This window comes from Cyprinodon tularosa, unplaced genomic scaffold, assembly GCF_016077235.1.
Source record: "Cyprinodon tularosa strain WSP-4 unplaced genomic scaffold, ASM1607723v1 ctg598, whole genome shotgun sequence".
NCBI classification, from domain to species: domain Eukaryota; kingdom Metazoa; phylum Chordata; class Actinopteri; order Cyprinodontiformes; family Cyprinodontidae; genus Cyprinodon; species Cyprinodon tularosa.
Window position 1 is genome coordinate 534,603 of NW_024039338.1, and position 60,948 is coordinate 595,550.

Here is a 60,948-nt window from a genome sequence, read left to right on the forward strand (position 1 = left end):
ATTTCCGCCCACAGAACTGCCGCTCACTGGATGTTTTTTCTTTTTCGGACCATTCTCTGTAAACCCTAGAGATGGTTGTGCGTGAAAATCCCAGTAGATCAGCAGTTTCTGAAATACTCAGACCAGCCCTTCTGGCACCAACAATCATGCCACTTTCAAAGTCACTCAAATCACCTTTCTTCCCCATACTGATGCTCGGTTTGAACTGCAGGAGATTGTCTTGACCATGTCTACATGCCTAAACGCACTGAGTTGCCGCCATGTGATTGGCTGCTTAGAAATTAAGTGTTAACGAGCAGTTGTACAGGTGTACCTGATAAAGTGACCGGTGAGTGTACTATTCTCACCAAACTGTGATAACTGTGATTAAATTCAGTGTAAACAAAAGCCATATGTTGCCACCCCTCAAGAATTCCTGCCCCCCTCTCGCCACCCCATAAATATTTTTCTAGATCCGCCCCTGGTGATGACACAGTGGCAAGGTGCACTGTATGCCAAGTTCCATGAAAAACAGAAAGCACAACTGATGTTCAAGGCTACAAGATTGAAAGTATTGAAAATAAAAGACCAATACTGTTATGTTTAGTGTTTAAGAAATTATTGTTCATTAAACAGTTGATGAAAAGTTGCTGGCCTTAAGTGTGTATATGTTGGGATCTGGAGGTCTGTCCACTTTCTCCACCAGAGGGCGTACGAGATCTCCTGGAGCCAGAGCTGATTGCACCACCTGTCTCTCATCTGCTCATTGGGAGATCTGTATTTAAGGAGGCAGAGGACTTCTCTCCAGGGCCAGAGTGTTTGCCAGTAATGATTAGCAAGCCTGAGCCAATCAGCCTGTCTGAACCTCTGACTCCCTGAAAATCTGAACCTGATCTGTTTTCTCCTCTCTGCTTCCTAGATTTAACCTGCCTGAAATCTGAAACCCTGAAGAGTTTCTCTGTCGGTGATCTGCCTGTCAGTTCTCAGAAGAACTCTGGAGAACAATTCCTGTCTAAGATCTGCCTGCCCGCTCTCAGAAGATACTGGAAGGAAACTCTAATCTGTGATCTGCCAGCACTCAAATTAAGCTCTGCCTCCGCCTAGCCCTCAGCCTGCCGACAGCCTCTGGACCCTCAAGGTTCCCCCCCTCAGCTGCTCTGCTCAACTCCAGAACAGGTACAGCCCTGCACACTCTCATCCTGCAAATTACCTGGAACTCCACTAACTCCTCTGTCCCCCTCTGCAGTGAACCCACTCGTGACCAGTCCATTCTCTCCCTGGATCTGATTATTCTGTGTGCCTTTCAGAACCCACTCGTGACCAGACGAGTTCCCCACTGGATCTGATCATTTATTGTGTACAATCTTCTCAAATAAACCTTTGAACTTTTCTCCTGCCTCTGAGTGTTCTGCATGTGGGTTAGACATCACATCTTAAACCAAACATGACAGTATAGGGCATGGTGTGGGTCCTTTGTCCCCGGGGGGCAGGCGGTTGTGGGATAAGCATCTCCCTGAAATGAGTTTTTGGAACTTGGGATGTCTGGTAATGATAGGATAAACCAACCAACCCCTTGATGAATATAATAAAATAACATAACCCCGATAAAAATATGTTGTTTAATGTTCCATGGTTAAGTTAGTTTAGTAAACACAGGTGCTGCTACCCATAAACTTCATGCTAGCACTAGTGGCTAATGATGATTTTTTGTAGCCTACACTGACTGTATCCTCTCTAACAGGATTTCTAATGTTTCATCATTTTGTCATTGGCATCATCTTTTACACAATGAAGGCACAGTAGTCCAATGTTACCCTACAGTATCTGGAAGACTGAATAGATCTGATGAGCAACTTACAATAACTTCTTATGATGATTTAACGTGATAATATGTGTGATTGACTGTGACCTCTCTCTCTCTCTCTCTCTCTCTCTCTCTCTCTCTCTCTCTCTCTCTCTCTCTCTCTCTCTCTCTTTCTCTCTGATCTAAGAATAGTTGCTATGTTGTGGTGGAGTTGACATTTTACAGTGTTAATAAATTAAGATTTTGGAAGTATTTTAAGTGTCCATTCTCACTAATTTCCATTAACCTGGCCTCAAGGTATTGCACACTTGGTTTACACATTCAGTACACCAAAAAAAATGTGTTGGGCCATTCCAGTCCAAAATGCCAGGGCAGATTTTTTGTCCCAGCCCACCCCTGCTCACAACCCTAACATAAACCGGCAAGAGTCCTGCATTGGAGTTTAGAGCTTGCATTGCTTAGCTTCTTGCCTCCAGTCTGCAGTTCCTTTGTCCTCTTCCACCCCAGTCTGCCCTGTTGCCCCTTCAGACCTCCTCACCGCCATTATGACTGCACCATAGATTTCATCCCAGGGGCTCCCTTAAACCTCTGGCCATCTATTCAACTTTTCCAGGTCTGACACCAATGGTTCCCTTAAAGCAATAATCATCAGACCATCCTTGTCCTCTGTTGTTGCAGGTTTGTTCTTAGTTGAAAAGAAAGATGGTTCATTTAGGCCCTGCATCAGAAAACTCAACCTAATGATGGTGGTATTCATTGCCTCTCCTTACCTGCACCTATTCACAGGGCCTTAGTATTTTGTGAATTCTCCATAATGCGTAATAATTAATCAGGGTCAGATAAAGGGATCAATGGAAGACGGCTTTTAAGACCCCTAATTGGTACTTTTATCATTTAGTAATGCCTTTTGGACTCACCAACACCCCTCCTGTCTTTCAGGCCCCTAGTCAACTAAGTCCTTAGAGACTTCTTTGTGTTTGTTTTAGCCTACGTAGACGACATTATGATTAACAGGGAGAGGATTGAAGCGATACAATACAAAAATACAATATCCAATGCAATATCCAAACCCCTAGATATTCATTGTGGTGTGTTTCTTTCACCTTGCAGAACGTTTTGTTTAGAAATCTCAGATTGTATATTGTAATTTGTGGATGTAATCAGATTTTAGACCGCACACTTCGCACACAAAAAAGAAGAGAAAAGAGTTTACTTTAATCCCACTCTCCCCTGTTTTCAACTGATAGCAGCACCAAAAATAATAAACAAAGCACATGTACTGCTTTTAATCTACAAATGTCAAAGAGACCAACAAAAAAAAATCTAAATGTTCGAAATATTTTACATATTAAAAATGTTTGTCGCTAAAAGCATGCTTAGTGTGAGGGACTGTATTTGAGTCAATGAGTCGATGCAATCAGCTGGTTTTTCTTAGATAGAAAACTTTGAATCAATTTGACTGTATGTTCTGGTTGAACTGTAAAGTGCCTTGAGATGACATGTGTTGTGAATTTGGCGCTATATAAATTAACTGAATTGAATTGAATTGAAAATAAAAAATGGGCAAAGTAGATAAAATTTTTAATCCTTTTTATCCCACAGGTATAAATATATGAAATGCAGTGAAATTATTTAAATTTGATTTAGTTTTATTGTGAACATGCTTATGAATAATATTTAGATTTAGACACAACTCTTTGATAACAGTGTAGGTCACAAACAAGATCAGGTGCAGATCGAGTAGATGTATCTGTGAGCACCTGCTTGTGGTGGAGGAGGGGAGACTAAAGAAGTGAGAGATATCTGCTAATCTCTGTGGTGTAGAAGTCACTAAAGCTCCTGGATACTAATGGGCTTAGAACTAAATCCTGGCATGGACTTACTGGAATGTACACACACTTATGACCGAATTGCTCAGATACTTCATGTATAATTCACACCTTTAGACATAGTATGATGTATTTGGTTTGTTTGACCCAGGACTTTCATAAATGGTCAACTCAGGAGCTAAAGCTGCAAGTAAACAAATGTATCTTTCTACGAATATTATCAGTATGTATATAGGCTACATCACACAATGTAATTTCAGTGGTACAATTACTAAAATAGGATAATGGTTGGACTAAATAACCTCACAGGTCCAAGTTTTATGAACTTTAAAATGTATCATGCAAGAAGGATCAGATAAAACTCAGAGTTCTCCAGAGACATCTGTAGACTTCTTTTGAAGCTCAAACTGAATTGCATTGGTGGAATTTATATTTTATAGACCTCTGGACTATGCCGCTGCAGGAGGGTTGCAAAAATTGTTTTAATAGAAACCAATCATGCTACTTAATCCAATCCAGTCCAACTTTATTTATAATCATGGGCTCTTCACATTCATAGAGGAGGCACAGGAATAATTCAAAGAACTGTCCAAGTTCCAAAGTCTGAGAAAGCGTCAGATGACAATAACATCTTATTAGGTGGTATGTTTCTATTAAAACAACCAATTCAGTCAAGTTATTTCAGGCTACATGGGACCCTTTTCTTAGATATTTTGACTCTTTGAATCTTCTTGACCCTGAGCATACTTGAATGTCTGACATGATCTCTACTTATTTATCTACATTTACACCCATATCTACCCTTTTTTATTTTTATTTTATTTTATTTTTTTATTTTATTTTTTTAATAATTTTTTTATTCATTTATTTTTATTTATTTTATTCTATTTATTTATTTATTTATTTATTTTTTATTTTATTCATTTGTTTATTTATTTATTTTTTGGCCTGTGGGTGGGGTGGGTGGTCAGGGTGGATTGGGGGTTGACAGAACTGTGACATTGAGACTGTATTGACACTTTGAATTTGTCCCAACTATGTTTGTCTTATGTTCAAAATGTTCAATAAACAAAGTTTAAAAAAAAAAAACCAACCAATTCAATCTTCTGCATTGAATTCTATCCACATTCATTGAATGCTAAAGTAGTGACACACTAGTCACTGCAAAAACAATCCAGAAATAAGTAAAAAATGGCTTAAATTAAGTATATTTAGCCTTAATTTGAGCAGGTAAATAAGATGATTTGCCAATGGAATGAGTATTTTCACTCTTAAAATAAGATAGTTAGATAATATTTACTTGAAATAAGACGATAAAATAGTTTTTTCTTATTTTAAAAGGAAATTGTCTTGTTCCATTGGCAAAGTGTCTTACTTACCTCCTCAAATCAAGGAAAAACACACTTATTTTAAGAAAAAATAACTTATTGAGATTTATATTCTGCAGAACATTTGGAAAATCCAAATAAATACTCAGTTAGTATGTATCTATTCAGATGGGGCCAAAATTCAACGTTTTGAATAAAATTGCACAAACCATGTTTGGTGGAGGAACAGCATCAGTCTTTTCTTTAAAACACTATGCCAGACCAATAGCTTGATAGATCGGAACAACTTACAGGAGAATTTTATTTGAGCATATTGTACCGACAGGCTTTATATAACTAAAGGAAGAATGAATGTAGAAAGGCCCTAAAAATTCTTGAAAAGACACCAGGATGGACTGTCTATGGACTGGCCCCATGTTAGTTGTTGATTGTCAACTAACCTTATGGTACCTAATGGTCTTAGTACTTCCATTATGTGTAGCTCATTTACAGCATTGTCAAATTGCAGTAGTTTTGGAAACTTGCAGTATTTTTTTGTGTATGTGTGTATGTTAGCATTCTTTTTTGGTTTGCAGCAAGTCATTTCTGATTTTAAGTCAAGGACTTTCTCACTCATTCCAGATAAAAAGAAAAATCCATGCCAAGCAACTCATTCATAATGTGGTTGATATGCTCCTTACTAAAACTAGCATGAAAAGTATCATTCTAGTTTTTACTCTCCCCATTGGCTCCCAGTTTAGTTCAGAATCCAGTTCAACTATGTGTGTTTTTAGCTTAACCCATGGCTTTGCTCCATCTTACCCCCACCAAACCAGCAACGACTTGTTCACATCACCTCCTTGTGGTCCCATGGTCTCATCAGACTTTTAGAGTGATTGGGCCTAAACTGCAAAAATGTATTATGTTGGACCTGCGCCTTTTGTTACAACCCTGCCCTTTAAGAAGAAACTGCAGATCTACTAGATCAGATTGATGTTTAATACATGAAAATATGTCTGCTTCTAATACCCCTTTCCCACAGGCCGAAAAACCCCTTTAGACCTGGGAACAATCAGTTTTTAGTGGCCGTGGGAACAGCTTGCGGATGTGTCTGTGACCCGCATTAAAAACACACTGGCTCTGATCGGCATGCTGTGGGAACCCCAGACGGGGGAAAAAATAAAGTGGATGACACCATTGAATGCAACATACAGACGTCAACACACCAGTCTCTTCTGTTCTAACAAGCCGAAACAACAGTTTACATTCGATAAACATGGCATAACTCTGGTGGGACAGATTTGGACAGATATAAGAGCGAAACAATGAAGAATACTGACTGCTCTCTGACTCCCGTCCATTGTTTACTCCCCTGATTTCCGTTGCCCCAATGACATCATCAATGTTCGCTCACCCAGCGTGATGCCGTCATCAGACACCCAGAGGTGGAGGACAGCCGTCACACCGCTTGTCAGCAGAGGATCCGACTCAGCTGTTCTGTCAAATGGGAAAAGAGCTAAAAGCCGATTGCTAGCGGGTTAACCCGGTTTAAAAAAACACAGGTTTTCAATAGGAAAGGGGCTAAATATAGCATTTTTATCTATACGTATACTAAATTTGAATCTACTTGCTTTATTATTTTCCCTTCTTTTAATTGTCTGTGGCTGTTGGAAATCGCTTAATAAACAATATTTGATTGATTGACTGACTTGTGTTTTTTTAACTAGTTAATGTATTTACAGTGTTTAGACTAAGCATCTTTTTATTTTCAGTGATTGCATAAAAATGTTAAGCAGTTTTTACTTTACATTTATGTTGTGTTTTTTTTTGTGTTAGTCTCATTTATGTGTACTCTCTATGTACATTATCAACATTAGCCACTGTACTTTTGTAGCGTTTTGAGTGTTTAATCAATATATCCATATATATATTTTACAACTTCATAAATGTAATACTGTATATTGCAATTATCTATTTCTGTTTCATTATAAGTTTATGTTTACATCTGGTATTAGAGTTATATGTAATTATTTCCTTATAACTGAGATAATTGGTTTAATCCCTGAAGTGCAATGAAAGAGTTAATAAGAACTCTTTCACAGTAGCAGGTGTTAGTCCACCTCATGTTTTCCTGACATCTCTCTCTCCCACTGATGGCTGATCACTCTTCTTATGGCCAGGGAAGGCTGTCTGTGGCCAAGCATGGATGGTCGCAGTAGGGAAAGCCAGCCTTTAGACGCTTGCCTTTTTCTTTTTTAAACCAGGATCACATTTTTTTTCTTCCATGGATTTAGGTCTGTAACTTCACCATGGAGCTGGGAAAAGTTCATTTGAATCTAAAGACACTTCTGCTGACAATGATGATGTTTAAGTGGGGTGAGTAGAGACAATCTTTGTTTAATGTAAAAGTCCCATTGGGAGAGTTTATTAATGGACATAAACACACAAAACTAAATAAAATACTTTGCACTTACTTGTCATTAATAAGCCTATTAAAAAGTATATAATATGCAGAAGTAATCCTTGTAAAAAATATAATCTAGCATCTCCTGTGGTTTCTTACTTGTTCAGAAGGGATAGGAATTTAGTATAATTAACAATTCTCCTCCATAAGCAAGTGACTTTCACAAAGTTTTGTGTGATGTAAGAACTCTTCAGTGCCTCAACTGTGCATGAACTTGCTCAAAAACTGGAAATGTCTATTTCACCCTTTATAATTATTACAAACTTAAATGATTTCTTATAAAATGTAACTAGAGTGATACAACATGTTGAGGCTAAATGATTTAATCACCAAAGCTGCTTATGCTATAGACTTTCTTAGACTAATAGCATGAAGAGCGCTCTGAACTGGTGGGAGTCCAGTTAATCTGTGTCTGATTTCACACATGACTGACTCAGAATGAGACCACTCAGTCGTGCATGCTCAAATCAGAACAAACAATGAAGGAGTAGAAAAAGTTGGTTCATATCTTTCTATGCTTCAACGAAGTTACAGAATGAGGTCACATCATGTCCTGTAAATGTAGATTTTTTTTAGAAATGGTTAATAGGCAATGGTTGTTTAATGTGTCTCCTTTCTAAAAGTGGATTTATTGTTTATAGTTTGTGCATGGATGGGTATAGTCAGACTCTGAATTACAGTTTTTTCAACAGAACTGAAAAACTACTTAAAACATATAAAACTGGAACTTGACTCTGGTTTTACTTTGCTTTCGATAAAAATATTTTATGCAAAAATTAGAAAGCAGTAATATCACTCGAAGTAGAAATGTTCAACTGTAATGCAGCATATGATGTAGTTGGGAATTATCATACAAGTCTGCCCAATTATGTTTTCTAAAAAACTTTTACTCTTTAAGATAAGCTTTATTGTGCTCTATTGTGTCATTAAGTTAAATCAATTAAATGGAATAAAAGCTACAATCATATCATAAGAAATGCACTAATGCTTACATAGCTTTGCACGTCTTTAATAGGAAATGTATTCAACCATAGTCACTGACAGCTTATCTAGGACTGGGTAGCAGAGGCAGCTGTCTCAGCAGAGACTACCAGACACTTCCTGCAGCTCTGCTGGGGAAAGCCTGAGGAGCTCCTGGACCAGCTGAGACACATGGTCCCTTCAGGGTGTCCTAACCGTCCCCTGGTGGGAGATGCCTGAAGGCCACCAAAAGTAGGCATCCAGTGGGCATCTGAAAAAGATGTAAGATCCACCTAAGCTGACCCCTTTTGATGTGGAGAAGGAGCAGCTCTATGACCAAGCTCCTCACCCTGTCTCTAAGGCAGAGCCCTGCCCCCCTCATTTCAGCCTCTTGGATCTAAGATCTGGTTCTTTTGACCATGGTCCAAATTCCATGACCACAGGTGAGGGTAGGAATGTAGAAGGACCAGTAAATGGAAAGCCTTTTTTGCCCAGTTCTCTCTTCACCAGAACAGACTGGAGCAGAGTCCACAGCACAGCAACAGTTGCACCAATGCTTCAATTCAATTCAGTTCAGTTTATTTCTATAGCACCAATTCACAACACAAGTCATCTCAAGGCAATTTACAGTTCAACCAGATCATCCAGTCAAATTGATTTAAAATTGGTTTTCTATTTAAGGAAAACCAGCTGATTGCATCGACTCATTGACTCTCCAGCAATCCCTCACACTAAGCATGCTTGTAGTGAAAGTGGAGAGGAAAAACTCCCTTTGAACAGGAAGAAACCTCCAGCAGAACCAGGCTCAGTGTGAGCGGCCATCTGCTGAGGCCCACTGGGGTTCAAGGAGACAGAAGCAGAGATACAGAAAGCAACCGTAAACCAGCTCCACAGGCGGCCCTGACCAGGAAACACACAGCCAGGCAGACGAGCTCCGAGCCAGCTCCCATGTCAGAGGATGAAGAGAGCACATCCAGTTAGTCACAGTCAGAGAAACAGGACTACACTGGAAAACAGGCCGATCTCCAACAGCTATAAACAAAAGTGTTGATGGCAGCAGCACAGCTGATATTTCTCTCCAAGATGGAGTCACAGCCAAACAGGAACAGACCAGATTAAGCTACAATGAGAAAAACTGGAGACAGCATAACGTAAGAGATTGAACTAGCAGATTCTGCAGTCTATTGATCCCTCACTCATAAATACTTAACTCCTCCACCTAAAGCAGGAGCTTTCCTTCAAACGGGCTCGAATAGATTAGGGCTGCAACTAATGATTATTTCCCAAATTAATTTATCTGTCAATAATTTCTTTTGAATAATCAATTAATAATTGGATAGCCAAAAGTTCCTTAAATAAAAATTTGTATGAAATTAAACCAGGTGAAACTAAAATCTTTCCACTTGAGTTGTTCTGGAAAGAGAATATTGATAGATTTATCAAAAGTGCAATATGTTTATGCATCTGCTTGGTGTGGGGTCTGAAGATTTTTCTCTAGTTAAAAATGAAAAACACATTTTTTGAATTTTTGGAACAATTTTTGATGGATATTTTCTTTTTCTATCTTTCTTTTAAAGAACATCTTATCCATTTGGCGTAAAAAAAACAACCTGTTAAACTTTTTAAGATTCCATGAATATGTAAGAAAAAAAAACCTAAAATGGCAATGAAGTGTTTTTTCTAAATATATTAATTTAGTCAAGACAAAGTGAAGCAGATAAGAAGGAAGCTATAAAGAAACCACTTAATCGTATTATAGAACATTATTATGGATCATTATGTCCTCTAATGTCCATTTACCAGCTACAGAGGGAAGCAAATACAGAACATCTGCTCCTCTCCTGTCTTCAGTGCTGCTTAAGATCTTATTTTCTTTAACAAAGTAACATTAAAATGTGGTAGAGAGGGGAAGGGATAGCAGAACATGAGCAGTTTATAATACTGAAACAAACACAGCAGTCAATATGGTTCAGTTTTCAGAGCATCATCTTTTTTCCCCAACAAACAAATTTCAATCTTAAAAAAATTTATTCAAGCTGCAATTTTAGCAGACTTTTTGGGGGGCTTGGTTTGGTTTTCTTCTTCTCGATTTCTTACCTATAAATCTTCTAAACCAGTGTCCATCATCTCCTTTTCTTGGGCGTTGTCATGTATTATGGTGTAAATTCATTGTATAAATGCTCCTTTCTGAAGTATCAAATATAATAATGGAATAAGCATTCTAAATGTATATTCTCTGAAGAAGAATACAAAAAGAAGACAAAAGGGTTAAATACTTGAATACTTTCTTACCTCCTGTTTCATTTAATTTGGGTCTGATCACTGTTTGTGCTGTTGACTCATAAAAATTTGATCAAAAGGCAGTGGATAGGTCCCCATTCTATCGCAAGGCAGAGACAGGGAAGGACATGCACACAGACACAATCACACCTAAGGCAATTTAGAGAGAAGTTAACCTAGCAGTCATGCTTCTGGACTTTGGGAGGAAGCTGTAGAGCCCAGAGAGAACCGCAAACTAGAAAACATGCAAACTAGACTTGAAACCCAGTCGGCCCCGGCAGATGGCCGCTCAAACTGGGTCTGGTTCTGCTGGAGGTTTCTTCCTGTTAAAAGGGAAGTTTTCCTCTCCACTGTCGCTACAAGCATGCTTAGTGTGAGGGATTGCTGAAGAGTCAATGAGTCGATGCTATCAACTGGTTTTCCTTAGAAAACTTTGAATCAATCTGACTGGATGATCTGGTTGAACTCTAAAGTGCCTTGAGATGACATGTGTTGTGAATTGGCGCTATAGAAATAAACTGAATTGAAATTGAGTGTGACTCAAACCCCGAAGCGTGTTGCTGCAAGTCAACAGTGCTACAAACTGTGCCACCATACAGTGTCCTTCTGGTATCAGGTTTCGCTACAGTAAATTTTAACACTAGAACTTCTACGGAGGGGTCAATTTACCTTTTTACCTAAAAGCCCTACAAGAGGGTCATTTGACCCTTTGGACCTCCTGCGGACACTCCTTTTGTTGTGGAAATGTGGCTGTTAGCAGCTCATAGCTGTCACTTGAGTCACAGAGTCGCTTGAGCCTGTGTGGGGAAGCTACACAGGCTAAAAGCTTGGCCAGTTTTTAGTGGATTTTTATGCAGTGAATCATCAGGATCAACGAGAATTTGGGATCAAAACTCTAAACATTTATTGTTAAAAAAATACAAAACATATTTACAATGAATGCAAAAGCAACTGTTTTCCCAGTTTTCGTGTGGAAGGTTGTGACTCAAGTAACTTATTTTTGTGTGCCAAAGATAGAAGAAAAAGAAATTACAAAGAAAAAAAGCATATTTACAAAGAATGCAAATGAGTGAAATGCATTTGAGCAGTCACTAACAATTCTGGCACTGCCATTGCTCCTTTCGGCATTTCCCACATGTGTATTTGTAACACTTTTCACAGCGCACTGTTGTCCTTGCATTTGATTTTAGCCTGACACTTGGCTCTTTGTCCGAGTTGTGGTGTGGAGGGTTGTTGCCGAAGCAATTGCTCCTTTTGGGCCTTTTTCATACCCACGTGGGAGTGAGCCAACTCTCTTGCCAGTTCAAACAGGAAATCCACCCGTCTTTCCTTTCTCCCGGTGCATAATTGATAGAGCACGTGGGCATTCAGTGCTGCAATGTCTATCATGTTGTAGAACACTGCTACTGGCCAGCGCCTTGTTGCTGCGCGGACAGTGTATTCCCGCACCATCTGGTCCATGATATCGACGCCGCACTTTGTTGTGTTGTAGAGTGTGATGGTGTTTGGCTTCTTTTTGGTGGTTTTCTCCATTCTCAATCGTTGAGAACATACACAGTCTTCTTCCGCTTGGGCGCATACACAGTCAGTGTGGCACCAGTGGATGAAAATACCTGGGTGGTAAATTCATTGCTGTGCATCTGTCGAGTTGACGGTGGGATTTGTTGGCGAATCCTGTTGACTGTGCCGAGGATGGTTGTATTCCGGCTAAATAGGCGTTTTGCAAGTGACAGTGATGTAAAGAAATTGTCTGTGGTAACATTTCTGCCCTTGTCCAAGAATGGTTCCATCAGCCTCATGACTACACTCTCAGACACTCTCTCCCCACGAGGCCGAGTGGGGTCCTTGCCAAGATATGGGAGGATGTTGCAGACGTATTTGGTTTTCAAGTCACACGCCACCCAAAACTTGATACCAAACTTGTCTGGTTTAGTTGCAATGTACTGTAGGAAACAGTAGCGAGTCTTGCACGGGAAAAGTTGTTCGTCAATGGTGATGCCCCACAACAGATTCCAATCACTTTTGACAACATTACATTTTATGAACAATTCAACAGTGTCACAGACTGAAAAGAGGGACAAGAGGGACTCTGGAAAAATTCAGACTATGGCTTGAGCTTTCAATCACGGCACAATGGAACTATTGATTACACTATGGAATAGGGCTGGGCGATATAGAAAAAAAGCTTATCAATAAAAAAAAATGCATATTGATCGATATCGATAATTATTGAAAAGATTTGAAACCATATTTTATGTGCAGCTCTGCCTGGACTTTTTATAATATTGCTAGATGATTTAATTTTAATAAAAAACACAAACACAGACTTCGAATTAAATCTTTATTTAACTTTTTTAACCATAACAGAATTGTTTTAAAGAAAAATAACTTAAGAGACCTGGGTTATGTTATTAAATACTGACAAAGAATAAACTAAAGTGACCAGAAAAGTGACCAAAATGAATATAACAAATAAATAAATGCCCCCCCACCGCCGCCGCCCTCGTTTCCTGCTTTAACCTGAGTTATTACTTTGAAGTTGCTGGCCCCTCAGCATTTTAATCTCAATTGTTAGAACTACGTGGGAAACTGCCCAGAACTGAATATATATATATATTTCCCGAAGATTCCTCGGAGGAGAGCCGCGCCGGGGCCCACACAGCTCGTACTTCTGCGGGTGTGAGCGGCTGAGATGATAAAAAAAGTTGGTTGCGTTATCAGACTTCGTTTTCACTGGTTCCCGACACATTTTACAGATGACTGTGGTTTGTTTTTTGTCCGACTTGCCATGACCGAAATACTGCCAGACTGCCGAACTACAAAAACCTTTCTTTGAAACAATTTCCTCCGCCTCTCCTTGCTGCGACATCTTCATGTGCTCTGTGTTGTGGTTTGAGAGGGCGGCGCTTGGTGACGGCGTGCCTGGGTCTGCGATTGTGATTGGTTGGGAGGAAGCAGTGACTAGCATAAACCTACATGCTAGGCTACAATGAGAAGGAAGGAAAACTGCGTTTCTTTTTTATCGAACTTTTATCGACCATCTTTTTTTCTATTGCGCCACACGTCTATCGATCGATATATATCGTTATTGAATTATCGCCCAGCCCTACTATGGAAATACTGACTTGAAATATGTCTCATTTCTTTTACTTCTATATCTCTATATTATATCATAAATGTATCTGTCAACACTCTTTCCTGGTCATGTTAATCTTGTCTGCCTCAACTGACCTAGTATGTTTTTTTGCACATTTTTTTGCAACTCATAGAATGTTCTTTGCACAATTATCTTTATTACTCTTACTTGTACATAACCATTTGCAAGGATGTACTAAATGATTGGGACATGTACAAAAGCATTTGAAATTTGATGAAAGTTATGATAAATGCCATTCTGTTGTGAGGAACTGCAAATTAGTTTTGGGATTTGTCCATGTTTTGAGAATGACATATCAATTTCAAGAAATGGGCAAAACCAAGGGAGAAAAACTGTAACACACTGGGAAGAAGCTGTCTGTCCCTGTTTGTCTTGGCTGTTACCACTGTGAGGTGTGACCCCCTCACCCCTCACCCCACACATGGCCCATAACAGCCTCATTACCATGACAAAATGAGTGATTAGTGTATTCGGGAAAGGCCGCCGGGTCAATTGACCCCTCTCTGGTAGTTCTAGGTAGGCAGAAAAATCCTGGTATTTCTAGTGTTAATTGTTTAAGTTGTCTGTCCTTTTACAGATGGATAAGAATAAAAGAAACAGATAGGAAAGATAGGAAAGGAAAAAAACCTGCAACTGTCTTTATCAAAATATGTTAAAGGAAATGAGAATTTATTGATGCTTCTAATATATATGAAGAATATATAGCTTTTCATATATGAGAATGGAATGCCAATTAAGCTGTTGTGACTGACTGTGTCATATTTAAAAGAGGGTTTTGTATTTGTAATTACCGAACTGATTTATTAGGATACGGTGTGTTTGGATGTCTTTTAGCTCTTAGTAACTACAAGAAAATTCTCTCACACTACACTGTCATGTGGAGCAGCTTAGGTAAGAACATATCTCAGTCAGATTTGAGGCAGATTGTGATGTCACAAACTCGACCCAGACTACAATTAACCTGCCTCCCTATGTTTATCTATAAACACTGTTCACCATTCGAAGATACACACCCAAAGACAGAGCTAAAGAGGAAGGATCTATGAAGGAACGAACATTCCGTCTTAAAGACTTAATCTGTACAGGTATCGTGCCAGAAGATTAGAGGAGCAGGGGGATTGTCCTCAAGATGCCAAAGCGATTACAAAATGGAGAGGTTGAAGAGGTCATGGTGGCTGTCAAAGCTGCTTGAGTAAAGAACCAGGGGAAAATGAGGATTAGGGGAATATAACATAGTGTCATTTAGCAAAAAGTCAGAACTGACAGTCAAATACAGAATTTTTCTTGGTTGAGGCGATAAAATAGCTCTGCTGGGAATAATGCTGTTAACTATGTACAGTAAGCAGAGAGTATATAAAATGCCTGGTAGACATTAGTGTTACATCATCATTGGAGTTGAGTTTTTGTTTCACTTTAACTACTGGTGAATAGGAATTCAGTGCTAATAGTATTTTAGCACTAAATAAAATACATTATTACATAAATTCTTGCGTTCTCTTCTCTTGAAATGACTAATTGTTATTTGAAATGCCATATAGAATATGCATTAATCCCAAGAACTGCAAAATGATCCCCCTCAAAAGTTTTAAAACAAAAATCTTAATTGACAGCAAATAAACACTCATAAACATGTGAAAACAAAATTAATAAAAGATGATGAGTTAAATAAAGAATATTGATGACAAATAATGAGAGGCCATTTTCAAGACCAAATTAGTTTAATTATCTCATGTTTTTTGTACGAAACTCTTAAAAAAACACCTTAATGCATATTTACATTTAGTCAATTATACTTTTTTGACAAATTTGGTGCTTAGTTCTAGTTTTGGGGGAAGGAGATTGCTTTGTTTTGCCAAGTGGGAGTGGCATAGAGCTTGGAATCCTGAGGTCCTGTTTTCAAGCTTCACTCTTGGTCTCTGAGCAAGAACCTTAGCCCCACAGTGCTCCCTGGGCACCCCACGATGGCGGCGGATGGCTCCCCAAGGGGATGGGTTAACTGTAGAGGTAAATCAATAAAGTTCAGCTAGATCAAGGGGTAAGTCACCTGTCCTGCAAATAGGAAGCCTGGGTTTGTATCACAGCTGCCAGTGTGGGTCCTTAACTAATGTCTGCTTTGGGGAGTGGCGGCATTAACCCCACACTACTCCCCAGGTGCCGCACAATGGCAGCCCACTGCTCCCCAAGGGAATGAGAATACAAAGAGTTCATTTCATTGCTCGGTACTTGTGACAATGTAATGACAATAAAAAATGCTGGAACTAGTAGCAAATGTTGCTCTCCATGTTTTTCTCTTTGGGTTATATCCCAAAGTAAGATTTTTAATAAACTGAATTGTAAAATTACAATTTTTTACGTAAAAAAAACATACTTTACTATGTTCAGAGCTATTGCTGTCACATTACAGTTTTTTCAATGTTTGTCCTAATAAAATTGTTTTATTCTTGAAGTTCTGATTAGTCAGACATACAAATTTGAATGTTGCACTCCTGAAACAGAAATGACTCTGTCTTATTAGACCCATGCTGTCTTATTAGACCCATGCTGCACGTTTTTTCTTTTTTAACATTGTTCTCTCTGGAGCAGCCCGGCATGGACATGCAGATCAATCCATCGCACTCTTCTTCTTCAATTCTTTTTCTGCTTCTCCCACCACTTACATTGACGTAGAGCACAGATCAGATGTGCCTAAACATCAACTAGATGCGATGTTCCAAACAACAGAATTAGCCAAACAATTAACGGTCACGTTAAACAAATCAATAATACAGCGAACAAATGTAATATATCGAAATGAAATGTGCTCAGGGTGCAACATGAAGTTGTAATTACACCATAGAAAGTTACTGAACACCTTAGAATTGTATTTAATTTAATCCAATTCAGTTTATTTCTATAGAGCCAATTCACAACACATGTCATCTCAAGGCATAGTGTCATGATGGGTTCTCAAATGGAGACCCAGTTATGCAGAACACCACAAGGCGGACACGAGGATAAAAGTTCAACAGTTTATTAAGCACAACACAATATGAACTGGGATCTGGTTCGGGCCTGGGTCCTGGTTTCACTGGAGTCTGCGTGAGAGACAGAGCTGTTATGAACTGCTGGCAGGGCTTGGTTTTCAAGTGAGCTCAGATAGTACCTTGAGGGTTCTTGAGTAATTCTCCTTGGGGGAGTTTCTGTTGGTTCTGGAGAAGAGTTTATCAGCAGAGTCCGTAGCTGCTTCAGCGTCTCAGGTCTAGCTTGGGCAGACCTTAGTTTGGTTCTTCCAGCTCTAGTCCTGAGCTGCTTGGGATTTCTCAGAAAGTCTTCAGGGTTTGGCTCAGAGGGTCGGCTCGGCAGGTTAGCTCTCCAAGAGCTTTCACAGAAGAGACTCGGGTTTCCTGGGAACACAGAGAGAGAAGTTAGAATCCTATCTGGATTCAAGGTCATGGGGATTCACAAGGAGCAAGGCTTTAGCGCTGACCAACTGGAACAACACTGCGGCGTTGAGGTAAGGTCTGAAGACAGCTTATGTAGTGGATCCTCTGATGGTCTTGATGAGCTGCACCTGTGCAGGAGGCTCCCTCAGAGGATCCACGGCGGACTCTGCTGGAGAAAGATGGGATTTTCTCCAGCTCCCAACAGTACCCCCCCCTCAACGACCGCCCCTTGGCGGTCCGGAGGAAGTGGATGGACAGGAACGCTCGTACTCCTCTATGAGTGTAGGATCGAGGATGTACGAGCCTGGGACCCACTGACGATCTTCAGGCCCGTAGCCCTCCCAGTCGACGAGGTACTGCCATCCGCGACCTCGTCGACGGGAGTCTACGATGCGGCGCACCGTGAAGGCCGGATGGCCATCGACCTCCAGGGCGGGTGGTGGGGAGTCGGACGGTGGGCACAGAGGGCTCGAGGAAACAGGTTTAATCTGAGAAACATGGAACGTGGGATGGATACGGAGGGTCTGGGGAAGTTGCAAACGAACAGAGGAGGGGTTGATGATGCGAGAAATCTTGAAAGGCCCAATGAATCTCGGGGAGAGTTTTCGAGACATCCCCTTGAGGGGGATGTCTCGAGTGGAGAGCCAAACTTCTTGGCCCACAGAATACTCAGGGGCGGGGCGTCTCTTAGCGTCAGCGAAACGCTTGACTGACTCGGTTGACTGGTTGAGTGTTGCGATTGTTTCCCTCCATATCCTCTGGCAGCGACGGATGTGATGGTTAACGGACAGCACCGATATCTCTCTCTCATCTGCAGGGAAAAGAGGTGGTTGGTAACCGAGACTGACCTGGAACGGGGACTGTCCAGTGGATGCAGAACGGAGAGAGTTATGGGCATATTCTATCCACGGGAGGTATTGACTCCAATCCACAGGGTTGTTGGAAGTGAGACAGCGGAGGGTGGATTCCAGTTGCTGGTTCATGCGTTCTGTCTGGCCGTTTGATTGAGGATGGTAACCTGAAGTGAGAGATGGTTTGCAGCCGAGAGCAGAACAGAAGGCCTTCCATACCTGCGAGATGAATTGTGGACCTCTGTCCGATAGGATCTCCTGGGGGATGCCATGAAGCCGGAAAACATGTTTTATTAATAGCTGAGCAGTCTGGAAGGCCGTGGGAAGTTTCCTGAGGGGAACCAGATGGCAGGACTTCGAGAAACGATCAACAATGGTTAAAATAGTGGACATACCTCGGGAGACTGGGAGGCCGGTGACAAAATCTATAGCTATATGAGACCATGGGCGCGAGGGAACAGGAAGTGGTTGAAGCAGGCCAGAAGGAGGTTGGTGTGAGGCTTTGTTGCGGGCACAGGTGGGGCAAGCCAACACATACTCCTTAACGTCTCTGTGGAGTTTGGGCCACCAGAAGCGCCTGGAGATGAGAGCTATAGTCCTACTCACTCCTGGATGAGCGGTGAATTTGGCGGCGTGCATCCACTGGATAAGACGGGACCTGACTGAAGATGGGACATATGTGCGGTTAGGAGGACCGGTACCTGGGTCTGGTTCAGTGGCTAGGGCCGAGTTGATGAGGTCCGATATCTCCCAGTTGACCACTCCAATGGTACATGAAGCTGGGAGGATGGGTTCAGGTGTCTCAGGATGATCCACAGAGTAGAGACGAGAGAGAGAATCGGGCTTCACGTTCTTGGATCCGGGTCTGTAGGAAATGATAAGGTTGAAACGTGAGAAGAAGATTGACCACCTGGATTGGCGAGGATTTGCCTGTTTAGTTGACTGGATGTGAGCCAGATTCTTGTGGTCTGTCCACACAAGAACTGGATGCTCAGCTCCCTCCAGCCAATGCCTCCATTCCTCCAACGCCAGCTTAATAGCCAGGAGCTCACGGTCGCCCACGTCATAATTCTGTTCAGCTGAGGAAAGCCTACGGGAGAAGAAAGCACAGGGGTGTATCTTTTGATCAGAATCGAGCCTCTGGGAGAGAACTGCTCCAACTCCGGAGTCAGAAGCATCCACCTCTAGGATGAACTGTTTTGCTGGATCAGGTTGGATGAGAACAGGAGCTCTGGAAAACAATGATTTTAGTTTTTCAAATGCTGCTTGAGCCTCAGGGGTCCACTGAAAGGTTCGTTTGATGGAGGTGAGAGAGGTTAATGGAAGGGCGGTTTGACTGTAGTTTCTTATGAAACGTCGATAGAAGTTAGCGAATCCAAGAAACCTCTGTAGCTGTTTTCGGTTCTCAGGGACTGGCCAGTCTAAAACAGCTTTGATCTTATCCTCAGAAGGTTTTACCTGACCGCCCTCGAGCACAAACCCCAAAAAGGTGACTGACGGTTGATGGAATTCGCACTTCTCGGCTTTCACGAACAGCTTATTCTCCAGAAGTCTCTGTAAGACAAGGCGGACATGTCTCTTGTGTTCATTGAGGTCCTTGGAATAAATGAGAATGTCATCAATGTACACAAAAACAAACACGTTGAGGAAATCTCTGAGAACATCGTTTACTAGGGCCTGAAAACAGGCAGGTGCATTGGTTAAACCAAAGGGCATTACCAGATATTCGAATTGACCCAAAGGAGTCTTAAAGGCAGTCTTCCATTCATCGCCCTCTCGTATCCTCAGAAGATGATAAGCGTTTCTTAAGTCCAACTTAGTAAACACTGTAGCTCCCTGCACAGGTTCAAAAGCAGAAGCAAGAAGAGGCAGAGGGTATTTATTTTTAATTGTGATCTGGTTTAAACCCCGATAATCAATGCATGGCCTCAGGGAACCATCCTTCTTGCCCACGAAGAAGAACCCTGCACCCAGCGGAGAGGAAGAAGGACGAATAATTCCAGCAGCTAATGATTCATTGATGTATTTCTCCATAGTTTCTCTTTCAGGCTTGGAAATGTTATACAGTCTGCTGCTAGGAAGAGGAGCGCCAGGTAAAAGCTCAATGGCGCAATCATATGGTCTGTGTGGAGGTAGGGACGTAGCACTGACCTTACTGAAGACAGGGGCTAAGTCGTGATACTCAGAGGGAACTGAAGAAAGGTCAGGAGAGTCCATCTCCCCCCCACCACTAGGAGGCCCCACCATAGGGGCAGCTGAACGAAGGCATGTTTCGTGGCACGTAGTGGACCATGATTCCAGGAGACGTTTAGTCCAGTTAATGTGAGGATTATGCTTCTCCAACCACTCAAACCCGAGGACCAATGGGGAACATGCAGAGGGAAAAACAAAGAAGGTTATTGTCTCTCGGTGGTTACCTGATAGAAGTAGCTCGAGGGGCTGGGTTTGATGGGTTACGCGGTGGAGTCTTTCCGTCGATGGCTGAAACACTGAGAGGCTGGGAAAGGGGAACGGTCTTTATGTGAAGTTGCTGGACGAGGTTAGAGTCTATTAAATTACACTCACAGCCTGAGTCGATGAAGGCGGAAAAAGAAAGACTCTGGTTATCACAGAACAGGGTGGCTGGAAGCATCAAACGAGGAGATTTTGTTGTGTTTAATTGGCCCGCCAGACTCCTCAGATCCACTGGCGGGCCCCGGCTTTTGATCTTGCCGGGCAGGAGGCGATAAAGTGTCCACTCTCACCGCAGTAGATACATAGTTTACTTAGGAACCGCCTCTGTCTCTCCTCAGGAGTGAGCCTAGTGTGTCCCACCTGCATGGGTTCGGAGTCCCTTTCTCCCGAATGAGAGGCTTGAAAAGGCAAAGAAAGAGACTGGAGCTTAGACCTCTGAGTGGGCATCTGCTCTGTAGAAGGAGAACACACAGTCACGTTAAGAGAGGCAGGAGAGAAATTATTCTGCTTCTTAGAACTGTTTCTGGCTCGAATCCTATTATCAAGTCTGATGGAGAGGCGGATTAAATCTTCGAGGGAAGCTGGTTCGTCGAGGGTTGCTAGTTCATCTTTAATCTGTTCATTTAATGCCATGAAGAAAGCTCCCTTTAAGGCGCTTTGATTCCATCCGGAAGCTGCCGCCTTAACCCGGAAGTTAATCGAAAAATCTGCCACAGATGAATTTCCCTGTTTGAGGTTGAAAAGAGCTCTGGAATCAATAGTTTGGTCAGTTTCCTGGTTGAAGACCTGGGTAAATTCAGCTATGAAATCAGAAAAATGGCAGTTTAAACTGTCGTCGATGGCAAATCTTGCCTGAGCCCATTCCAAGGCTCTTCCTGTTAACTGAGAGAGAATGAACGTTATCTTCTTGTGATCTGTGGGAAAGCTACCAGGGGAGTTCTGAAAAATCAACCGACACTGGAATAAAAATCCTTTGCAATCCTTCATGTTACCGGAGAATTTCTCTGGAAGACTAGGGCGGAACTCTGATGACGTCACAGGTTGTGACCTCGGGGGAGGGACTGGACCCGGAAATGGTTGCTGTAAAAACGCAGCATTAGCGCTGTTGAAGTAATTTACGTAACCTTGGATAGCTTGATTCTGTCTTTCAATGTGGGTGTTTAACTCACGTAGAGCCAGGCCATGTCCATGGATTTGGGCAGCCTGTTCCTCTAATCGACGGAGTTGGTGATCTGCTGGGCCTTGAGTTTGGCCGCAGTGTTCTGTCATGATGGGTTCTCAAATGGAGACCCAGTTATGCAGAACACCACAAGGCGGACACGAGGATAAAAGTTCAACAGTTTATTAAGCACAACACAATATGAACTGGGATCTGGTTCGGGCCTGGGTCCTGGTTTCACTGGAGTCTGCGTGAGAGACAGAGCTGTTATGAACTGCTGGCAGGGCTTGGTTTTCAAGTGAGCTCAGATAGTACCTTGAGGGTTCTTGAGTAATTCTCCTTGGGGGAGTTTCTGTTGGTTCTGGAGAAGAGTTTATCAGCAGAGTCCGTAGCTGCTTCAGCGTCTCACGTCTAGCTTGGGCAGACCTTAGTTTGGTTCTTCCAGCTCTAGTCCTGAGCTGCTTGGGATTTCTCAGAAAGTCTTCAGGGTTTGGCTCAGAGGGTCGGCTCGGCAGGTTAGCTCTCCAAGAGCTTTCACAGAAGAGACTCGGGTTTCCTGGGAACACAGAGAGAGAAGTTAGAATCCTATCTGGATTCAAGGTCATGGAGATTCACAAGGAGCAAGGCTTTAGCGCTGACCAACTGGAACAACACTGCGGCGTTGAGGTAAGGTCTGAAGACAGGTTATGTAGTGGATCCTCTGATGGTCTTGATGAGCTGCACCTGTGCAGGAGGCTCCCTCAGAGGATCCACGGCGGACTCTGCTGGAGAAAGATGGGATTTTCTCCAGCTCCCAACACATAGTTCATCAGATCATCCAGTAAAAATTAATTCAAAGTTTTCTATCTACGGAAAACCAGCTGATTGCATCGACTCATTGACTCTAAAGCAATCCCTCCCACTAAGCATGCGTGTAGCGACAGTGGAGAGGAAAAACTCCCTTTTAACATCAAGAAAACAAGGCTCAGTGTGAGCGGCCATCTGCCAAGGCTGACTGGGGTTCAAGGAGACAGAAGCAGAGATACAGAAAGAAGCAGAGATACAGAAGGCAGCTGTCAACCAGCTCCCAGTCCAGGAAACACAGAAGGGCAAACGAGCTCCGAGCCAGCTCCCATGTCAGAGGATGAAGAGAGCACATCCAGTTAGTCACAGTCAGAGAAACAGGACTACACTGAAAAATAGGCCGATCTCCAACATCTCATCAGTTTATGACCCAATCTGCAGCTCTTTTTTACTAACAAAAGTATATCAAACACACATTACATCTTTAGTCTGTGTTGAAAAGCCTGCATGACCAAGGGTGTTGTATATCATCACCCTTTAGCCTCTGGGAAGCCTGCAGCTCAGCTCCACACTCTGGCTACACTAGTGGACCAATGTAAAGGGGAAAAAACACAATTGGGAAGAGTTTCTCTCTTGTGAAAGTACTAAATATTTGTCAGGTATGCTGCCCTCTTTCTCAAAGTTGTTTTCACTTTCTGTTTGGTATCTTGATATTTTAAATGGAAAGAAACCTGAGCTGTAAACAGACATGTATGTTATGGGTAGTACATTTTGAGTGACTCTGATATTTCATCAGGAAAATACAGAATTTTATATATTCTAGATGATGATTGGTGCAAAAATCACTAAAATAACTTTTATAAAAGCCTCCTGAAAACCTTTTATTATATGTGAACAATATTATCTCTACCTTATTTGTATTTTGACTGGAAAAAGCTCCTCCACTCTACATCACAGCCACATCTAGTCCCTGATTGATTGTTGTGATGTGAAAATACATAAAAGTTCAGAATTTTCCTTTTCTATTCCAACTTCATCCACCTGTAAAGGACTTACAACTTTCACCCAACTACATTTCAAAGTCAAATATTGTACTTCCTACTCCACTACATTTCGAGGAAGCTGCTAGTTCCTTGTTCCTTTTAGCTTAGCTTAGCTTTATAATCTGCTGTTGCTGTTTTTCTTTCTTGAAATGCGACATGGCAGATAGATCCCTTAGGACTGAATATGGAAACCGCAACTTTAGAAATTTGCTTGACATTCCACAAAATGTGAGAAACTCAGAACAGATATTATTTATAGTTTATAATTTTATCAAGGTGTTAGTTGTTGCTATGTAGTCAAATTGTTCAGTAGTATAATTTCTCAGATAACAGTTATAGTTTTTTGTATTAATAGATTCAACCTCAAACTTCTTTTCCATAGTGAAAGTATGAGGAGAATTAAGACACTCCTGTTTTCTTTTTGGTTTGTGTTGAAGAAAGAAATAATAATCACAAAAACTGTCCTTATTTTTTTTTGCATTTTTAAGCTTAAGTTCTTTCCAGGTAGTGCAGAATCTATAGCAGGTGGTTCTACGCATCAATACATCAAGTTGTTTCTGAAAGTTACAAGGTTCTTTAAAATAACTCGGAAAATGATACAGAAATATATTGATATTAGAACATTTTAAATGTATTTTTTTAATACCAAAGTACATTTAAAAGCATGTACTTTTGAATACATAGGTATTTTCAAAAGTGCGTACTTCTATACCTTGAATAGATGTTGGACCTAATAACTTTTACTTCAAGTTGAGTAAAATTTGACTATGAGTATCAATACTTTTACTCAAGTGCTACTGTTGAGTACTTTATCCACCACTGATTAAAATTGTAACTATTTCAATCCTTCATACTGGAAACCAGTTCATCCCTGTTACATGTGTCCAGGTTGTATTGTTTCTTTTGAGATCTACTGTAGTAAAATACTCTTTGCACACTGGTAGATGACACTTCCTCAACATGGCTTATCACTGCATTATGTTGCATTATTGTGCATGATTTGTTTTTCTTTCAAGGGAGAACCCGATTACTTCCTCTCTTAAATCCTACAGACATTCCTGAAACTGTTCTTACACCTTCTTACATCCCTTGGATCTAATCTTCAGACAACCACTTGTAATTCATTTGCTGCGCAGGTGGCTAACCCCCACTAAAGCCCACAGTAATCTGTGAAATTTCAAACGTAGTTAGTGTCTCCACCTCAGACTAAAGGTAGGATGCAACTTAATCAGAATTGAAAATGACATCATCCCTCTGTCGTGAAAGGGGAAAAACAGGTCAAGGATTAAAGCAGGTTTCCAAGAAATTCATAAAATTAAAAAGAACACAAAAATAAAACCGAAGGCAATGTCCTTTGCAAAAGATGTGCAGTTACACACACCTCTGTCCACAATAAAGAACAATTCTTTACGATGCATCATTCAGATGGACAGTTGACCTCTGACCTCTCCGGTTAGAGATTTACCACTTTATCTTCTGTACAGACACAGAAGCTCCAGCTTAGAGGGTAGTATGATTAACAAGATGCACTAATAGTAAGCCTTGTTCTTTATCTGCTGTGTGTGATGATTATAATATATACGCTCTGATTTAAGAGACAGCATTGTCCTTTTGATCTCCAGTCAAACAGGCACAATTTCTAAATTAGTAAGAAATAGATCCAAGGCAGGTTGGGCTAAAACAACTGATCTGATCTAAATCAGCACTGACAGCTGGTGTGACTACTTTGTTCAGTTTACTCTGCTGCCTTTGTGAATGTAATAAACTACACTGAGAACTGAATGTTCTTTAAAATGGGTTTATTGTATTGTATTTTATTATATTTATTATATTTTATCATTATATAAAAAATGTTAGAACTGTAAATTTACAGTTATATTACTGTTAATATGTATTCTGTACACACACATACACACACACACACACATATATATATATTTTTTTTTTTTGTAGATTTTTTTTTTAGATTTTTTTAAGGCTGCACTTTAAAAAAAAGATGAAATTGTCCAGAGAGCTGTTCCAAATGAATTTCTTTTAGTTTTACACTAAACAAAATGATAAATAAAATCTGTCTAAGTCTAACCAGGAAGCTGAACATCCTCTTAGTGAATAAATCTTCCTTCAGTTATGTGCAGGTGGAGTTAAAGTTATTTATTAATGAGCAACATGATGATTATTTCCTGTTTATCATGCATTTTTATCTTGTTTTTCAAAGCTTGTTCATTACCTGCAAGATTTCAACTATTTGCCCGTTGCAAACAGCCAGACTCATGCAAGCTACAGCATGAGTCTATTTTTGCTCTTACACTGTTTCAGGGAGCAGTAGAGACCCGACATACAAAAGGGGAATTGTGCATAATAAGTCCCCTTTAAAAGTAATTTAAGTACACAAAGACTCAATTAGTAGCTTCATCTAGGAAAAAAACAAGTTTACCAAAGGAACACTGAGTTGGTAATATCATTAGTAGAATCAAAATCTAGTTAACATAGAACAGAATAGAATAGAATTGTGCTATCCTTTATCGTATGCACACTGTGCACATTACACCAAGAAAATGTGAAAAGAACAGAAAATAAAAAAGTTAGAATAGACATGCAAAGGGAAAAACACACAATGTTATCTACAGTTAACAAAAGATGGCATCATATGTTACAGCAACGGCTCTATCTTTTGGTTTATCAAGGTAATTTTAAATACACCCAAAGCTCCAACCCTAAATGGCAACTGCAGTCCATTTTTCATCCTTCATTTTAATACTCGCTCATATCCAGAATATACTTTGTGACTTTGGTCTGTCAGACAAAAAATTATGATTAAAGGAAAATCATTGTTGAATCTTTGGTCTAAGTCTGCATTGTTATCACTTTTGTAAGCATCCATAGAATCCAATATCAGATTTTTAGAAAGAATATTACAGCTACGTTGACCTACTTCTACTAATCAACCATAGAATTGCACTTAGCATCTCAAATATTATTTTTGCATAGCCTGGTCAGCCAGACTGATAAGGGGGATTAACAGGGGCTGGGTCATCTGGTCAGAACCAATATACAGATGTTACATGAAAACTCTAAGCGACACGCTCTGTTTTTGTAGTTGTATAGTACATGAGAGGACTCTACCGGTCTGTTGTGGTGAAGAGAGAGTTGAGCCAAAAAGCAAAGCTATCGATTTACCGGTCAATCTACAGGTGCTGGTCATAAAATTAGAATATCATGAAAAAGTAGATTGATTTCAGTAATTCCATTTAAAAAGTGAAACTTGTATATTATATTCATACATTACATACAAACTCATATATTTCAGATGTTTATTTTGTTTAATTTTGATGATTACAAATGACAACAAATGAAAATCTCAAATTCATCATATCAGAAAATTAGAATATTGTGAAAAGGTTCAAAATTGATGGCCCCTGGTGCCACACTCTAATCAGCTAATTAACTCAAACCACCTGCAAAAGCCTTTAAATGGTCTTTCAGTCTAGTTCTATAGGCTACACAATCATGGGGAAGACTGCTGACTTGACAGTTGTCCAAAAGACGACCATCGACACCTTGCACAAGGAGGGCAAGACACAAAAGGTCATCGCTAAAGAGGCTGGCTGTTCACAGAGCTCAGTGTCCAAGCACATTAATAGAGAGGCGAAGGGAAGGAAAAGATGTGGTCGAAAAAAGTGTACAAGCAAGAGAGATAACCGCACCCTGGAGAGGATTGTGAAACAAAACCCATTCAAAAATGTGGGGGAGATTCACAAAGAGTGGACTGCAGCTGGAGTGAGTGCTTCAAGAACCACCACACACAGACGTATGAAAGACATGGGTTTCTGCTGTCGCATTCCTTGTGTCAAGCCACTCTTGAACCACAGACAGCGTCAGAAGCGTCTAAAGAGAAACAGGACTGGACTGCTGGTGAGTGGTCCAAAGTCATGTTCTCTGATGAAAGTAAATTTTGCATTTCCTTTGGAAATCAAGGTCCCAGAGTCTGGAGGAAAAGAAGAGAGGCACTTCATCCACGTTGCTTGAAGTCCAGTGTAAAGTTTCCACAGTCAGTGATGGTTTGGGGTGCCATGTCATCTGCTGGTGTTGGTCCATTGTGTTTTCTGAGGTCCAGGGTCAACGCAGCCACATACCAGGAAGTTTTAGAGCACTTCATGCTTCCTGCAGCTGACCAACTTTTTGGAGATGCAGATTTCATTTTCCAACAGGACTTGGCACCTGCACACAGTGCCAAAGCTACCAGTACCTGGTTGAAGGACCATGGTATCCCTGTTCTTAATTGGCCAGCAAACTCTCCTGACCTTAACCCCATAGAAAATCTATGGGGTATTGTGAAGAAGAAGATGCAATACACCAGACCCAACAATTCAGAAGAGCTAAAAGCCACTATTAGAGCAACCTGGGCTATCATAACACCTGAGCAGTGCCACAGACTGATCGACTCCATGCCACGCCGCATTGCTGCAGTAATACAGGCCAAAGGAGGCCCAACTAAATACTGAGTGCTGTACATGCTCATACTTTTCATGTTCATACTTTTCAGTTGGCCAACATTTCTATAAATCCTTTGTTTTTATTGGTCTTCAGTAATATTCTAATTTTCTGATATGATGAATTTGAGATTTTCATTTGTTGTCATTTGTAATCATCAAAATTAAACAAAATAAACATCTGAAATATATGAGTTTGTATGTAATGTATGAATATAATATACAAGTTTCACTTTTTAAATGGAATTACTGAAATCAATCTACTTTTTCATGATATTCTAATTTTATGACCAGCACCTGTATATTCCCACCCTCATTTATGGTCATTAGCTCTGGGTCATTACCAAAAGAACGAGGTCCCAGATACAAGCGGCTGAAATCTGTTTTCTCCGTAGTGTGTCTCGGCTTTCCCTTACAGATAGGGTCAGTAGCTCAGTAATCCACTGCTCCTCCACATCGAGAGAAGCCAGTTGAGGTGGCTCGGGCATCTTATTAGGATGCCAGTCTTATTATCCATCCATCCATCCATCCATTTTCAGACATGCTTAATCCCAAGTGGGGTCACACACACTAACGTGAGTTTAGAGAAGCCAATTAACCGAACAGTCATGTTTTTGGTCTGTGGGAGGAAGCCGGAGTACCCAGAGAGAACCCACGCACGCTCAGGGAGAACATGCAAACTCCATGCAGGCCATTATTTAACTATTGATAATAATTTAAAAATTATAGCTGCCCATGAGCTGCCACCTTAACATGAAGGGGCTGTTGAGTGCCCGAATGATCCAAGGAGCTATGTTATCCAAGGCATTATGCCCCTGATACGGTCTCCCATGGCAAAAAGGTCCTAACACTTGCCAGTTAACTGGGAAACCTAATCAGACCTTGAAACCAGCTCCACTTTTTCCCATACCGGCTGCTGGTAAACCTTTTGAACACTTGATCGTGGACTGTGTTGGCCCACTGATTCCTTCAAAGTCAGGATCTATGTATTTGCTGACAGTTATGTGTAGAAGCACCCGTTATCCTGCAGCCTATGCTCTGAAAAGCATTACGACAAAGTCGGTGGTCAAAGCTTTGTCGAATTTAATTTCAGTGTTCGGAATTCCAAAGACCATTCAGACAGACAGAGGAACCAACTTCACTTCACGTATGTTTGCTGAGATTTTGAAACAACTTGGTGTAGTTCATCAGCAAATTAGTGCTTATCATGCTCAAAGCCAGGGGGCGCTAGAGCGTTTTCACCAAACCCTGAAGGCATTGTTGCGAGCATACTGCACAGAGTTGAGTAGAGACTGGGAAGAAGGTCTTCCTTGGCTTCTTCTGGCAGCTCGTGAAGTTGTGCAAGAAAGTACAGGGTTCAGTCCGAATGAACTCGTGTTTGGACATCAGGTGCGTGGTCCTCTCGCTCTTCTAAAATCGAACTTGGAGAGTTCTGATCCACCATTAAATTTGTTTGAATAAATTAATGGTTTTCGTCGCAGACTTTTCTTGGCTGGCAAACTAGCCTATGAGAATGTTAAAAAGGCTCAGAGAAAAATGAAACGATGGTTTGACCAAAAAGCTGAAAGAAGAGTGTTTCACCCAGGAGATAAGGTGCTTGCCTTACTTCCCATTCAGGGTTCACCATTTCAGGCAAAGTTTTACGGTCCATATTTTGTGTTGAGACAGGTGTCTGAACTAGACTACATGGTTTCTACCCCAGACCGTAAACGACCAACTCAACTGTGCCATGTAAACTTACTAAAGCCTTATTTTGATCATACTCTGGAGGAAAGAGATGTGAAGGCAGTTGCTGCTTCTGTGAAAGTAGACTTGAGCTGCACAGCAGGATTAGATGAGGATGTGCAAACTCCAGATGATGCTGTGTTTCAACCAAGACTTAAGAACTCTGAGATATTGTCTAACTTACAAACTTTATTGAGTCATTTGTCTACAGAAAGAAGTGAGCAGTTAAAGCAGTTAATTTTGGATTTTCGTGTTTTGTTTAGTGACACTCCAACATGTACTAATTTAAATGAGCATGATATTGATGTGAAAGATGCGCAGCCCATCCGTCAACATTTTTATCGTGTTCATTCAGAGAAAAGCAAGTTTTTGGAGACAGAAATTCAGTATTTGCTGGACAACGGCCTGGCTAAACCATCTTGTTCCAGTTGGGCCTCACCATGTTTGTTGGTTAAAAAACCTGACGGTACTTATAGATTCTTTACTGATTACAGGAAATTGAACAGCATTACAAAACCTGACTCCTACCCACTCCCTCGGATGGAAGATTGCGTTGATCATGTTGGAACAGCGAAGTATGTGAGTAAATTTGATTTGCTCAAAGGTTACTATCAAGTACCCTTGTCTGCGCGAGCCCAAGAGGTTTCTTCCTTTATTGTACCATCTGGATGTGATGGGTAAGACTAAGAGCAGCTCAGAAGACCCTTATGGAGAGAGTCATATCAAGGACAGTGACGTCGCTCGGTATAGCATAGCAGGGGCCCCACCCTCGAGGTAGGCCTTGGGTTGGGGCTCACATACGGGGCCCAGTCTGAGCAGACAACGTGTGGCCGCCCTCCTGTGGACCCACCACCAGCAAAGGGATCCGTAGGGGTCGGGTGCGGAGAGCACTGGTTGGCAATTGAGGCGGTGTGCCTTGAAGACCCGGTCCACACACGCTGCTTCTGGCTGTAGGGACTTGTAACGTCACCTCGCTGTAAGGGGAGGAGATGGAGCTTATGTGGGAGGTTGAGAGCTACTGGCAAGATATAGTCGGGCTCTCCTCCGTGCACAGCTTGAGTTCTGGGTCCCAACTGTGGAGAGGCTCGAAGCCCCACTACTCTGGCATTGCCCACAGGGAGAGGCCGTGGGCAGGGGTTGCCTTGCTCATTGCCCCCCAGGTCAGTCACATGTTGGAGTTCACCCTGGTGAATGAGAGGCGTCCCAGGCCTTCGGGTTGGGGACAGGTATTTTGACCGTTGTCTCGGCTTACAGGCCCAACATCAGTGCAGAGTACCTGGCCATCCTGGAGTCCCTGGAAGGGGTACTAGATGGTGTGCCAAAAGGGGACTCTATTGTTCTACTGGAGGACTTCAATGCCCATGTAGGGAGCGACAATAAGACCTGGATAGGGGTGATTGGGAGGAACGGCCTCCCTGATCTGAACCCCAGCAGTGTTCTGTTATTGGACTTCTGTGCTAATCACAGTTTGTCCATAACGAACACCATGTTCAAGCACAAGGGTGTCCATAAGTTAACGTGGACTCAGGACACCCTAGGCCAGAGGTTGATGATCAACTTTGTAGTTGTGTCATTTGATGTCCGGTCACATGTCTCAGACACTCTGGTGAAGAGAGGGGCTGCACTCTGGTGAAGAGGAAGCTGGTCAGATCTGGCAGGCCTAGGCCTGTTGTGAGGGTCTGTTAGGAATGTGTGGTGGATCCCTCTGTCAGTGTGGTCTTTAACTCCCACCTCTGGATGAGTTTCTCCCAGATCTCGAGCGAGGTTGGCGATATGGAGTCGGGTTGTTACATGGTCTCCTCCTCCATTGCTGATGCAGCCGTTATAAACTGTGGCCAAAGGTCTCTGTTGCCTGTCATGGCGGCAATCCCGCCAGAAGGAGGCCTACCTGGCCGACATGCAGCGGCAAAAGTTACATTTACTGAACTTCAACGTCGAATGCTCGGGTGTCTGGATGCTCTGACAGTAAAACACTTGAATGCGTTGCTCCCGACACTCGGACGTGTTGTTGGACCTCTCCACGTCACCCCCCCCTACACTTTGCATGTATATCAGACGCTTTGACACCCAGAACGCGCCCAGTGTGAATACAGCTTTAGGAAATGAGCTCTCCCTATTTTTGCTTAATTAATTAAATAACTTGATACAACATAACACCATTTGATGGGTGCAAGGCTTGGTGGCAAATCACATACAAATAGATTATTTACTTGTTTGACCGCACACTAACTTATTTTTTCTCTCTGTAGGAACCCTGTGCTCTGCCACATCAGAAAAATGTTTGTCTGCACCTTGCCAGAATGGGGCTACATGTGTGGACACCATGGATGATTATGCCTGTATCTGTGCCAGAGAAGGTGTAATATACATGGGAAAAAACTGCGATGAACTCTACGATGGTTGCTTCTTTGTGCCATGTTTAGAGTGCACCAGTACCCCAGGAACAATGGAATACCAATGCGTATGCCCAGATGGACTTACAGGAGATAACTGCACAGAAGAGGTGGATGACTGTCTGAGCAACCCTTGCTCAGAGCCTCATTCACTGTGTGTTGACCAGCTCCATGGATATTTCTGCAGGTGTCCAGCTGGATACGGAGGTCAAGAATGCAAGACACGTGTGACTGATTGCATTGACAAACCCTGCATGAATAATGGCACTTGTGTGTTACAACCAAATGGCTTCGAATGTCAATGTGCACCAGGGTTCAAGGGCATGACTTGTGAGGAAGATGTGAATGAGTGTTTATCAGAACCCTGCCAGAATGGTGCCATTTGTATTGATGGAGTGGCAGAGTACCATTGTTTCTGTGTGCCAGGTTTTCAAGGACACAACTGTGAAATAGACATTAATGAGTGTGCTTCTCAGCCCTGTGAAAACAATGCTACCTGCATCAATGAGAAGGACCATTATGAATGTGAATGCATGGTAGGCTTCACAGGTAAGGTCCCACTATCACACACACCTGTATCCACTGTCTGGGTCAACATGTTTTTTAGAGTTGCTTTTTTTCTTGCTATAGTGTTGTGTTCAATATGCTTTGCACAATTAAGTGTGGCTGTTGAGACAGTCCATCCATCCATCCATCCATCCATCCATCCATCCATCCATCCATCCATCCATCCATCCATCCATCCATCCATCCATCCATCCATTCATCCATCCTCCATAGGTACTGTTGTACTGTTATACTCCATCCACTGACTACATTTGCCTTGCTGAAGTAAAAGCTGTGATGATTACAGTCTAAAAAAAACCCTCTAATGACTCCAATCTAAGAACTGAAATTAGGAATGCTGTTCTTAGAAACTGGTATTTGAGCTGCCTCATCGATTTCTGACTTGTTCTCAGTGTCTCCTCTCATCCATGGACTGTGGTTAAGTTCTAAGTATGAACAGTATATATTGTGCAGATTTACAAAGGTATTTTTATGTCCAATAGGAGTCAACTGTGAAACTGAGATAGATGAGTGCGACTCCCATCCCTGCCAAAATGGAGCCACTTGCCATGATTTAAATGGTATGTACTCTTGCGACTGCCTACCTGGGTTTGACGGCATCAACTGTGAGGTTGATATAGATGAGTGTGTCAGCCAGCCCTGTCAGAATGGAGCATTCTGCCATGACATGGTAAACAGGTAAGATAGCGCTGTAGAGATTTTTTACCCTACAGTAAAACATATTTCATTGATATTACATCCGTATCACACAATTGCATATTAGCCAATTATTTTCACAGAACCAGATCTAGTTTATGACTGGAAAAATATGACCCAACCAGCCTTTCACTATGCTATAGCCAGTCTGCTACAGCTGTTATTACAAAAACATCGACAGTGTGTATCAAAAGTAAAGCACATCACATACAATCACTACTGCACCAGAATTAACCAAAATGATGTCAAAAATTTTACAGCCATGGCGCAACAATGGCATTACATGGCAGTTTAGTCACCTCTGGCTCCCTATTTTTCAAAGTATTTTAGTATAAATTATTTTAAATCTCTGGTGAAGATTCTCTGTCAACTTGGTCATAGTCATCCCGAAAAGAATAAAAAACAATCCACTGGACTTTGTGTCCAAGTTTGAAGACGTTTCACTTCCAATCCAGGAAGCTTTTTCAATTCACAATCTACTGGATGTGAAGCGAAACGTCTTCAAACTTGGAAACAAAGTCCAGTGGATTGTTTTTTTTTTTACTCTTTTGGAATATTTGAAATCTCATTCAGTCATCAGTCAGTCCTATATGAAAAAATAAAACCAATATTATGATAGAAAATGAGCTTATTAGGTGTTGGAAGAGCAGATATTAACTCTGTATACATACCAGCACAGAATGCCATTCAGTCCACAGATTTAACCCACATGGCATGTTAAGGTGTGCTAATGATACATATATTTTTAGACCTTTGCTGTAATGATACTATTATAAGTTATAGGAGTGCTGATAGGAGTCCATTTTACACCAACATGCCTTTATTCATTTTGCAGTTTTCCTCTTCTCTATTGAACAGAATTTAGTGTTTGTATACTGAGATCAGGAAATGTTTTAAGGTCTCAGAATGTCGACTCTCTCCAGTCTAATCACCAGTTTTTGTCTTTTCCAGCTATGAATGTAACTGCAGTAACACTGGATTTGAGGGCAAGAACTGTGAAGTGGATATTGCTGAGTGTGCCTCTGATCCCTGTCAGCATGGTGCCACATGTCTAGAAGAAGTAAAAGGATATATGTGTCTCTGTTGGCCAGGTACTGAAAAACTCTCTGATCCTTCATCCATGACAGTGAAACTACAATGATCACTGTCCATTGTGGTAAAAAAGATTTTTGATTTTACAATACTGAAGGCACCTGGAAAATTGTGTTTTAAAGTATTGTATTGAATTTGAATTTTTTTTTTTATAAAAAAAGATGATTTTAAGCTGGCATCTCCTGTACGTAAGACTTTGTGTCTTAATGAGGGCATTTGGATCATAAGGTTTGGGGGGTGAGCTATTTCACTGATTTTGTGTTGATAAAACAAACTATCAACAAGAAAAATGCATCTGATCTGAGATTAGATGGAATAAATTCTGAGTTAAACTTCTTTTCAATGTGGAGGAGTTATGCAAAAGACTGTCGATTAGTGCACCATGAGATAAAAAGCTGGTAGTCGGTATGTAAAGGCTTAATTGGGTTCAAAAGTAAAAAGAATCAGAACTGTTGGGGTTGCAATTATGTATAGGATGAATTAATTTGTAAAAATTAGTAGATTATGAGTGATTTGGGTGTTAATTGGGATAAATATAGTTTATAAACAAGGAAAGAGAGGATGAAGGGGTGGAAGGGGAGTTGTAATGATAGAAGAGGAGTGTTGAGTGTAATAAAAATGATGGAGATGACTATAAAAAGAGGGGCTTAAAATGGATGTAATGGATGAGTGGGATATAAATTAATCAGAAAAGGGATTGGGGGATTTAGATACTCATTAAAAATGGAAAGGGAAGGGTTGCAAAGAAATATGAGAAAGACAGAACAGTGGAAATAAGAAGAAATAAGACCAGAGGTGACAAGTAACAAAGTACAAATACTATGTTAGATTACTTAAGTAGAAATTTTACTGGAGTCATTTTTTTTAGACAACTTTTTACTTGGATACAAAACATTTGAGGAGAAGATCCTTACATTTTAAAAATAGACTCGTTAGTTTTGTTTAATTTAAGCTCATTTTCATCATGGCCTTTAGTTATTTAAAAACAAATAAAATCCATCAAAATAATTTGTTTCATCCAGACAAAAAAATTAATTAATTGGACAATTAATTTCTCTTTTGTTGGAGTCGGTGCTGCCCCAACTTGTTGTTCGCCATATACCAAAATAGCTTTTCAAGATGATGAAAGTTAAATTTGACACTGTTACCATTAGTTATAAAACCAATAAAATGAAGTATAAGGAAGTTATCATCCAGAATTGTAGAAAAAAAAACCTTTAATAGAGTAGCGCAGTAAAGCGTCGGTCCTTAAAATGTTTTTCCTGCATTACTCTTCCTTTTATAATTTAAGCAGTTATATAAATGGTACTTTTACACTTTTACTTGAATAAAAAGCTTGACTTTTGTAAAAGTTGAGTCTAACTTTTACAAAAGTGTTTATAAACTGTAGAATTTAGGACTGAAACAATTAATCCGATTAATCGTGATTATTTGATTATTGAAATAATCATCAACTAATTTAGTAATCGATTAATAGAAGCTCTAAAACACATCTTTAGATGACAGAGCGACCCATAGCAGTAATTGTATCAAAATTGTAAAAAAAAAAAATATATAAACTTATTGCATTTAAGTTTTATTTATTTCTTTTTTTTATTGTTTGGAAATATGCTCTATCCAGAACTCCTCTAGTGGAAAAGTTTTAGTTTCACCCGGTTTGATATCTTAAAAAAAAAAACTTCTTTAAGGAAACTTTGGTTATCCGATTATTAATAAATTAATTAAAAAAATTATAATTAGATTAATCGATTTGGAAAATAATCGTTAGTTGCAGCCCTAGTAGAATTTATACTTCTACATGAGTGATAACTATTAATACTTCTAAATTAGACAGATGAGGGGAATAAATTGGGTTTATATTAAGAGGTGAGGAGAATGGGTAAAAGTTGTGAACATGGAGAAGACTGTGAAAAAACCTGTCAAAATCAAATATGGATGATCAAAGTCAGTTGTGTAAATATTGGAAGAGACATAAATTAATATGTGCTTTTTCTGTCTAGGTTATGAAGGACCTAACTGTGAAGTTGACATTGATGAGTGTGCTAAGCAGCCATGTCAGAACGGGGGGAAATGTTTGGAGCGCTCAGATCCGTCTCACTGGGAACTGGATTGGGAGCTCAGCTTTGCAGATGCAGCTGGGTATACCTGCCAGTGCCAAGGAGGGTTTGCAGGTTGGCAAATCTGAATGAGACAGTGGTGAAAGAATCTTTCATATTTAAATTCTAGTAAAAATGACTGATGTTTTTCTCTGTTTTCCAGGAGAGAACTGTTCCATAAATATAAATGAATGTGAATCTGAACCCTGTCAGAATGGAGGGAGCTGTGAGGATGAGGTCAATGGCTACACCTGTGTGTGTCCTGTTGGATTCTTAGGTAAAGTTTTAAATGACAAGAGCACTAGGGATGCGCCCCAAGGCCTGGATTAAAATATGCCTTTCATCACAGTATTAATCTAGCTGCTGTTTAAATGATAAATAATATAATAATAATTATAACTATTATCATAAAAATCTAATAAATAAATAAATAAAAAGAAAGAAAGAAAGAAGGTTTCTGGTGGCAGTTTGTTTGTGGTTGGCGTGAACGAAGGGAGGATCCATTACACTCACCTTCTCGCTCACCCTATTATGGGGATGAAGCCACGAGGAGAACTGACAGTTTCCTCCTGTGGACCCCCTTTATACTAAAATGCTGCCAATACGGCACTATACAGTAGCTGGAAGTTAGAAACAGAGATAAGTTCTTGATAAGTTACACATCAGTTACGCACAAGTTACTTATAGATTTAGGATAAGCTAGACGCCACGACTTATGAGTAACTTACAATTAACGTATGTCAATGATCAGATAACTTACCTGGAACTTATGGCCTACGTATTGAATTGTCGTATGTCGACGTGTGTCAGCGTGCTTCAGTGTGCTTCAACGTGCTTCAACGTGCTCATAAATTTGTAAAAAAATACCCATAACTTATCCAAAGTATGCCAGCATTTTTGCCAGATTTTTCGTATGTCAGACATAAGCTGGCTAAATCGTCAAGGTGTGACCGGGCCTTTACTGCCACCAGTGCAGAGCTAGCTCAACATCGCAGAAATTTCGTTGGTAGGAGGAGATGTTTGGACACTTTGAGAAGAGGAGAGGCAAATATGTGACATTTTTTCAACTAAAACTTCAGGGAAAGTTACATTTTCAGGATATCTGGGTTTTTTTTATTTCCAAAGAAAAAGTGAGTTTTATAATTGGCCCTGTCCTGTACTGAGGTTGTTTCTTAATTCAGCACTTCTGTGAACAAAGATCATATGTCCTGAAAATAAGTCCTGTGAGAAATAATTGTTACACCAATCTATGCAATTAGGTGATGGTTTGGAGATTTCCGGTCTGATGGTGCCCTGTGTCCTGAGATTAAGATAGTTTAAGTAGCTCTATGATCAGAACATTGACATTTTGGTACTTTGGTCAGAAAAAAATCAACAGATCAAACAAACTTTGATCAGTTCTAAACACAAGAATATAAATATAGCTGACCATCACTACGGACTTTGGGTGAAGTGTTGATATTCAGTATGTCAGCAAGTGTAAAAAGCTATAAGGAAAAAAGTAAAGTTTTGCATGAGCTAACCTTTATATCAATTAATAAAGTCCTTCAAAATAAATCAGATAACTCCACTTTTCCTTGGCATACAATGAAAAGGTGAATTTCGTCCATTAATGGGTGGTGGATTCCTTCTTCAAAACTAAATGATATGGAATTTGAACAGAACAGTAAGGTTAAAATTCATTGCTGTTTTTAAATATCTGGTTGTTGTTGTACCTGTTCAAGTTGCCATCTGCTGCTTCTTCTAACAGAGTTATCTTTTTCTACAGGTGAGCTGTGTGAATTGAACATTGATGAATGTGAGAGCCAGCCCTGTCAAAATGGTGGCTGGTGTGAAGATGGCAGAGCATCGTACATCTGCCATTGTCCTGAAGCCCCGCCTGGTCAGCTTCCATGGGGAGGGGATGACTGTGAGGTTAAACTCTATGGCTGTGTAGGCCACGAATGCCAGAATGGAGCCAGCTGTCTTCCGACGCTACAAGATGGAAGGCACAGCTACACTTGCTTGTGTCCGTATGGCTTCTATGATGAGCAATGCTCTACGAGAACAACATTCTCCCTTTCTACCCCTGGGTTCATTCATATCCAGGTTCCTCTCAAAGAAAAGGTCCGCAGGGAGGTGGAGCTTCGCTTTCGGACAACTTTACCCAGTATGTTGATTTTCTACAGAGGGGATCTGGATACTTATTTTCTCCTGGAAATTGTGAACGGTGGTCTCCATGCAAGAGCCTTTTCTGAGGAGTCTGAATTGGATGTAACATTTCCCGGACCTGTTAATGATGGAGACTGGAGGAATGTTCATGTGTTTCTGGATAATGGAGTTCTATTCTTGCTCCTTAAAGGTCCTAACTGTGACAAAGATGGATGCACAGTTACAGACGTTGGTGATGGGGAACCCCCTTTCCAGCCCTCTACAGCCTTTACTAATGTTTACATAGGGGGAGCACCAAAAGAGCTTTTGGAGCTCTCTTTAAGCCGTGCAGGATTCCTTGGATGTATTGAAGACCTTATTATTGACTCAAAACCTATTCTACCCCAAGCACTTCCAGAGGAGCAGTATTTTGAGTTGGGATGTCCCAAGACTGAATGGTGTAAACCTGACCCATGTAATGGGCATGGCCATTGTGTGGATCTGTGGACTGACTACCAGTGTGACTGTACCCGTCCCTTCCACGGGGACAGCTGCTCTGAAGGTAAGAATATGCTCCCACCTGGTTTCATCTTCTTCATTTTCTGTATGCTTTCTGCATTATTGTTGTCAAGGTTTGGTGGAAGTCAGCTGAGGACCCAAATGCAGAGATGAGGAGGCAGACATGGGGTCTTGCAGAGTTAATCAAAGAGGGTAACAGAAACAAAATACAATTATAAAATACAATAAACAAAAGAAGCAGCAGATGCCAGAGGAAAACAACATATGGAGAGCAAAGCAATGAAGAGAAACCAACACTGAGGAACTGCACAGAGAGAGTACATATGGAAGATGACAGAACAAAGTATGGAATAATCAGCTGACAGGGAGCAGGTGTGGATAGAAGCAGCTAGACGAGGGAAAAGAGACTGCCATAAGAGGGCAACAGAGAGCAACACAAAAAACACAACACTGCTTAAAAACAACTAGAAATCAACTACAATTGCACAAAATGGGAAAAAACAATTACCAAGAAAAAAGACTGACATAAATCTCAGAAATGTAAACTTAAATAGTCCACAAAGGGCAGGATCATGACAGTAGTTAAAGAATCAGCATGCTACAGCTACGAAGTCCCATACGCATTAATCTTTCCCTAGATGGTGATAAAAGGGTGTAAATTTCTCTATATTAGCTTCAATTTAGTATTGGCTTAAATTCTTGTTGATTTCACCTTATTAGAAACCCAACAAACAGTGGCAGCGGGAGTTATTTATTGGGAATTTATAGTATCATTGCTGCTTTTAACTCATTCTAAATAATCATGCAAATACCTGGTCTGTTTTTCAGTAATGTAGCCAGCTAAGGGTGGAGATCTAGTTTTCCCTGTTAAATGTTTGGGTTTTTAGAGTTTTTTGTTCATTTGGTAATCAGTTCACACAGACTGAGTGCATCCAGATTTGCCTAAAGAGATACACAGTTACAACTTTGAGATTGTAGTTGCAATGAAGTTAGGATCTAGTTAGCTCCGCATTACTCTGATGGAGAACAAGTGTATTTGGCTGACCAAAGAATCTACAAATACTTCCAAATTAAAAGATGGTGGTGGCTATTAGTACAGGTTGTTGCATATCTGCGTTCCTGGTGCTTCAAGCAGTCTAGAACTGCCAATTTGTCCATGACATGATAAATGCACTTCTAAACAGATCGGTCTTTTGAGAAGTTGATGAAGAACTGAATGTGATGGCTTCATGCTAAGCTAACCATTCCCAGACTGGGCTAGCACCTTTCAAAGTATTTTAGCAGTTTGGGATAATGAAAAACATGGTGTCAGCCTAATTTTTCAGCCATCATTTCTAAGCTGCCTTTTATTTCTAAATTAGTTTAAATTTATTTTCTTTTTTGAAGTGAAGTCCTATTTAGACAACTATCATTTATTGGATGTTTTTAATCCAGTTTTAAAAGTTTAAAATCAAAGCACAGAATCTGCTTCAGTGCATGTTTTTATTGACAGCCACAAATGGCTGAACGATTGTGGCATTGGTTTGAACGCGCAGGCACCAATCCAAGCTCGTACTGAGACAGGTATTCAGCCAGACAGGTTATGAGCATGCATGTGTGGTTTCGAGCACCCACATGTGATGTTTAAATGCTGAATACCAGTCTCACCGCGTGCTTGGATTGGTGCCTGTGCACTCAAACAAATGACACAATCGTTACGCCTTACCCATATGGCAAAAGATTCTTGTGAATATGTTATTCTTGCTCTTCTTGCCTTAATCACTTTAAAACAGCGGACCAAAATATTTTGTTCTTCCCTTTGCAGCACTGAGTATCTGTGGTACCAAATTAAACTGGTGTAGGTCTTTTCTAACAGACAGAACTGTATGTTAAAATAAACAATTTAGCTTCAAACTTGGGTTTTAAGATGAACAATGATGTTTTTGTTAGATACCCAGGTTATAACAAAGGTACAACAATAGACCTACAGTACCTTGAAGTCAGTCCTCTGATGACTGACAGGCATGCTTAGTGTGATGGATTGCCTTCGAGTCAATGAGTCTATGCAATCAGCTGGTTTTCCTTTGATAGAAAACTTTGAATCAATCTGACTGGATGATCTGGTGAACTGTAAAGTGCCTTGAGAGGACATGTGTTTTGAATTGACACTATATAAATACACTGAATTGAACTGAATTGATGGGCCAGAGTGCTGTCACTAGGCTTCTGAGGTAGTAAATGGAGCTCATCACCCCCACCATGGCTTTCCTCCACTGGCTGCCTGTGCATTTTAGAATCCAGTTTAAGATTCTGTTATTTGTTTTGAAAGTTAAAACGGTCCTGCCCCTCCTTACCTCTCCGAGCTGCTCCATACCTGAAACCAGCTGATGTTGTGGTCAGAGCATGTGAACAGAGCGTAGCACCACGCAGTTCCTGCTCCCCACTCAGGAAGACGTTCAATCATTCGCTCACTCATTATCGCACTGTTTCCCAGCTGTGAACGTAACACCTCGCATCAGAGCAAGCTGGAGCGGAGCGAAATCCTCACTCCGGCCTTTGATTTAAAAACCGCTCTGCGCTCCACCATCTTTCTTCTGCTCCTCCCCAACACTCGATCCACGCTCCGCTCACATGCTCTGTGTTGGGTGTAAGTGTTTAGAGCCACTTAATTCAGAGATATCATCACATACTATGGGATATTACACACTTTCTTTTGTCCCTGTTATAAAACTATGATCCAATAAACTGAAGAAAAAAAAGCATAAAGCAAATTTGGCAATTTAAACACTTATTTGGCACAATAGTGGACCAATTTCGTATAAAAAGACCTACAGCATCAACATACATTGTACTATCGATATATTTGGCCATGTTGTTATTTGTCACCATGTTACGAAAAACTAGACGGCCTGCACTTTAAAATACTTTCACCTGCAAGCTTTATGTTGTATAATTGCTTTTAATAGGCAATGCCAACTTTAGTGGACAAGCTAAAATCATACAGGTGGTGAAAAGTTAAAAACACCTTATTTTCCTGCGGTTTACACATTGCATTAAACTTATTTTGTTTACTCTGTTTTATTGTTTCTACTGTTATTTTAAGTGTGTGTTCTCATGGTTGTTATTTGCATTTTTATATTTCTATATATAAGAGTAACATGTTGTTGTCATGATTTTATTCAAAGATCTGACCCACATGCAGAAAACCAAACAGAGAGACCAGGGGAAGGTTTAACAAGTTTATTGAGAACTGGTAGAGATGGGTCCAGTGCTGCTCTGAACACTGGTGAACTGGGACTAAAAAAAGAAGGGGAAGTTCCTGTGGTTAGTTCAGGCTCAGTGGGAAATTTGAGCTTCGATTTGCAAAAGGGAATAAAGGCGACAGGACTCACTTTTCCAGAAAAGGTGTCTTTCTCTGAATCCAGTCGGTGAGGGTTGTTCCAGTAATTGACTTGCTCGTTGTAGGGCGGACAGGGTTTACCCAGGTTGAGGTGTTTCCTTTAGGAACGGAGGAGCTGACTGCCACTAAGATTTCCAATGGTACTTGAACGGTTTCTTGTGGAGGTGAATCCCTTGCTCAGTGTGAAGCTCAAACAATTCCTTGGGGAAAGGTAGATCCAAACCTCCAGTTTGAATCTCCAGCTCAGTTTGAAGCTCAGATGATCAGTCCAGGGAGAGAAGGTCCAAAACATCCAGTTTGCAGGATGACTTCCTGCCGAGAGGCAAAGACAAAAACAACAAGGTTAAGACTCAGGAAGACAAAAACTCAATTTGACTGAGCAAAACTCAGCTTGGCTAGAGTACCCAAAACTGGCAAACACTCTGGCGTGGAGGTAGTGGCAGTCAGCAGCTTAAGAGTCCTCAGGTAATGAGGCAACCATCCGCAGGTGTGTGTCGGAGGATCAACGAGAACCAGGCGCCGCCTGGTGGTGGAGGGAAAACAAACAAAAACACAACCCACACAGACTGGATTCCTAACAGTTGTCACCACCATGGTTGTTTTAAATGAGTAGGCTTTCAAAGATACTTTCTTGCATTGTGAGTAGCCACTGGGAGACAGAAGGATATACTTTCTTCTTTCAGATGAAAAAGTTTAAATAAGAGCACAAACAAGTTGGAATGTTACACATACATTATTAGCCTGGGCTTTAGAACCTCATATTAATTCCCTGACAGTGATTGTGGAAAATATGAGTCCATTATTATTACTTTTAAATGGCAAAGGACAAAAAGAGGCAAAAGATTTATCATGTTTTAACTGCTTATTCTCTTTACTAAATGCTGAGGTAATTCCTAAATGTGACATTTTATTGTCTTCCAACAGAATACTTTTCATGGACTTACAGCCACGAGGAAACAGTGAGTTTTAGTTCCTATGACATCAAAGACAGCCATGGAAGCAACTTCAGTGTCTCCTTTTTTCTGAAGTCCGTAAAGCCAGATGGGCTGATATTTCAGCTGAGAAGACCCTCTGCGGAAGATGAGGGGGAGGTCTACTTTTCAATCTACCTGAGGACGGGAAGGGTTTTTGTCAGCTCACTGCCTGACAGCTTCCCACTGACAGCTCCAGTGTTTGTAACCAATGGGCAGAAACAGTTTCTTTCTGTGGAAGTCAAACACACGTCTGTGATTTTTGATCACGCAGGTCTTAACTTTGGAATAGGAGAGATCCCTGAGGTGACGGTTTTGGGCGGAGACAAGGCGTATGTTGGAGGGCTTCCAGAGGGCTGGGACTCTGATAGGTGGGGGGGACATTTTAAAGGCTGCCTCCAGGACGTTCGTCTGGACTCCGCACATTTGGATCCGACTGGCTGGAGCCGCTCAGATGAAATAGTTTATGTATCAAATGAATCTGGAAATTGGACAGAGGGCTGCATTAGTGATGATACCTGCAAGGTAAGAAAAAGTTTTTTTTTTTATCTGCTAATTGACCATCAAAACTATTTCAAGCAACTTCATTTCTTTTATTCATAATTTTTTGTTTTAGTTAAATGTTCAAAGTCTCTGAAATCATGGCAATGAAGGCACAAGATCAAACCAACTAAAACGACTGTAAACTCACCATAGCTCCCAGACCATAATATCAGCTTGAGGATTTTTTTTATTTATTTAACCTTTATTTACCCAGGAAGTCCCTTGAGATTGAAATCTCTTTTTCGAGGGAGACCTGGCCAAGACGGCACACCAGTTAAAATACAAACAGAAATACAACATAGACAAAATCTCACATAGAGGAAAAGACAGGTCACATAGGGCAGTAACATTTTTGAATTACATGACATTTTAACATGGCCTTAAATTCATTCAATGGGACTAGATCATTTAAATGGAGCAAGTTTTGCAAATTATTCCAGGACCATGGAGCAAAGTAAGAGAAAGTTTTCTTCCCCAGCTCAGTAAAAACCACTGGAACCTGGTAAGAGCACCAACTGGTGGAACAGAGATGAAAATGGCTGAAATTTAGCTTGAGGAGATTACATAAATATGCCGGCAGTTTACCCAACATGGCCTTGTATAGAAAAATATACAAATGAAGTTGTCTACGTAGACTTAGTGACGGCCAGCCAACCAGTTCATACAGCGTACAATGATGAGTACGGGAATAGGAGTTAGTTAAGAAGCGCAAAGCACTATGGTACACAGAATCTAACAGGTGGAGAGTACTAGAGGCAGCATGCATGTAGACAACATCACCATAGTCCAAAACACTTAAAAAAGTAGCCTGCACAAGTGTTTTTCTGGCTGACATGTTAAAACAAGTTTTATTTCTAAAATAAAACCCCAGCCGTAGTTTCAGCTTTTTCAACATGAACTTTGAAAGAAAGTTTGTTGTCCAGCCAAAAACCTAAATACTTATATGAAGAAACATTTTCAATTAAGTCTCCATTTAATGTGTTGATAGTTATATTATCTGGGGATTGGGAACGAGCCCTTGAAAACGTCATAAATTTGGTTTTCTTAGTATTTAGCACTAACTTAAGCCCATGTACAGAAACTTGAAGCTGCTGAAAGGCCAACTGAAGGTCATGCATGCCTTGGTTCAGTGAAGAGGCAACTGAATAAATCACAGTGTCATCTGCATAAAGATGCAGTTTAGCAGGATTGCTGTTTTAATCCAACAGAAGCTTTTTTATTCTCACCACTACGTTTTAAACTTGGACTTTTTTCTGAATGTAGAAACCAAGAGAGAGGAGGAAACATTTTAGCCAAACAAAGAATAAAAACTATTACCTACCAGGAACTACCAACCAGGAAATCCTGGAACTTGCAGCAAATAAAATCTCCAAATGGTAAAGCCTTGTGTCCCGGTGTTCCTGCACACTGTACCTACACCCTAATCAGCGGTGAACTGGGCACAGCTACAGGAACTACTTGAGCTGCCTATTCACTGCATTTAGCTGAGTGATAGCATAATGCTAATCATTAAAATCAGATGCATCCTAGTATTTGTTTAATAATCATCGCCAGAATAAACATTTAGGAAACATTCAATGCATTCTAATTGTTTTAGGTATTTTCAATGTTGCTTCATTTATTTTTAAGAGTTTTTGAACCTTTAAATTAGTGTCTACAAGCTGTCAATTACAATAAGTCATTTAGATCCTGAAGCTGCAATACAGTCTCTGACCATGATACCACCAGCATCATGTTTGACAATCACAATTAAATTCTTTTCTGCTGTGTTGGTTTTGGGTGAACTAACTATGGTCCAAAAGGAGCATCAAGATGTTTATTATCAAATTCGAGACACGCTTATTTTACTCAGTAGTGGTTATGGGCAGTCCGTCTGCCTGTGAGGTCTGCAGAGCTCTAGATGTTTTTGGTTCCATCGTCTCCTCTAGGATGAGTTGATACCCTGTTGTTATAAACTTAGTTGGATGATCGGCTGCTCCCAGGAAGGTTAAATGTTTTCTCTGTATGTGGGATCTGGCTTCCACTTTGATTAAAGGTGAAGTTCACTTTTTAACACTTTAAGCCCATTTTCTGTTGTGTCCAGGATGAAATCGAATGATCGACACCAAAATTTTGACAATTGGTCCTGTCTCTGCTTTTTGGCTCATTTAGAATCCCCCCCTGGCTGCTTTAGAATGGCTTCCATAGAGCATGTCCGATAATGTCCTTAAAACAACCTTAAACGTTCTTTTTTTTAAATATGCTACTCACCGGGTCGTCAGCGCTGTTCAATGACGTTCCAAAAAAAGTTTTGTAAAGAAAAAACGTTCCTGTAGTGTTTTATTTAGCATTTTGTAAATCCCATCGAGTTCTGTAGGAATAGTCAATATTCCCCTGCCACCGGAAACGGAAATGGGGCCTGTTTACACAGTTGTAGTCTTTTCGCTTCACTCTGTGTACTCCGACGTCGAGGTGCTAACGTCTCTGTTAAACACTTTAAAAAACTCTGAAAATGGAATACGAAAGGTGGATTCTTGATTCTCGACGTAACATATTTTAAAAAAAGAACGTTTAAGGTTGTTTTAAGGACATTATCGGACATGCTCTATGGAAGCCATTCTAAAGCAGCCAGGGGGTGATTCTGCATGAGCCAAAAAGCAGAGACAGGACCAATTGTCAAAATTTTGGTGTCGATCATTCGATTGCATCCTGGACACTACAGAAAATGGGCTTAAAGTGTTAAAAAGTGAACTTCTCCTTTAATTGGAGTTTCACAATCTCAGAACTGTCTTTTTCTAGACAGAAATTGTATACTAAAAATACTAGAAACACATGACATTTCTACTTCAAACTGTCATGATGGGTTCTAGAGTTAAGCCCAAAATGCAGAACACACACGGAGAGACTGGGTGAAAGTTCAAAAGAGTTTATTGAAGCACAACATGAATGATGAAACTGGAACTGGTTCAGACAGAGGAGCAGGTTCACTGGAGATTATACTGGTACGGGAGATTGTAGGTTAGCTGAGTTCATGAGCAAGCTAAGCATCTAGCTTCATACTTAGCATGGCTGGCCTTGATCTGAGCTTCCAGCTCACTGCAGAGAACAACAGGGGATAAGCACAAAGGATTCTTCAGGCTGAGCTTCCAGCTCTTAGCAGGGAACAACGGGGGGAAGTCCACATAGGATTCTTGAAGCTGATTCCACATAGGAACCTCCAGGGAAACTCCACATAGAAGTCTTAGGTTACATCCACGTAGGAATCTTCGGGTTGGCTCACCAGGGCAGATTAGCAGGTTAGACTCTCCTAGAGCTTCAGGCTTGAGACTGGTTTCCTGTGATGCAGCTCTTCCAGAGCTTCAGACCAGAGACAGGGTTCCAGAGGGGCAGCTCTTCCTGAGCTTCAGACCAGAGACAGGTTTCCTGTGAGGCACAGGCAAAGGAGAGATTAGAATCTGATCTCACACTAGAGACAACCAAGATTCAATCAAAAACAGAGACTCTGGAAGCTAACCAACTAAGATCAACACTGCGGCGTGGAAGCAAGGTCAGGCAGGAGCTTATAAAGGAGAGGTCTTCTGATGAGAGGATTAGCAACAGGTGTGCAGGAAGATTCCAGCCCTAGGGGAAAATACACAGAACAGAAGAGGATCCTCGGCGCCCTCTGGTGGGCAAACCTGAGGATCCCAACACAAACAAAACACTTGGTTTAAATCAAAACTTTCATCTTTAAAAGAAAAATTAACATTTTTTTTTTTCAATAAAACTTATCTCACTTTAGCTGGAGGAGTGCCCTTTGAGATAAAAACAACACAACCTTACTACAGTCTATGAAGTTTTTCTGTTTATTACAGGAATATTATAATTTCGTTGTATGATCATCATTAGGACATATTCCTACAGCCCATCACCATGTTGAGCCCACCAGATGAACTCTCTGGTCACCCTTGAAATTATTTGAAAGTTATTCTGTATTTAAAAATAGCTCACCGTTCCCACATAATAAAAGCTGCTAAAATTATTTTTTAACCTATGGTATCTTTTGATCAAAATTATAAATTAAGTCACTTTTAGCTTATTATCATTATTGCGCAAAAAACTGTTCCACTGGCAAAAACCATCATATTAATTTAAACATGTTCATAGGACGTTAATCATTTTTCCTTACAGCTCATATTTTTATTTTCCTTTTACATGGTTTTGTTAGGATAATTATCATTGAAGATGTGTGAGTTTATCACACTGGAAAAAAATGAAATCTAGGTATGTCATTTTTTCTTAAAATAAGTTGTTCTTGAATTGAGGAGGAAAAAGAGACATTTTGCCAATGGAACAAGACAATTTACACTTAAAATAAGAAATCACAATTGCATTGTCTTATTTCAAGTCCATTTTTATCTAATTATCTTATTTTAAGAAAATAATGCTAATGCCATTGGCAAACTATCTTATTTTCCTACTCAAATTAAGGGTAAATACACTTAATTTAAGAAATCTGTACTTATTTCTAGATCGTTTTTCAGAGCACACCGTGGTATTGGCTGCCTGTTGCACGTCAGAACTGACGTTTTAATCTAATTAGGACATTTCCTCTGTCTGGATATACAGTTATAATGTTCATTTTGTACGTGGCAAAGATTGGAAATAGAATGAGAGCGGTGTCCTATTTTGATTAGGCTGGAGCCATGGATGTCTAATCATCTGCTGATGTGTCTGATGTAAAATATGATGATGTGTCAGACTGGAGTTGTATAAAATGCCTTTTTAACTGTTAATCAGGGTCACTTCCTGAGAGGTGAGCCCAGAGGTGAGCAGCTGCCATTCTGTAACCCTAAGCAATTTCTCTGATCTGAATAAGATTACCATTTCTATCAAAATCTGTTGTCATGTCTGCTGGTTATTTAATACATATAAGTTATGAGGTGTTATTTAAAGAGTTTGTCGGAGTGATCTCTTTTCAGGGAAAATAACCAGAGTTTAACGGTTTGCATTTTTTATATTGCTCTGTTTGTACTAAGTCATTATGCTTCCCTTTGCAGACCCAGCCTTGTCAGAACGGAGGAGAATGCTCCATAACCTTCAATGATTTTATCTGTTCCTGTCAAGAGGAATACACAGGAAAGACCTGCCAAACACGTGTTTGGTGTGTCAGCAATCCTTGTATCCATGGCGGCGTGTGTGTGGACCTTCCTGATGGATATGAATGTAAGCAATCTTACTAACCATCTAAATACTACTGACTTTACATTTCTGACTCCCTAGCTGCATTGAGTGGGTAAAAGATGAATGTGATCATCAGCTCATAAAACAGGATGAATTTCAAACCCCACCCCTATCTGTTTTTCCCCCTTGGGAAACTGTCCTCTCCTCAAACATGCAGACTAACCACTCGCCTCATGCATCATTTTATGTATCTTATAGTCACAGATAAAATGCTGTCAAAGCAAAAAGAAACACACAGTTTATTTATTTATTTTTAAACAGTGTCCTGTCTGGCGATGTGGCAATAAGAATCATTGTCTTGATGCCAAAAAAGGGTTCAACAGATTTTGCTTTCAGAAGTGGAGCAGTAGGGCTATCGCCATAGTGTTCCACTTGATTTATGCATATAAATTACTTTATTATAATTCATGCAGGGAGGATTACAGATTATATGGACACTGCAATATAAGTAGAACAGGAAATGAAAAACAGAAAAAAAGGAGAAAAGTTGAAAGAAAGAGGAGATAAAAGGGAGATAACAATAAAACAAGTCTACTTCATCACCTGCAAAGACATAAAAAGAACAGCACAACCAACAGATATAGTAGAAAAGATACAATAAAGTAACACCTTGATACCTTCGCTGAAATATACGTATACGTGGTATTATTCCATCTGACATGTATACTGTGGTAGCTGAAGATCAGAATATGGGCTTTCTGTATTGAAGTGAATCTCTAAGTAAATGGAACCAGGTACCTGTAGTTGAGCATGTAAAGTTCATCCAAGGGAAAAATGCTCAATAGCAGTTGTGAGGAGCCAACCGCTATTGAGCGGAGCACCGAGGTGAGTGCCAGGGCCGGGGGGCCCAAAGCACCAAAGGGATCTCAAGAGCAAAGGCGCCCAGGAGGGGCCAACCCAGGTGTGACCCCCCACCAAGGGAAGAGGAGAGATGGCCCAGAGGAAAACCTCCAGCCATCGAAATGCTCGATTCCCCAGGAGCCCCGGGGACAAATCCGCGGGCTCCGCCATCGGCCCCTCCCGGCGGGAGTCACAGAAAAAATGGAACTAAAGCAAAAACAAACACACAGCTTAACTGCTGTTGACATTTTAAAACATACAGTGAGGGAAATAACTATTTGGACAATATATGCTTCTCCAAGTTCTCCCACTTAGAAATCATGAAGGGGTCTCAAAGTGTCATCGTAGGTGCATGTCCACTGTGAGAGACAAAATCTAAAAAAAGAATCCAGAAATCACAATGTATGGTTTTTTTTAACTATTCATTTTTATGATATAGCTGAAAAAACAATTATTTGAACAGAGAAAATGAGAAAATCAATGTTAATATTTGGAACAGTAACCTTGGTTTGCAATTACAGAAGTCAAATGTTTGAGCTCCCTGGAGACTGGCTAAGCCAGGCCAGAACATTGATCTGCTTCTTTCAGAGTCTCTCCTTGCTGTCAGCTTCGGGTCATTGTCATGTTGGAAGACCCAGCCTCGACCCATCTTCACTGTTCTAACTGAGAGAAGGAGGTTGTTCCCCAAAATCTGGCAATACATCGCCCCAACCATTCTCTCTTTAATACAATGCAGAAAACCACCCCCAAAGTATGATGCTACCACCCCCATGCTTTACAGTAGGGATGGTGTTTTTCCACCAAACATGGTTAGTGGAATAATCACCAAAAAGTTCTATTTTAGTCTCATCTGACAACATGACTTTCTCCTGTGACTCCTCTGGATCAACCAAATGGTCATTGGCAAATTAAGACAGGCCTTTATGTTACATGTGCTGTTTGAAGCAGGCGATCCTCTTGTGCCATGCATGGTTTCAATCCATGATGTGTTATTCTAAGTTCAGACGACAAGCGCTAGAAGCAGCAAAAAAGCTTCTGCTGTTTAATTTTTGACGCAGGTTCACATTAAGGTGTGATGCGCCACAAGTGCATCTTTGATGCTCCTAAAGTGCGTCCAGTAATGTGTGTCCAGATGCATCTGATGCTTCTGCTGCTCCTGTGTTCAGTTGCAGAGAGTGGATTTGCTATATTTGCTGTGATCAGTTTGTAAAAAGAAGTTTTAATATGTTTTTAAGTGAGAAAGTCCACCTGAAAACTTCATCTGTTCAGTCAGTTCATCAAGATTATCATCCTGCCTTCAAATTCTATTTTGCTTTCGGAGCCGCTTAGACCCCCGTACATGTGCTCTGTCACTGGGAATCCGGTTTAATGGCAGCCTCTGACCCGGTTGCCTCTTGTGGAATTTCCGCTACTGTTAGTGGCCGCTGGAAGCTGTTTTTCCACGTACTTAATCCAAACTGCAGGCACCAGAATAATAAAATCTAACATATTTTGCTGGCAGATTTCACGGTTTTAAGTTAATGTAGGTGTTAATAAACTGTTTCAGAGGAGTAATCATAGCAATCTGCATCAGCAGTGCTGTCTTTTTCTCTGCCAGCTCCCAGATCAGCTTCACTGATTGGTTGATGATGTAGATATAGTGACGTAATATCACAATGTTTTGTTGTTTTTTTTTATCACTGCTGCTTACCTTATCATGGCTGCACTTCAAAAACTGTCTAGAGTGCTCTTTTTCTTTACACTTGTGTATACAAAATGACAAAATAAATCGGTCTTAGTTTAAGTCTCTAAGTCTATAAAAAGTGCTATATAAGTACAGGCTTTTTACCATTACCACAACTCAATCTTTGTCCTTTGGCCATTAATTCTACCCCCAGTGTTCTGTCAGATTAGCATACCAACAGTCAATGCGCAAACATAAGATTTGAGTTCATCCCTTTAGCTTTGTACAAAAAATAGACTTTAAACTACTTCAACAGTGTCTATCGCTTTAGTCATGTACAAAAAAATACATTTCTGAAGCCATAGGCTTCAAAAAACACCAAAAACTAAGTAATCAATTAGTTATTTTCTACATCACTAAAAGGATGCGTGCGTGCTGAGGCAGTTTGAAATCTTTTCTTCGTACTAAAATAAAGGGATAAACTAAAGAGATAAACCAAAGGGATAGACAGGTATTGACTATGGGTATGCTTGTCTGACCGGGAATGCTCATCCGACAGAGACATCGGTCTCTCTCTGCTGTCTTAGACATGCAATGGGTTCATAACTATAGAGTAGTGGTCCATCACATATGTAGGTATAAACATTTCAAGTCTTTTTGTTGTCTGAAACAGCATTGGAATCCATTGTTTACTGCTGTAAAGCTGAATGGACTCATCTGCGTTACTTCACTTGGTGCCCTTTTTTAGATGCTGATGTAAAACTGTCCACAAAAACAACCCATAAATAGTTTATATATTAGTTCATTCAATTTAAAAATGACACACATGCAACTTAAATATCCGACAGGGATGCTGCTGAGGCTGGTTACTGTGCAAATCATTTGTCCTCATTACCAGACATATATTTATTTCCTATTATATAAGTGGAGTAATCACTTAAGAAAAGGGGAGTAGGGCTAAAACAAATACATTAATAATGCATATATAATATACAATTTAAAACACAAGAGCTAAATTAAATATAATATATCAGAAATACGTACAAAAATTTTTTTAAAACACAACAAACAACCCAAAAAGAAGCAGCTGCAAGTGTCTGTGAACAAGGACGATATAATTGTTATGAAGGATGCAATTGAAATTAGTCTATGCAGTTTAAGAATATTTTGCAGAGCGTTCCAGTTATAGAGGGCAGCAGATTTATAAGAAGCAAGACCAAAAGTAATGTTGGTTTTGGGTTAAGTAATTCTAGATGAAGTGAGGAGTGACAGGTTTTAGCTGCTCCAAGGTGACGTAAATACAGAGATGGGAAGTAACGAAGTACAAATACTTCGTTACTGTACTCAAGTAGATTTTTCTGATATTTTTACTTTACTTTACTACTTATTTTTATGGCGACTTTTTACTTCTACTCCTTACATTTTTACACAAATATCTGTACTTTCTACTCCTTACATTTTAAAAAATTGGCTCGTTACTTTAGTGTCGTATCATTTCAATGGAGTTACCGTTATTATTTTTCACGTCATCAATACCAAATTCAATCTAATTGGATGGGAATCTAAGTTGCATTTGACGCACCACTACAAGATGAATCGACAGATTCGGCGGTATTCATTAGCGGCAAATCATTGCAGCTTGGTGGCGGTGGCGTTAGCATAGTAGCATGGACGACGAGATGATTGAAAATGAACACAACGGAGATCTAGTCCTATTGGCAGACATCCATTTAAAATGTAGGCACCGGCATGAAAAAAGTGGTTTCTACTTTTACTTTTATACTTGAAGTAAATTTACAAGCCTGTACTTTGTTACTTTTACTTGAGTAAAGAATTTTAATCAGTACTTCCACCTTTACCAGAGTATTTTTTAACACAAGTATCTGTACTTTTACTCAACTACGGAAAGTGAGTACTTTCACCATCTCTGCGTAAATAAGGTGGTGAGTGTCTTGTATATAAAGATGAAACAGTGAATTCTGCGTCGATTGTGATTTATACATGTCATGACGTAGCAAAGCTCTGTGAATTCCACCTCACTGTTCTTGGTAAACACACATTGGGTGTGTTCGATTTCAGAGGCTGCATACTCCAAGGACCCGCTCTACTTGGACCGGGTCTTTGAAGGTCCATTAGGAGGTCAGAAGAGTTTTGTCTATGGATTCAAACACGTCCAGCCTTCTCCATCTTTCACCACTCATATGCTCTGTCGCCTCGCAACCGTGACAGTTGGCACACAAATTAGGCAAAGAATGAAAACCAAACTTCTCACTACTGTGCTGTGTTTAATCTACATTTTCAAAGAGCTTCAGCAGCAGCCCTGTCTTTGGAAATATCCAATTTATGGTCCCTACACTGCAGAGATATTAGAATCTCTGCTTAAATGTCAGCCAAACCCATTGGTTGAGTCACACAAGAAAGCGTCTTCCAATCAGAACAGGCTTCAGCACCACGCTATCACATAATCGGCCTACGAATCAGGCCTTCAGAGGATGCAGCCGCTGAATTTGAACTCAGCTGTTATTCAGAGGTAAAGCAAATAGAAATTATTGCAAACATTGCATTGCAAGCAATACTTTGGGCTTAGAATTTTTTATTTTATTTTATTCCTACTTGCTTTGATTCTGTTTTATTTTCCTATATTTGAATCATGTAAAGCACTTTTGTTGTCTTTGTACTGAATTGTGCTATACAAATAAATTTGCCTTGCCTTGCCTTGCCTTGTCTTAAGTATAGTTTAAGAATATAGCGTCAAGTTGAATGAATTACTTTATTTGGTAACAAGTAATCAAATGAAGTTTGCCGAACTTAATTAATTTGCTTTGGTTTACCTTCTTAGATTATAAATAAGATAAATTAGGCTTGATAAGCTTAATTCAGTCACTTATTAATTAGGCGATTGATTACAGAATAACTTGATGTATTTTCCCCTTAGATTTGAAAATAGTTGTGAAAAAGGAAGTCTGATAATCTGTGTTTAAAGTGACCTATGTGATTAATTAAATATCCCGTGTTGCTCATTTTAATAACCAAACAGGTTTAATACTGTTTTGTATTTAGTTATTCAGTAATTCTGTGCTAATCCTGCTCCAATCAGATTTTGCCTATATGTGCTTAAAAGCAAATCAAGTGAGAGATCATGCTCTGATTTTTTCTTCTGTACGCTGATGTGCAGCACATTGATGGTACCTCCATCTACTGGTGGAATATGCTTAATTCACTTTACTATTCCATTTTTTTCCTAAACAGTGGAAATTTTATTTTATTTTTTTTAAATGAAGTAGGACTTCGATTTTGGCATAATTTTGAGAAGAAGCAATATTTATTAAATCTGCCATTTGTTTAACCTGAACTGAGCTGTGAGTAATGTTAGAGGGGAAGGCTGGTTCAGTTTTCTATCCTCAGTAACATTCAGGAAAGCTTAATGATTTACTTTTCATTTGACAGATTATAAATAAACAAATGTTTTCCCTTTTCTATTGATAGGTTTGCATAACGCCACATTTCAAGGCAACCCTGTGCAGTACAGTGCCGGAGGCTCCCTAGCCGAACCTGTCTCTAACATTTACATGGAGCTGCGGACCCGATCAGAGAATGCGGTGCTCCTGAGGGCCTCTTGGGGATCCAACCTGCTGATGCTGGGCATCTTGGATTTCTCAGTTTGGGTGGAAATCCAGACAGACAGTAGCATGAAGGCGCTGACCTTAAAAGGGATTCTTCCTGTGGCTGATGGCCGCTGGCAGCGCATCAACATCTCCATGGCTGACTGGAGACGGAAGGCCTCCCCCTGGATCATCACTTTGAATGGAGTCACTGATGTCACCAGCAAACAGGACCGTGCAGGAAGTCTGAGTTTCCTCAATAAGAAGGGGGCCATGCTCACTGTTGCAGACAGCTTCACCGGATGTTTGGGTGCAGTGAGGCTCGGAGGCGTCTATCTCCCCTTCGTGGACGACCATAAAGCTCCGCAGCCCTCACAGTTTCACCTGCTTGGAAAACCAAAAGTCCATCTGGGGTGCAGCAGTGCGCCCGTTTGTGAATCTGGTCCCTGTCTAAACGGAGCCACATGTGAAGACTTATTCAATAAATTTGGTTGTGTGTGTGACACTGGCTGGGAAGGAGAACGATGTGAGATGGACACTGATGACTGTGCATCTCAGCCCTGTGTTTATGGCAGCTGTAAGGACTATTTAGGCAGCTTTGAGTGCCACTGTGACCCTGGATATGCTGGCACACTGTGTGATGAAGATATTGATGAGTGTGAGCTTTCCCCCTGTGAACATGGAGGGACTTGCCTGGATGGTGTCAACATGTACACCTGCATGTGCCCCAAAGACTACAGGGGCCCTCGCTGTCAGTGAGTTCTCCCTTTATTAATTTTGTGAGTGACCCGTGTTTATTGACATAAATAACATGAGAACAAGATGAGCAAAACGTTGCAGAAACAAAATATCTTGCTGACTCTTTCTGTCCCACATCTGAGCTGTTTTTACAAAATGTAGACATTACCTATCGTTTAAAAAAAAAAAACAGTAGATTTTGCATAAAAATATCCAAAATGCAAAGTAGTTTCTCCTGCAGTCGTAGCCTTTCAAAATGTCCCCACTTTCCTTGCTGGGCCCTTGATGGTCCCCTAAGTTTCCTTATTTAAACATCAATCTTTGTACTAAAATATTCTTTCTGTCATGATTTTTTGGACATTAAGATCTAAAAAGAAGTGTTGTCTCTTGGTCAGACCCTGTAATTCAGTGAAAGGGTGGAGTCATAATAAAAAAATATGCATACCCAGGAGGAGGAGGGGGTCACTTCAGTGGTTGGAAGTTAGCTGCCGTTTGGCTGAAGTTTGACTGGGAAGGGTGCAGTAGCAGCCATTTTTGAATGGCTGCTACCGTATGTCCAAACTGATTTGGCTTAAGTTTTGGCTGTGAGGAATTAGCAAGGTTACTGATAAAACAAATCTACCATACAATACATTCAAAGTATTGATCAAGTTTTGCATTTAAAAAAAAAATCCTTTCCTTGTCCTTTCTTTTAGGTGGGACTATCCTCCGTTACAGTGCAAAACAGATGTCCAGTGTGAAAATGATGGAATCTGCAGAGACGGGCTGTGGGGAGCTAACTGTACCTGCATGGCGGGTTTCACAGGCAGCAGGTATCACAATCTTTAATTAAAAGGATCCTTTTAACAGATATCTGAGGAAGGCTTTTAGGGATATTTCTATTCCGATAGCTCTGGGAACTTGCAAATTCAGTCAAACACAAACGGGGGAAAAAGCTGTTCAATTTTCACATTATTTAGGTATCTCCTAAAAAAAAAGGAGTAAAAGGCCAAGTCAATTTTATCTATTAAGTACTTTAGAAATAGCAGGGATTGACAACAAGAATTATTTTAAACCAATAAATTGGATATATGGATAAAAACAAAGAAATACAAAAATGAGAGCAACAACAAAATAAGACATAGAAAAGCTAAAATATCAGGATGAAATGATCAACATTATACATGTGAAAGAGAAAAGGTCCAACACCTTACTAGGAGAGGGGTGGGTGACAAGAGAAACATAATTTACTTCTGTTCATTCTCCGTTCTTTAAATTGATTGCTTTAAAACCTCCCTCCCACGCTTATTCAGACATCACTTTCTCAATTTAAAGGAAAGGTCGAGTCAGCAAGGAATAATCAAAGGATCATTATCTATATATAATATATATAAAAATATACATAAAACTAATACATTTGCTGTGATTTAATGAATTTGGTAAAACAATAAAAACAATCATTTTCGTTAAAAATATATTTTAATATAATATCATTTCCGAGCTGGAGAGCGGACATTTTTGCCCAAATCTAGTAACCCCTCCCTCCTGCCATCTTCCAGCAGTGACGTCACGGTGCGGTAAGCCTAGCGCCATTCTCCCCGATTTACAAGCAAAATCAATGGGAACTACTAGACAATCAACAACAATTATTGAAGATTTCCAGAGGACTTCACCATTGAAATTCACCAGAGCTATAGTGAAACTGACAATGCCCACGTGCATGGCAGCTGGATCTTCTGGCCAGAGAAAAAACACGTAATATGTAGCCAACATTTGGAAGAAGAATGTTTTCAAGATGACTTGGATAATAGCGCGTTGTGACAAACACCAGATACAGCACTGGGACTTGATCAACAGCCGATACCGCACCGTGACGTCACTAACCAGTAGGTGGCAGTAGTGTTCTTTGACAAACATGGATGCCTCCAGTAAAGCACATTTAAATGAAAATTACTCTAAATTAAAAACACTGATCAAGTACTTTCAGAAGTTTGTATTCTGAATATGATCGAACTTTTCCTTTAAAATGAAATAAAAAAAACAGCTCTTTCTGAGAAAAAAGTTTCCAACTCTGAAAACAATTACCCGGGCTTTTTTCAAGTGCAAATTATGTCTGAAATGGGAAAAACAAATTAACTAAGGGGACACGCTGAACTGTAAAAGTTGGTTTTATGACAAAGTTTCTTAATTATTCAAGCGAAACTCTCTGACATGGTTTAGGTGCTACCATTGAGACGCTACGTAAAGTTCCACTTATTCCAACAGTTTTTGACACAGACCCACTTCCAATCAGTTATCATGATACATATGCTTAAAATAAGAAACAAACTGAAACAACCGTTTTAAAGTTTGCTGAAAAAGTGCATATTAGAACTAATAAAAATAATGTGTCTAGAGCCCAAGGCTCTTTTTAAAACTGGATCACATGTGACGTTATTGATTAATGTTTTTTGTCTTAAGTCCAATAAATCCAGACACAGCTATCTGTGCACTTGCTTAGTGCCTCTAGTCCAGTTAGACAACAAATGATATTCCATCATTGCAGCTTTAAAATCAAGGTTTGGTCCATTTAAATACAACATTATGGCTCCTAGGATGTAAACAGAAAGCAGTGACACAATCTACAAAACACTTTTATCCTGGCTCACATGGTCCTTCATATTCTAGGTGCCAGGTGGTCATTGTTCTAGCAGACTCAAATGCTCCTGTCTTCACATATTCCTTATCTCTTTAAATCCAATATAGAGAACGTCTAAAACATGTTTAAATGCTGGAGGTACTTTAAGCTTGGGGAATTACAGGGTTACCTGCCTTTTACATGACATCATGTTTTCTTCTTTTAGGTGTGAAACAGAGATTGATGAATGTAACTCTAACCCCTGTCAGAATGGGGGCTCCTGTTTGGATCGGTTCAACATGTTTGTCTGTGAATGCCCACCTGGATACAGCGGCCCAGTTTGTGACGTCAACGTATGTTTGTTTTATCTGTACTGTCTAATGATATTTGGATTTTTATAACATAGTTTTATTAAGCTGATCATATAAACTAAGAATATTATTGCTTCAGCAATAAGGCATAATGTTGTTTTCTGTCCATTTGCAGAAGGAGGCCAATAAACAGGGAGTCTCCTGGCTGATGGTTGTTATTCCACTGCTCTGTCTATGCGTGGTGGTCCTGATCATTGGTTTGACCTTTATGCTGCTCACAGCAAGGAAGAAGCGCCAGTCAGAGGGGGCTTACAGCCCCAGTGCTCAGGAACTGGCCGGAGCCCGGCTGGAAATGGACAGTATGCTCAAAGTCCCACCAGAGGAACGACTCATTTGACTCCAGGCTGCTGGATGAAAGCAGTTAGATGTTATCGAGGTGCTGCGGTATCAACTGACTATTTAAATGCCTTTATAAGGCAATGTATGTGGATGCCAACACTTACTAATCCTAAAAACTTTGCTTATTTACCAACCTTTTACTAGTTGTCTACAGACAGCTGGTGGAATGCATGTTCTCAGCACCTCAGCCTTGGAGGTCTGATCCTGCATCTAAGGATTACAGCATGGACTGTACACTGGATTTAAGACTTAAATCTCCAGCTTTATACCCAGAAGTTTAAAAAAAAAATTCTAATTAGTGTACAGTGCCTTGCAAAGGTATTAATACCCAGCGGTCTTTATGGAAAAGTCATTCAAAAAACGCTGCTCTTTAAATGGACATCACAAGAATTTCTGTTTTCATTTTGCAGGAAACAATGGGGGAGGGCTCGTTCATAATCTGAACAAAATTAAACAAATTAATTACATTTACAACCAAAGGTAAACTGATGTAAAATACCTCTAGAGACACTTTACAGCCAATTTAATCAAATCATACAGAAAATATCATGAAAAGTTTAGGAAAACAAATAAAACCCTAAAAAAAAACTGCATTGAGTGTTTGACTTTGCAGAATTTCCTCCTGAATGACCTTGGGGCAACAGTGGACGGTTGTTTCAATGTTTTCCTGACTTTGCAGCAACAGTGGAGAGGAAAACTCTCCTTTAACAGGAAGAAAGCTCCAGCAGAACCAAGCTCAGTGGCAGCAGACCACTACCAACAACCAACTGCAGTGAGCAGACAAACTAAAGAAACATAGAAGCACTAATCTAGGAATGTTTTCTATCTGGGAGAAAAATAAAAGTTTAGTTACAGAAATAGCTCCTGAAATGTCTTTACCTGGGAAAGAAACAGAGCTCAGTGGATTAGCTCTGAGCCAGTATTCATCTAGAAGACTAAAGAAACCACACATTTGGTCCTACTAAAGCTCAGGCAAATGGACAAATGGATCATCTATACAGCAGGAGAATATGAAGTCCACAGCTAGTTATAACTACTGCTACCTGCCCTCAGGTGATGAGTAACAGCTGAAAAAAACATGATATAGCTATATGAGGAAAGTGAGAAAAAAGCAGCAGTCACTAATTTCATGGTGAGATCTGGCAAACATATAGAGGTCCATAAATGTGGTGCTTAAAGTAGACAGAGCACTTCACATGCCTGCAACAAAACAACAGGATGGTTTCACAGCCAAACAGAAGCAGACCAGATGAAGTTACTATGATGAGAAAAAGTAGAGAGAGAATAACATCAGAGGTTGAACTAACAAATGCTGCAGAATAGAGATTGAATGAAACAGAGTAATGAAAAGGGGTCCCTATGTCCTCCAGCAGTCTAAGCCTATAGCAGCATAACTATAGAGATAGCTCAGGATAACCTGAGCCACTCTAACTAGAAGCTTTATCAAAAAGGAAAGTTTTAAGCCTAGCCTTAAAAGTCGACAGGGTGTCTGCCTCATGAACTA

At 40.3% G+C, this 60,948-nt stretch overlaps 1 protein-coding gene across 1 annotated transcript; it reads left to right on the forward strand.

Annotated features, from left to right (window-relative positions):
* Positions 1–7,077: 7,077 nt before the first annotated feature.
* On the forward strand, positions 7,078–60,030 carry crb2a (crumbs cell polarity complex component 2a). The gene is made up of 13 exons (XM_038306940.1): positions 7,078–7,295; positions 31,957–32,649; positions 33,150–33,345; positions 34,315–34,454; positions 36,456–36,626; positions 36,715–36,828; positions 38,320–39,243; positions 43,504–44,075; positions 49,112–49,277; positions 55,285–56,155; positions 56,834–56,950; positions 58,961–59,087; positions 59,221–60,030. The coding sequence occupies exons 1-13, from the start codon at positions 7,229–7,231 to the stop codon at positions 59,440–59,442; spliced, it is 4,380 nt and encodes a 1,459-aa protein (XP_038162868.1). The 5' UTR covers positions 7,078–7,228; the 3' UTR covers positions 59,443–60,030.
* Positions 60,031–60,948: the final 918 nt, after the last annotated feature.

Excerpts from the sequence above, each read along its gene's own strand:
- crb2a (XM_038306940.1), top strand. The coding sequence starts at position 7,229 with ATGGAGCTGGGAAAAGTTCATTTGAATCTAAAGACACTTCTGCTGACA. Across the intron at positions 36,829-38,319 it reads GTGTCCTGTTGGATTCTTAG|GTGAGCTGTGTGAATTGAAC; the intron begins GTAAAGTTTTAA and ends CTTTTTCTACAG. Across the intron at positions 59,088-59,220 it reads GCCCAGTTTGTGACGTCAAC|AAGGAGGCCAATAAACAGGG; the intron begins GTATGTTTGTTT and ends GTCCATTTGCAG.